At 32.9% G+C, this 72,089-nt stretch overlaps 1 protein-coding gene across 1 annotated transcript; it reads left to right on the forward strand.

Annotated features, from left to right (window-relative positions):
* The first annotated feature begins 714 nt into the window (after positions 1-714).
* LOC129221105 (uridine phosphorylase 1-like) lies at positions 715-46,516 on the forward strand. Its single transcript, XM_054855552.1, has 8 exons — positions 715-829; positions 3,426-3,546; positions 10,288-10,449; positions 16,823-16,937; positions 35,202-35,272; positions 39,906-40,047; positions 41,641-41,787; positions 46,225-46,516. The coding sequence occupies exons 1-8, from the start codon at positions 798-800 to the stop codon at positions 46,362-46,364; spliced, it is 930 nt and encodes a 309-aa protein (XP_054711527.1). The 5' UTR covers positions 715-797; the 3' UTR covers positions 46,365-46,516.
* Positions 46,517-72,089: the final 25,573 nt, after the last annotated feature.

Genomic DNA, 72,089 nt, shown 5'->3' on the forward strand with positions numbered 1-72,089 from the left:
AAATTTCATATTTTCGTATTGAAATATGAAAGATATTTTGATTCTTATTTTGATCTTCAAAAATTTCATATTTTTCTATCTGTCTATAAGAGAACGCCCAAATATTTTCGGTGATCATCGGTGAGAGTTGGCATTCTCCAATTTCTATATCTCACGGTAACGAATAGATACATATAATATTTATTTACATATGCTTTTGTTTACTGCACTAATGATATAGGTAAATAGGGGCTAGGAATTCCTTAGGGCTAGTCAAGGGCGCACATATAGGGGGCAATGAGGACTCGAGCCCCACTTTTTAATTAGAACTTCCTTGCTTTTAGTAATTTTTTCTTTGCAAAAATGTAAAAACATTTCTTCTCCATCCAGAAATGAATAAATTATTAAAAATGTCAAATTGTAATGATTCTAATCTGTCACTCGAGGGTAAGAAAAACACATTTAATATAAATTATTAGAAATTAAAATTCAATCCCGTAGCAGTATCCAATCTCCTGACATGCAAATCTCTTGCAAAGAGATGTTCGGTATTCGCTTTCAATCCTGACAATGTGCAATTTCAATGTTTGTAAACAGAACAAAGTAATTATCTGGAACAGCAGCAGGTATTTCCGGAACTTTTTTTTACAGCGCGAAGCATTGAAGGCGGCGGCTGTAATGCGGTTTCTCCTCTTCCGCCGATTCTCTCGCTCCGCGAACGAGCGCCTAGCAAAAGTAAATTTTATTTCGGATATCGATTTTTCCACGGAACATTCGTCCTTTGGCGACCTTTCAAAAAGAAATCGCTCGTACAGCACATGCAAAAGATTATGTATGAAGATGATTACAAGTAAGTTAAGTTTTTCAGTTTGAAGTACATTCCCAGAATTCTTAGTTCAAAATGGCCATCTCTGTTTTGTCGTAATCCAATCATGAGAAATTTCCTAATGGTATTTTTCAAATGTTTTGCACGTAAATGATTTAAATATTTGCTTTAGATAAATCATTATTTGTTATACATTGTTCTTTTATTTACTTTTTGTTCAACACACTTGCGAAACAAATAAGCAATAAATTAAAAAACGAAATGTGTTCGTTCCTTATTTACAAGAATTCTACTGTTCCTCAATATTATATTCCGTCAACACTATGAAGAACGAGCCTTCATTTTCACAACTCAGATATACGTAGTCTCAATTAATATTAGATAAGTTATACCTTAGGATGTTTTAACATCCGTTAAAATAAATTGAATAAATACCTTTGTACGTAAAAAGTAACGCAAGAAATAACAACTTTAAATAGCACAAATTGCAAATTACTGCAGACTCATGTTTTGGCATTACAAGGAACGCCTTTTTCAATGTAAAAGAAATGAGCTCATTTTGAGCTAGTTGACGTTGTTATTCCTTATTTTACTGATCCGTTAAAATGTTTGAACTGTTCGTAGCGATATAACTTCCGAAATTAGAAGATTGAAGAATAAGAAAAAAAAATAATACATTTTCGGAGAAAAATCTTATCTTTAAGAAAATATATCGCTCAATTGGAAGAACAGTGCCAGAATACGAAGAAATGGAATTTTACAGGAGAAGCGTTTGAAGTTGAACTTTTCAGGCAAGTTGCATTTTGAGAAAAGTAAGTTTGATTTGTTCTCCAGCATGGGCCTCTATATGGGGGGCTCGAGACCTCCCCCCCCCCTTAAAAATTAGAGCTTCCTTGTTTTTAGTACTTTTTTCTTTGCAAAAATGTAAACACATTTCTTCTCCAACCATTAATGAATGAGTTATTAAAAATGTCAAATTTCAATGACTCTAATCTGTTCTGAAATCGGTTTTATGGAGAAAATATCGTGCTAAACCATGGGGGGAAACATCTGAGCCCTCCATATAATTTTGCATATGGGCGCCCATGTTCTTCAGTGGTTGACATAAGAACAAAAATCTCATTATTTTCTAAAGAAGAAAACGTGCTTTGAAGGCCTTTAAGCGAAAAAAAAGAAAATTTAAAATTTAGTATTGTGGCACTTCTTCCAAACGAGCGATATAATGCACTTTATTTTTTTACAGAGCTTGAAGTTGAACTTTTCAGGCAAGTTGCATTTTAAGGAAAGAAAGTTTAATGTGTTCTCCAGCATGGGCCTCCATATGGGGGACTAAATGCGGGCATACCTTACGCTTCTATTTTTCACTTTTAAGAAAACTAACGTATTTTCCACGCATAAAACGTTGATTTTTGACTAAATAGTGAATTTGCTCAGTTTAAATGCTTAAAATATAGCCATAAAAATAAAAGTTATCTACACTTTATTTTGAGGTACAGTAGAACATCGTTTATCCGGTCTTCTTTTATCTGGATCAAATTTGTAGAGTTAAAAAAATACTTGAATGATAATGTATTTAAATAATAATTTTAAACTATGGTTGCAAAAACGAAACTATGTATAAGTACGCCAAATATTCGGCAACTCCTGCATAAACATACAATAAAGTACTATAATACTAATCTGAAAACAATATGGCGTAGTTGAAGTGTCAGATGATTAAGTATTTGCTAGAAACGATACAAAGTAATGGGGTCGTTTCCAAAATTTTAAAAGTATTTTTTTCTGAAAGAGCATGCTTAAAAATATAGGATCTGACCATTTTTAAATAATTTGTTCAAGTTTAATATTTTTAAAAAATTACTTCAATCGGTGCTCTTTCATTGTTTACGTTTCGGTCGTGTTACATCACAAATGATGAAATGCCATTCAGTGTTGCCATTCACGGAGAAAAATATTTAATTCACATCTTTACTCACGTGTATTGGCAACAATATGGTTAATAGCAAGCGTAGAGCGGAATATTTAATTCGCATCTTGATTATCATAACGTGGAAACGTGGTAGAAAGATGCGAAGATGCGCCAAATTGCATCATTTGTGGCGTCATAAAGACCACGCCTTGTTTTCAAAATCAGACATTTTAAAAAATTAATTGAAAAATAACTGTTTGGAAAATAAAGGTATTTTCTGGGTCCATGTTTTTTTTTTTTTACTCATTCTATCAACTTCAGTGACTAAAAGTAGTACTTTTGACTGAAGGAAACCACCCCATTTTGTTACAAAGCATTGTTTTTTGCTGTAATTAAAGATACGTCTGCTTATTTTAAGAGTATGTTTTGCTTATTGCTTTACTATCCGGATTGTCTTTGTCCCAGTTAGTCTGGATAAACGAGGTTAAACAGTACCTAAGTTAATTCCTTGCAGAGCTAAACAGTCAGAAAAAGTCATTGCAAGAAATAACGGAATAACACGCTAAAGTCAGGTACATTTACTCTCCGAAAATTGCATGTTTTTAAATCATTTCTTTCAAATCGAAATAAGCTTTAAAAAGAAAATTGGATATCAGATCTCTCTTGAAACTATGTTTTTGATTTTTTCCTACCTTATATGTTTTTTTCCAGCCAAGAAGATTTCGTGCGTTTGCGAAACCCCCATATCAAACACATGGAGGCAGACCACCTGTATCACATATCTCTCAGCACAGCAACACAAGATCTACGAGAAATGTTCTGTGATGTCAAGGTAATTTCTAACATCATTCATAACTGTACCCAAAATTATGAAGTTAACAAAGAAGAAAGGAATACTAGTTTTGGAACATTACATAAATGTGAACTTAGAACTATCTTTTATATAGGGGAGTATGAAGTAGTTAGGAGCAAAATGAAAACAAATTGGAAATTTATTTTTAAAATTTCGGAACGTAAAAGCGAGCAATGTATTTCATAAAAAAAAGAAAAAAAAAAAAAAAAGATACTATTTTTTATTCTTGACAGTAAATTTGTGCCTCAAGTAATCATGGAAAATGTCACTTTTTCCCAAAGTGATAACTAAAATGTTTTCCTAATGAAATAATTTCTATTGAATCAACAAAAATATTTTTCTTTAAATGAATAAATATATAACAGAACTAGAGGACCCGACAGACGTTGTTCTGTTCAAACTTCGTAAATTGAAAAGTTGAAAAATTTCAATAAACTATCAAGTGTTTGAACCGTTTTGTTGAAAAAAATAAGTAAATAGAAAATGTTTTAAGCTGCTTGGTGTCAGAATGCGTATATTTGTTACAACTTGATTTATCTAGTGCCCACTGAGCAGTTGTTTCATCAACTATATTTTCTCGCGTACTTGAAAGATCTTCATAGATTGTACGGTTTGTTCCTTCAGCCATACCCAAAGGATAAAAATCATCCTTTGATATTAAGTATAAATAATTCCCCATGTAGAAAAAACGGGAAATCCCGCTGCAATGTCCCTCATATGAAAAAGAATAAAACAACCGAATGGATATCGTTTAAAAAATGATAAAGATAAAAACAGTACCCTGAATAAGCGAAAATCACCCCCCCCCCTCCTGATCTAAAATAAAAACATTCGTCAACTAAAATGACTAAACACTCTTTAAAAACCAAAAACAATTCTTTGCAATTTAAAATATTTCACCAAATGAACAAAAAAATACAATAAATTACATTAACAGTAGTAAACAAATAATAACGCAACTGTATTGTTATGGCCAATGTCGCCAAGCCATCATGTTCCTGTAATCTAGCCGATCAGTGAGCGAAGCAAACTCCGACTGATTAGCGATCTCATATTTTGTTGTCATCATTTGTTCTTTAAACCAAAGCTAAAAATCTTCCACTGCACTGATCTTGTTTGTACAGAACTACCCTGTTGTAATTTATCTGAACGAAAATAAAATTTGTTTCGTCTTCTAATTCCACCATCTTTTCCTTTATTAATGTACTGAATAGTTTGATAATCCTTAAAGTATTCTTGCCATTGGTGCCAAAACTCAGATGGATTTGAACCGAGAAACAAATGTTGTTATGTACAGTACTATCCGATTATTTGATTAAGAAAACCTAAAGCACCGATCCGGTCACATGGTTTAACTAGGACGAAAAATAAGCGTTTTGCGTGAACCTAGTGAAAGAAACCTGATTTCTTCCAGTACTTTACTTTAAAATATATCACTAGATCGAAAATCGTTGCTTTCAAGAAATGAAGGCTTCACTCTCTCTATCTCACGTTTTTTCTATTCACAACTGACATATCATCTATATATATAATTCTCTTACGTGCCGGCAAATGAAGGGGTGAATTTCTAAACCTCTGTTGGCAACACTTCGCCGATAAATCATGTAAACAAACTTCTACGTTGTTTTGAAATCTTGAATCACAGAATACTCAACGAACTTTTTTTTTTTTTGAGATGAGTTTGAGTCGGGCTGTGGCCCATTTCAACCTTAATCAGCAAAGAAAAGCTCAAAGAAGGCAGGAAACCGTTCTTGAATCCAATTTAAGACGAGCCATTTCCAGAGTTGTATTCTCTGATTCGCTGCCGATAATTTTTAGCGGCTGGGGAATTTTCAGTCAGCAGTTCCTTCAACAGATCAGGTGCGTCACACAATGCCGGTAACCGCACCTTTCCGTCATGGCAACATTTAGTATATTTATTTGCAGTATTACGCTCTTTCTGCCAATAAAGAGCACCACAAAATTCGCATTCTTCACACATTGCTCCACAATCATGTTCATCGGCAATGTTGTTTTGAACGCGTAGGCGCTTTGAGCGTCGTCTATTCTCTGCTTCAGTACGACAGTTCAGTTCAAAATGAATAACCGAGAAAGAATTTACTTTATTCCTTTTATTCTCAGCTGAAAGGTTTCGCCAAATTTGTTTAGGGTTATAGTAGTTTTAGTATTGTGCAAGCAAAGTAGCCTTGGCGAGTTTTCGCGTTTTTAGTTAAACCATTTTTTGTTCGTGACGTGGCAAGGATTCAGAATAACAACAAGAAGGACAAACGTTTGAGAAAATATGTTTGGTGCTCTCTGAGCCTGTTTTTAGTCATGGCCAGCTCTATGTGGCATTATCAAGAACAAGATCTTTTGAAGCAGTGTCAGTTGTGGCTCCCAAACGGGACATTTTTAATTGTGTATATGAGGAAGTTTTCTCAGATTAGAATATATAAGAGTGTAAATATGTAAATATATAAGAGTGTAAATAATGTAAATACATCCCTCGGGGGAGCCTGTAACCCCTAGAGGGCGCGTCCCCAGGTGGCGGATAGGGGAATGCCTTCATTGGTTTTCCAATGGGTGGTAGAAGGGAAATAAAATACCTTCCGCGGACCAACAGGTAGAAGTGCAATCTCTCCAAAGCAATGACAGACACTTTTGTATCTATAATGGTAAAGTTGTGCACATTGCCAAGGCAGTCATCTTACATACAGCAAAGTTAAACTGTCGAAAATCTGGCTAAAGCAGACAAATTAACATTATGAACGTAATTTTCATATTGGTTAAATGGATGGTGACCTAAATGCAATTACCAACTTTAATTTTTACGGAAAATTTTAGCTAGGCTAATGTATTGGCATACAGCGAGCGAGCGAAGCGAGCATGGATCGCGAAGCGATCCACAGGGAACTGCGTAAGCAGTTCCGGGGGTTGGCGAGCGATAGCGAGCAGGGGGCGATAGCCCCCTAGTTGTAGGAAATTTCATTACAAAAAGCAGAGCTGGCTTTCTTATTGCCCTTTGGCAACGGGTTAAATATTTATTTCAGTTCTCGTTCAACAATAGGTTAAAATAAATATTAATCATTTGAGAGATGTAACCATCCAATGCCTAAATAAATTAATTAATTAACAAAAACGTTTCTGATTCGATCCATCGCGCTTCGAAACCATGCTTGCCACAACTTAATTACACACAAAAATTTTGATCAAAATCGGTCCAGCCGTTTAAAAGCCTTATGGTGACAAACGTCCGCACAAAAGATTTTTATATATTAAGATACATGAATAAATATAGAGAATAATAGCAGTAAATAAATGAATAACTTTAGCATGTTTCATTATTAATATTAGTTTAGGATAAGATATCAAGTTTAATTTCAGTTCAATTAAAATTTACTGTTATTGTCATCATGTTAGTCGGACTTGTGTTATGGTAAAAAATATTCAAAAAGCAACATTGAAAAGTGAATTTTAAGTTAAATGAATTAAATGTCTTAAAGTAGATGTTTTTCGTATTTGTAAATGTGCATTAACTTTTTTTGCGTACATAAGCTATGTTTTCAGCCATTAAAAAATGTAGAAAAAAAACCGTGCAATATTCACCGCACAGTTTTCTCTTTCTTCCTCTTTATGGGTATTTTTTAACCATTTTGAAAATCCGAATACAGTTTTGACTTTTGAAAGAGAACATAGTATGTTCTCTTTCAAAAGTCAAAACTGTATGTCATACACATAGTGACATAGTGCTCTAAAATCTGGTATTTCGTTTTAATTACCGAAACTTGTTTTTTTTTTCCTCCTTTTTTTTTCTTTTTTAACTATAGCTGTGCTTGCTTTTCCCACAAATTTGAAGACTTAAAAATTGCCTTTTGTCCAAACCTGCAAAAATACGATTTTTTTATAAATAAAGAACCATTTGCTATTATATAATGTACTAGAAAATCAATTATCAAGGTACGAGGGGTGAAAAAATGCTTTTACATTTGAACGAAGCAACTACCTGTTTGGTGATATTTTAATTAATACTTTTTTATTTGAGTTGAAATTTTAACCCCAACTCCAGTGGATTAACCCTAAACTCGAGTTAGATACCGTTTAATGTTGACCACATTTTCGTTTCTTCATTCTCCTAAAATGACAGTATTACCAGTAATACAGTTAAAATACGGGATTCAGTTTAGCCTTGTCAAAATAAAGCATTTCCCTGCATATCAAACATTGGGAACAAATATTATCAAATTATCATGCTATGGGCGCGAGTTTCATTGCTGATGACGTCAGAGCGTTACTCGATCAGTGAATTCGTTTTTATATATATGAGGATAATAATGATAAAATTTATGGTTCTATATTTCCCCTCTGACAGATACTTAAGTTGATTTCATTTGTCAAAATAATGATCCAACGTTTTTTTGAAGGGGGATGGCATTCAAGACTGATTAACACAAAAAGATATTTTTATTCACTGCAATATCTAATCAAACTGCAAAGTGCTGTGAACGCACTGGAAATTGTAAGTATAGCTATTAATGCTCCGTGCAAATTAATTTCAAAGCAATTGTGTCGAGAAAATTCATTCCCCAAGGCTTGTAAATAGTAACAAAGGTGTATGACCTAAACCCAAACAGTGTTTGGTTGCATGCCAAAATGAAAGGCGAAGTCTTCAGCCACGGGCGTTTCTTACTTACTGCGGAATGTTGAAACAGAACCGGATATTGATTGAAATGAGTTGTCATATACTCTTGGTTTGTTGCAGGTTAATTAAGTGCACGTGAGAAAAACTCTCTTGAAGAACGCTTCTAGTTCTAGGGGAAATGTTTGGGTGCATGCGAAATGGTTCAGATGTTCATCATCATCAAAATAATGTTAAATAGTTTATTTCCAGTTTATGTAATTTATTTTAAATAAAGATATTAGGTTCATTATTCGCTCCTTAGCTGTGGTGGTTTTTCAAAATAGATTGAATACCTGGTTGTCTAGGATCTAGGAGTAAAATTAGCATTTCAATCATAAATTGTTCAATCTATCAGTTTTGGGAAGTTGAAGCTATTTAATGAATTATGTTCGTTAGAGAAAAGTCGAGGGAAAATTATTTATCAGTTTGCATTTTTTAATTTTCCTCAAAAAAAAAAATTGATTTTGGAAGTTGCCAGTGTTGTAACAGTTGCAAGGATAATCAACTAGTTTTGGAGCAAAATGTGTGGGTATGGCATTTATGAATTTCAGTCAAATTGCTCAAGTTTTTTGTCACATATTAAGTATCGTAGTGATCCGGGGAAAAAACGAAATCAGATAGTGCAATGTCAAGCGTGTATAGTTCAGGTTTAAAAACAGAAAAGGCGCGGTTCTGCAACACAGTCAAGCAAAATCATACTGCTCAAGACGAACCGCGGAAAAACATTAATGAACTGTCTTAGGTTGCCACACCTACCATATTCACCCGGCATTGCAGCATCTGATTTCTCTTTCTTGCGATCGCTTTGCGAAAGAAAACATAAGAAAACTCAAAGGGTGCCCAAATACCATTAATCAAAACTCAGGACGTCATTAAACGAAAAATAGAACTTCTTAAGATAACGTTTATTAGTCCAACAAACCAGTGGAACGTTATATTCAAACGTATTTGGCATAAGATGACAGCTTGTTCAAAAAATGTTTGCTCCAGAAATCTTTTTATTCATTTTGCCACTCGAAATGAATAATTATTTTTAAAGAATGATTTACTTTAATTTGAAGCAAGCGTTTCACGGTTTTATGATCCAATCCATTTTGATTATCAGTCGGTTATTTTTTACACAGGGAAAACCTTCCAAAGTGATAGTCGTGGTAGGAAGGGGGGGGGGGGGACTGTTAATTTTTGAACCATGAAGTGATCAACTAAAATACAAGCAGCATAAAAAATAAAAATATTATTATCTAATGGTTATGATTAAACTACTCTGACATAGGGGGGCCATTGAAAGTTTTAGGAGGGTGTTTGAAAGGACATTTTTCTCTTCTTTTTTTTTGAGGGGGGAGGCTTCGTGGTATTTCGGGGAATTGGGGGCGTGGCCTTGATTTTAGAGGGATGGGCACCCCTGCTGAAACAGTAAGCAATTATTGATAAACTTATTACACAAACGTATTATGTAGTCACACATACTTTGATAGGATGGAAAGATCTGTGAAACCGAAAAAAAAAGATATAAACATTAACAAAGTAAGGTAAGAAATAACAACGTCAAAAAGCAAAAATCGCAGATTACTGCAGACACGTGTTTCAGCGTTACAACGAGCGTCCTTTTCAATGCAAATAAATTAATTTATAGATGAAAAGATCCGTAAATATCTTTTCATCTATAAGCTCTTTTTTTTGCATTGAAAAAGGCGTTTATTGTAACGCCAAAACACGTGTTACAGTAATCTGCAAAATCAGGACGCTTTCGGAATCTGGTTGAGCTTCCAAAAAAAACATTTAAGAAAGAAAAAAAGGAACAATCCAATCCTGATAGCATCAGGATATCTGGGAACTCTACTGATAATCCAATTTCCATCCTCAGATATTTGAATTTTGTTGATAAAAAAAAAGGTCAATTGATTTTTATCAATTAATCCGGGATATAAAATTTGCCCATTGAATAGCAGAAGGTTGTTGGTGGTAGTTGAATCATAAATTAAAATTTGTTATGAAACTATTTACTAAAAGAAAAACTTTTATTTTCCAGTTTTCTATTAATAAAAATAAGTTTTCCATTTTAGTTCGTGTGCATGGGTGGAACACCTCGACGCATGGAGAAATTTGCCCATCTGGTAGAAAAGGAATTAGAGATCAAACTGCCTACCGGTGCCGCCCTTTGTGATATCAGTGCAAAGTCTTATCGATATTCCATGTACAAGATAGGACCTGTCATATCTGTCAGTGTAAGTGATAAACTTTTTTTTTCATCACATATAAGATTTAAGGGGAGTCGGTGCCCTGCATATAATTAGCGTAATGTTAAATTGCTAAACATTATATTACAGGGTGTCCGCGCATATGGAAAGTCAGGGAAAATCATGGAAAGTCATGGATTTCAAGCATGATCGAAAATGGTCTTGGGAAGTCATGATTTTTAGCAAAAAATGCTCATAAGTCATAGAAACTGACATCTGGTCATGGATTTTGGGTTCAAGAACATGCATATTTATCGAATTCTACAAATTCGGTGCAAAATTTACGCATCTTAGCCGTGTCTTACGCTTTTACGCGTCAGTCCTGATTTTTCACTCATTTCGAAATCTGATTGCATCCGTTGCTATAATACTCGCTTGTTTTTCATCACAATATTATTCTAATGTTTGGACGTTTATAATTTTGTGTTCAGCATTATTTTTAACTCCCTTATTTGTCTAATTGTGTAGTTGGAGACTTATTTTGAGGGTATATTTCTAATTGTTTCGTTCTCATTCGACTCAAAAAATTTAAGTCATTCACATCCGAGTTGATTCAAGGGACTCATAAAAGTTATCATTAATTTTCAGCAGTGTCTTAAGTTAATGAACATTTTAGAAAATAAAATTGGTCCAAAGAATTAAGGACGTTAGAACAGCAATAAAATACAGTAAAACCCCTCTTAACGGACACCCCTCAAAGGCGGACACCCCTCTTACGCGGACAACTTTTAATTCCCCAGTTCCAATGCAAATAACAGTATTAAACCCATGTCCTGCGGACACCTCTCTATTGCGGACAAAAAAAATTGTCCCGTTAGTGTCCGCATTAGAGGGATTTTACTGTATAGAAATCGGGAAATTTTCAATCTGAAAATTTTTAAATATTTGTAGCCAATCCTAAAATTTTGGCGGTTATATATCTGGTAATGTCTGTTAAGTTAATTATTTGCTAGTCACAGATTTAAAAAAAAACTACTAACTTTGAAAAAGCAATAGGTTTTGGATTCATTATTTGTTTATAAAATAAAATATTTATTTTAAAAATTGAAAAAGGAAAAAAATCAAGGTTAAATGCTTCGCTGTTCACCGGTACGTTTTACATAATTTTTGCTGCATGTTTAAAGCTTCTTTTATTTTAAAAAATCATTTTGCAACTAAAATTTTTTTTTCGGTATTTTTAGTTAGATTTAGATTGAAAAATTACCGTGTGTCACATCAGATTTTTTTGAGAAAAAATAATAAATTTGTTTTTATGTGAATTTTTATCTTTCTAAAAATTTTGCATGACTTATTTGGACTCCAAAAAAAAAAATCCAGAAATTTTAGATTTATAAATTTATGTCCTTGGTAGCAAAATGATTAAGTTGAAACTCAAATTATTTCTTGTGTATCAGTAGTCATTGTTGAATAAATAGTTTTTAGTTAGAATAGTAGCTGAGTTAGTTACATTTCACCTAATTTCAGTTTTTATACACATACTTGCGGCCCGTCCCGGCTTTGTTCGGGTTTTAAAAAAAATTTAAATAATTTTTTTGACAAAGAGTCTTGATTTTAGGATAAACATCGATGATCAAATCATTTCGAGAGAATTCCCTAACTCATCTATTTCGATAAGATATCCATTTCCAGGTAGTTTCCCGTTACTTAGATGTAATAAAAGACTCTCGTAAGACTTACCACCATCTCTTAAAAGGGCTCTTGTAGTTGTTCTTAAAATTTAGAGGTTGTAAAGGGCTCCTAAAAGGAAACGACTTTAAACTGGCTCGAAGTATATTTGCACGCTACCATAGGTAGAGTTTGATAAATGTCACACTCAAATATAAATGTGACCCCACTCATAATTTTTTCTGAACCTTTTTAGCCTTTTAATGACTCTAACTACACCTTCTAAAACCGAACAGTGGCTCATCGAACATTCGTTCTACATTATAAGCCACTTTCTTGAAGAAGTTCTCCCAGTTGCCCGTTTTTTTTTTTTTTTTTTCTTTTTTTTCTTGTGGAACATATGGAGTCTTTCAGGGGGAGATATTCAAAGTAGGTTAAATGTCAAATGATCATTTGTTCCACCACTAAGTAAAGTCCCGACAGTTCTGTAAAAAAACATTGCAAAAGCCTATGCGTTCCTGGTTTTCATGAACCTTTTTTTTTTTTTTTTTACAGAATTGTTTTCATTGATTATCTGCGGCGGTGGCAAACTTAAGTCCCCAATTGAGTTTCCGCTTTATTGACAAATGTTTCCTTTAATTTAAATAAGACTTCGGCTTATATCGTTTGACATTAAAAGACAATCATAGTAGTTATAAACGGTACGCTGAATTTTAAGAACGGAGTCCGAAAGTTACATGTATCAAATAAGGTTAGGTTCCGAGGTTTGTCGTCCTCTATAAGACCGAGTTACTAACATGTTGCTTGATAGGTTGTCAGGACCTTTGACTGTCGAAAGACTTTGGAAAAATGCTGGACAATGAAAGTGTTCTAAAATAGTTCTTAAGTGACTAAATTCCGATTAACTCTTGCTTGTATCCTTTTTCTTCGGAAAACTTTTCTCACATGCCACTACTATTTTTTTTATTTTGGCAATTTTTTTCTGATGGGATATTGATAAGCTATATTATTTCATTATATAGTTTTTAAATGCTTAAATACGGTCATCATGAAGAAAAGTTCTCCAAACAATTTTTATTTTTTTTTATTTTCTTAGTCAAATTCTTTCCTATCGAATGTTCTTTGTTATAGTTTTAACTCTTAACTTTGAATGTACGGTAATTATGTGCAATTACTCTTTGAATTGAGAATTTTCTAAAATAAATGTACTTAAGTGAATCCATTAGCAGATGTGTTTTTCTTTCGATTTTAGTATGAAAAAAAAAACTTAAAGGATAGCCCGAAATGCGTGCAAAATTACAACTTTTAGAAACACTTATTAATATCGTCTATATACACTACTTGAATTCAGAAACGAATTTGTCCAAAGCGAATCTCAGTTATAATTCATTTGAATAAATTTTGAAGTCTTAACATTTCTGTGACATGGTTTGCAATGTCCCAAGCCTAAAAAAATGCTATATACCTTATTCTCAGCATCCTCAAATACGTGTAAAGAATTTGGCGGTTCTTATGCTGACATAGTGAACTTCATCTCTCAGCAAGAGAACTTTGGGCCAGGGAAACTAAAAGGCTTCTACTCCCTGCTTTTGACTATTCTGTCCCTGCAAGGGCCGGTGTTTGATTTTTACGTTTATAAGAATAAAACGGTACGAAACATAAACTGATGGGGAAGACAAACTATTTGTTTAAAAAATTGGTATAAATACATATATGCATAATTTATGGCCTATGTCACTCAGTAGGAATACACCTTTCATATAGTGAAAGAATTCTTCAAATAGTTGCAATGGTTCCGGAGATTACCTCGAACATATAAACACACAAAAATCCGCTCTCTCTTTTTATAATACTAGTATAGATGTCCAAAGCATAGGTCAGATGATTGCAATTTAATCTTCACAAAACACAAATTTAGATATTATTGTGAAAATTCAATGTTTCTTCTGGAAAAATTGCATCCCGTGAGGCATAAAGAGATACGGGCAAAAGTCAGGGAAAGTCATTGATTTCAAAACTTGAAATGCAGCAGTACCCTGCATTTACCTTTTTCTCAAAAGCTTTTGAACAGTAGTTTTAAGATGGTGGACACAATGGTTTCATAGTGGTTTTAAGAGATATTCAAGAATCTACCAAATTGGAAATTTAAGGCAATTATGTTTATTTTAATATTCATTAAATTTTAACCAATTGTCCATTTTTAAAAGAAAAAAAAAGACAATTTTTGAACATAAAAACAGCTGTTGAGGAAAAGGTGTGCGTCCTAATGCCAAACTTTCACATCAGCATAGTTATGGGCGCATAAATAAACTGTGGTTCAAATTTTAAAGTAATGCGTAAAGTAGTTTTCTTGAAAAAGGAGTATGAGTTTTTGAAAATTGACGTTTTGAGAAATCTCGTTTGAAAGTCAAGTTGGATTCTTGCCCTATTAGTAGTTAAAAAAAAAAGTAAGGTTTTAGAGTAGCAAAGCTTTTTTTTTTTTTAATCTATACGAGGCATTCAGAGCTGAGAAGTGAATCAATCTATTCCCCCGGGGCTGTTCGGGGCAAATTTTCGGGAATTTTGCGTATGTCTCCGCCCTCTACTTTTACCCTTCTTTTTTGAAATCAATTGCTGAATTTATTTGCAAATATATATACAGGGTGATCCAAATGTTAGGACCATCTTTTAAACTGAATAATTCGAAAACGAATGAAGATTTAAAAAAAAAAAAAAGCGCTTTGCACTGAAAGAATCAAAAAGAAGTCGTGCTTTGTGTGACAACGAAACGAAAATAGTTCTGTTTTCGACCAACAGAGTCGCTATAACTTTTTATTTCTCCATAATTCTTATAATACAGTTTAACTAAACGGGCTTTCCCAACTTGGGGTAGCACTTCGATGCATATTTGCTTCGACGACCAAATCTGCTGCCGTTGCTCCTTTTCATATCGTCTGTTGCTTTGCATGATCCTAGATCAGAAATCCGACAGCGCCATCTGTTGGTCGCCAACAGAACTATTTTTGGTTCGTTGCCAGACAAAACCCGGCTTCTTTTCCATCCGTTTAGTACAAACAGCATCCTTTTATCTTTATTTGTTCTCGAATTATTCATTTTAAAAATTGGTCCTGCCTTTTGGATCACCCGGTACATTAGTCGTTTTTACTTACACGTAAGCCTAGCCAAGTGTCACACGCCGATTGGAATAAAACTTTGCACATCGATAGAGCTCTTAATATAACTGTCCCCCCCCCCTTTTTTTTTTTTTTTTTTAGAGCACACACTTAATAAACACTTTTAATAGGACGAAATTTACCCTAAATATTGGGATATTAGAGGGTACGATATATTCTTTTATTTTGAATTTTAATTACAAAAGTTCAAGTTTTAATTGGAAATTCTAACAAACTAAAGTTGACGTGATTCAGGATTTTTCTGAAAATACTATTAATAGGGGAAAACCATCCTTTGCAATCTTACCTCGTCGCGGGACTAGTTTCCTTTGAGCAATTCCATGTCAGATAAATGACCTTCTTAACCTCATCATTTCCGATTTCAATAAATTTGGCATGAAAGACTAGATCATAAGATAAGTAATCCTGCCAATTTTTAGATATCAATTTTGAAAGTTATTCAGAATATACGCCTGTAAAAACTCAAAATGAGCAAAGTGTGCTCGTACAAATGTCTGTAACTTATCTCCTAACTATAGTAGTAGAATGAAAATTCAAAGATCATTGTAAAACTAAAAACAGAGCTTTCTATTGATATATTATCTGACTTTCTTACGATGGATTTATGGTTCAAGGTCATTCACCGTGACGGGGTAATATTACAAAGGATGGCTTATCCCAATCAATAGTATTTTCAGAAAAAATCCTGAAACGCGTCAACTTTAGTTTTAATGTTTTTAAATTATCTATCATTGTTTGAATTTTTGTAATTAAAATTTAAAATAAAAGAATTTATTGCTCCCTTTAATATCCCATATATTCTACATTAAGGGATAAATTTCACCGAATTGAAAGTGTTCATTGCAGATGTAAAAAAAAAAAAAAAAAAAAAAAAAAAAAAAAAAAAAAAAAAACGAGCTGATGTGTGCATCACATGACTTCCTTTTACTCCAATTTTAATGTCATTTTCCCATTATTGGCAGTTTTAATGTGATTCAATAGTTTACTTTCTAAATATCACCACGAGTGGCCAAATTGTAACCAGATTTAAAAAAAAAAAAGGCCAGCCAATTTGGCGACAAAACTTGGCAACCAAAAGATTGGCAATATATCGCCAAGTATCCGCCAAATTATAACACCACTTGAGTATACATCGAAATTAACAATGGTTTCCCTCCAAAAAGGGGTAAAAGATCCCTTTAGAAACACCCGAAAGCAACCAAAAGGGGAGGTGTACAACTAGACCCCACTAGGAGTCTACGTACCAAATTTCAACTTTCTAGAACTTACCGTTCTTGAGTTATGCGACATACATACGCACATCCGCACATGCATACATACATACGTACATACGGACGTCACGAGAAAAGTCGTTGTAATTAACTCGGGGAATGTCAAAATGGATATCTCGAGTGTACTAGTTCGACGTGTGATACTTAGGTAGGTTTACTGTTTAGTGAGAATAAAAATACATAAGTTTCTAGAGTTTGAAATAAATACATCTAAAAACTAAATTATTGCCATTTCATTCTCTGTTTATATTGTTGTTGACGATGTTCCTTCTACATTTTGCTTTTTTAATTATTAACTTTTACTATCTTCAGCATGGCATGGGAATTCCGTCCTTATCCATCCTTCTTCATGAAATCATCAAGCTCATGTATCATGCTCGATGCACCGACGTCACCTTTTTGAGGATTGGTACATGTGGAGGCATTGGTAAATCATTTTTCATTTTCATCTCTGGAACGTCAATATTATTACTGTCATTATCTTTATCTTTAAGTAAGACTGTTGCCATTTCGCTCTTGAAGTGAGTATTGTTACATAATTGGCTGTTTAAAAGAAAAAAAATGAACCATACATTTTTTTCTTATTTTTTATTGTCTTGCTTATTTATTCCATTATTATTGCAACAAAATGCAATAGGATAGTATTCAACTCAATGTGCAAAATCCAGGATTAGCTGTAAAAATTCAAGAATTGCTTTATGACCAAATTCTAAATAATGGAATAAACGAATTAAACATATTCAGCAAATTACCGCCCAATTAGCCAGGGCCTTAAGCAGAAATACATAAAATACACCGCCAGCTCAGTCATTTCCAGCCGAGGACTGCCGTTTCGTGCTTATCGGCTGGAAATGACTGATCTGGCGGTGTATTTCATGAATTAAACATACTTTGTTAAATATTTTCTTTTAAATTACTAATAGCAATAAAATTATAATTTACTATATAGTTTCAAAAATTATATTCACAAAAGGGATGTAAAATGTCTTACATTATAAACGCAAATTCTTTTGCGTATAATTATGCGACGCAGTACCTATTGTAATATTGTAAGAGATTTAAATTCACTATCAGGTATTTTACAAAGCATTAACAAAACTTTTGTCAAACCCACACACATTGCTTTACACTGCCGTTCAATATTGATTTTTTTGCGAAATATTACCGTATAACCCCGCATGAGCTGGCATGCCACAAAATTCGGGGGTCACCAGATTTTTAATAACACTGGTCTGGTCCTTTCTGGCATGCCGGAAAAATCGAGGTTAGGGAAAAAAATACTATAAAACTATAGGTTTAACTTAAAAAATAATATAACTTCTATACACATATCTTATTATAAAAAGTAATATACGTTCTATACATATCTTATTAGTATTAATAAAGAATTTGATTTTTTTAAAAATATTAACTAACAATGTGCCACAAAGTTGCGATAAGGCGCGTGCCACAAAGTTTCTTTTTCTTTTTGAAAGAAGGTTACTTTCGGGATTTATTTTTTTTTTTCCTTACAGTGGTTTGCTTTTTGATTGGAATTTTATGGGGAAATTTATTACTTTTGTTTTGTCGCAAAATAAACCTCGAATTATCTGGCATGCCGGAAAATTCGAATTTCCTGGCATGTTGGTCAACTTCGCTTTTTTTTCGGCATGCCGGCTAATGCGCTGTAATACAGTAGTTCAAAGCACTGGTCAAAATTTATGCGTGTTGCATAAAGCTACTCGTATATTATAGTGTGATATAATGAGTTAAATATTTAAGTTTCGATAGATTGCAGGATCGGAAAAGAAATGATCGCATTGTTGAATAATTTAGACACTTAAACTCAAAAACAGAACTAAACCTGAAATCACCAGTTTATTGATCTTTTGAAAATGTTTTTAAAGTTACTTTTGTTGTTTACTGCAGCTGGATATAATCAATATTTATACGACTTGGCTGAAAAGTTCAGAATGAGCAATTTTTAAATTTAAGATATTGTCATCTGATGATGCTACGTTGTTCATTGGCCTAATGCTGTAATATCTATGGTCAAGATATCTTGTATTCTTCCAAAATCCTCTTCTGTGCGATAGAAACGAGAAAATTCGTGTTCTAATTCAGGGATTCTCAAACGTGTTCGATTCACGGCACCCTTTGACGAAATAGAACAGTCCATCTCTATTATATAAGGTAAATGCGCTAAATAAGGCCATCCTAATGTTCTTAACCACATATCACTCTCATTTATGACTGAATTGGCACCAGCTTTTGCATATTCATCAGATGGCCTTATTGGGCTACAATCTACTTTTCTGGGACATAAAATCATAGGAAATTTTTTTTCGCCAAGTTGGCGACAAAACTTGGCGACTAAAAGACTGGCGACATATCGCCAACTGTCCGCCAAATTGTAACACCACTTGAATTTACATCGAAATTAACGATGATTTGCCCCCAAAAAGGGGCAAAAGACAACCTTAAAAGCACCCGAATGCAACGAGCGCTTCAGGTGACACGCTCTTTCTACTACTGGGGAAAGATGGCGGAGAAACTTTTTCGCGGTGGCAACATCTTGGTTGGTGGCAGAAGTTCCTCGGGGAAGATTATGAGTTTCGGATTTGGACTTGGTATTTTTTTCGCACATTTTGGACTTTACCGTTTTTTTTCGATTTAGATTATTTTTGCACATTTTGGACTTCGATTATTTGCTGCCTTTTTAGAATTTGATCATTTTCACACATTTCGGACTTTGACATTTTTTCACGAATTTTGAACTTTATGATTTTTTCTGATTTAGATTATTTTTGCACATATTGGACTTCGATTATTTGCTGCCTTTTTGGACTTTGATCATTTATTTTCACACATTTCGAACTTTGATATTTTTTTTATCACGAATTTTGGACTTTATGATTTTTTTTTTTTTTTGATTTAGATTATTTTTGCACATATTGGACTTTGATCATTTTCAACACATTTCGGACATTGACATTTTTTCACGAATTTTGGACTTTATGATTCTTTCTGATTTAGTATATTTTTGTACATATTGAACTTCGATTATTTGCTGCCTTTTTGGACTTTGATCATTTATTTTCACACATTTCGGACTTTGGCATTTTTTCACGAATTTTGGACTTTATGATTCTTTCTGATTTAGTATATTTTTGTGCATATTGAACTTCGATTATTTGCTGCCTTTTTGGACTTTGATCATTTATTTTCACACATTTCGGACATTGACATTTTTTCACGAATTTTGGACTTTATGATTTTTTTTATTTAGATTATTTTTGCATATTTTGGACTATGCTCATTTTCACACATTTCGGACATTGACATTTTTTCACGAATTTTCGAACTTTGATGTTTTCCCCCGATTTAGATTATTTTTGCACATTTCGGACTTTGGCATTTTTTCCGATTTAGATTATTTTTGCACATTTTGGACTTCGATTATTTGCTGCCTTTATAGAATTTGATCATTTTTACACATTTCGGACATTGACATTTTTTTCACGAATTTTGGACTTTATGATTTTTATTGATTTAGAATATTTTTGCACATATTGGACTTCGATTATTTGCTGCCTTTTTGGACTTTGATCATTTTCACACATTTCGGACTTTGATATTTTTTCACGAATTTTCGAACTTTGATGTTTTTTCACACATTTTAGAACTTAGCAGTTTTTCCACAATCTGTGATAGGAATCGAACCTTACTCTCTTTCAACCATATTTTTTATTTTCCTACCTATTCCTCCCATGCTACGTCTTCAAATGACACGATTTAATTAATTTTAAAGCTTACAATCAATTTACCCTGTAGTATTAATTAAGACTTATCATTAAAGAATTTTCAATATATTTTAAACTCTCACTATTTTTTTACGCTGTAACAAAGTTTTTTAAACTCAAGTTAGGATTTGTCAAAACATATAGTTTTCGCAAGTTAGATTTAATTCGCCGATTTTTCAATTCAAAGTAATTAATTCTGTTTAGTATTTTTCATCTATATTTTACTTATTCATTTTTGTTTTCAATCAATATTTTACTTATTCATTTTATCATGCCCTTTTTTTTTCGCTCATTTATTAAACTTTTTAACTAATTCACATTAATGTACATGAAATAGTCTTTTTCTTTGCGCAAGAGACTTCACCATTTTATTTTACCATCTATAAACACCAGTGGACGAATTTCGTCGAATTAAAAAAAATCATATTACAACTATTCTTCACAATAATAACGTTTTACAATTAACTTAGAATTTATTAAAACATATACATTCTCACTCTAGTTAGAATTTATTTAAATATAGATCGTTCAAGAGCTAGATTTAATAAAAGTAATTCACAGATTTAATAATTAACTTAGTCAATTCAACGCATTTAATTCAGATTTTTTTTTCGTATTCATTGTAATAGCTCACTTAACTGAATCATTTTTTTCTCATACGTTTTACTATTTTCTCATACGTTTCACTATTTTCTCATACGTTTCACTATTTTCGTACATTTATTAAACTTGTAAAATACTTTACACACACTACAATATTAGAAAATCTTATTGTTTTTTTAATACGAGAAACATTTTTCCGAATTTTACTTTACAATCTACTAACACAATTTACCGAATTTCACTTAGAAAATCTCATTATTAATATTGTCTAACTCGTATTTTTACTTTATTTATTTTAATTGTTTTTCTCACACTACCAAAGATTTTTCAATAATGTTAGGACTTATTAAAACATCCTAAGTTACTTTCATCATTTTCTATGTATCGTTTTATTTAACTTAACCATTTTTCCACATACGTTTTATTATTTTCATACAATTCTTAGACTTGTAAAATAAATTACGCTTTAATATATTCAAAAATACATCAGCATAGTGCTTTTTGAAGACAGGAGACTTTACCATTTTACTTTTCCATCTACAAAGTCAAAACACAATTTGCCGAATTTCCCTTAAAATAACTTATTATTAATGTTTTTGAACTTGTATTTTTCACAGTAGCAAAGTTTTTTCACTCAAAGTTAGAGTTTATTAAAATAGTAACCATTCAAGAGTTAGGTTTCTTTCATTTTAATTAACTCATACATTTCAATTAACTCATATCATTTTTTCCCATTCACAATTATTTTATTTAACTTAATCATTTGCTTACCCATTTTATTATTTTCACGCATTAATAAAACTTGTAAACTAATTCACATTAAAGATATTCGCCCTAGTTATTTTCCTTAGCGCGGGAGACTTTACAATCTACAAACACAATTTACAGAATTTCACTTAGGAAATCTCATTACTAATGTTTTCAAACTTGTATTTTTTACTTTATTTATTTTATTTTTTTTTTTCACGGGCCACCAAAGTTTTTTCAATAATGGTTAGGACTAGGGAAATTGCAGCTTTTCAAGAGTTTGATTCAATTCTTTTCAGCCAAATTTGCTTTCTTCATTTTCAATATAATTCTTTCAATCATTTTCAATGTATCATTTTATTTTAACTTAGCCATTTTTCCGCATACGTTTTATTATTTTCATGCGATTCTTAGACATGTAAAATAAATTACGCTTTAGTGTATTTCAAAAATACATCAGCATAGCTATTTTTTAAGACAGGAGACTTTACTATTTTACTAAAAAATCTTATTAATATTTTCGAAACTTGTATTTTCACAGTAGCAAAGTTTTTTCACTCTAGTTAGAATTTTAAAAAATTATTCAAAAGTTAGGTTTAATTTGATTTAATTAACTCAGATTATTAATTTTTTCAAATTCACAATTATTGTATTTAACTTAATCATATTCTCACCCGTTTTATTACTTTCATACAATTACTGAACTCATAAAATTCATTACGCTTTACTATATTCAAAAATGCTTCATCATAGCTCTTTTTTAACTCACATATCATTTTCCAGAACACAATTTATCGAATTTCACTTAGAAAATCGTATTATTAATTTTTTCAATCTTGTACTTTTTACTTTATTTATTCATTTATTTATTTTTTCTTTCACACTTGCAAAGTTTTTTCAATCAAGTTCGGCTAGGGAAATTGGAGCTTTTCAAGAAATTTACTCAGTTCGATTCAATCCATTGAATTGACATAGATTTTTTTTTTCTTATTCTCAATTATTATTTTTAACTTACTCGTTTTCTTATTCGTTTTACTACTTTCACGCATTTATTGAACTTACAATGTAATTTACGCACTGTTATATTCAAAATACTTCGCTATTATTATTATTACCATTATTATTTTACCATCTACAGACACCATTAACAGAGTTTTACTACAATATTCAAAAAAATCTTAGTAAACCTAATGTTTTCTGAAGTCACATTTTTGCTCTATGTATTTTCCACACTACCAAGATTATTCTTTTCAATTATTCGATTCAATTTAACTCATTTAACTAACGCAGATTTTCAAAGCAACTACAGAGATAATTAACGAATTTCAAATCAGAACGAAGACTGAGAAACGATATTTTTACGAAACTTAAGTAAATAATTTCAAATGCTTCCGAAGCGCTTTCAGAATATACTTAAACATAGAAAATCCTGGCGAAGGGATATTCAAGTTTATTCAACACAATTTTCAACTTATTAAAATTATTATTTCCATAATCACTTTCAAGAATTTTTAAGTTGGACATTGAAAATATTTGACACAAGTTTAACATAAAGCACTTAAGCATAAAAATTCAAAAAATATGGAATAGAAACATAAATCTTCAAGACTTGAATATTCACGATTAAGCAAAACTCAATCATAAAAATTTAGAAACAGAAACATACAATCTTTATAACTTGTACATTAAGAAAGAAGGAAAACATAATCCTAAACATAATCCTAAAAATTTCCTTCACATACAATTAACTAATTAAAAGTAAAAATCTTTGAAACTTACCAAGTTTGCTGAAATGATGTTTTTTTTTTTTTATAAAAGTACTGAAAGAAGTTACAAACTGTGAGTCGTTATCAAATACACAACATCAAAATATTGTAACCTCAATTCAGCCCTTATTTCAATCCAACCAGCAGTCATAATTGAAAAAAAATTTCCCGTATGCGACACCGATTCACGCCAGAGTTGTATTAAAATATTTTAATTATTATTTTCTTTTCAATTTTTTAATGCAGAATGAAATCTCATACAACCGACAGACACGAAACACCAAACTGATCGGATTTTTAGGAAGCCTCGCATACAAACTTCCCCTAGTCATGTGGTATCATGGTTAGTCATCGATGAGGAATGAATCAGTCTGATTTTCCTATTACGTGTGAGAAAGCAAGCCCTTTACGATATGCACAGCTCCATTACGTTATGCGAAATGTACATGCTAAACCACAATTATTCAAATAATTTTTTCCCGAACTTAACTGTTTTCAAAAGTATATTAATCCCATTCGTTTAGCATAACTCGCACATAGTCAGAAACTTGATTTTTTTCAGTTCATAGTCATTCTACAAGTGTATTTTTACATTTTCATTGCTTATGCATTGCAATTATTCATTTTTCGATACATAATTGTTTTCGCATTTCCAACTATTTCCACGATTTCCGATCGAATAATAGGACTTCGATCATATTTAACAGTGTTTATTTTCAATACTTTGAAATTTTCAAAAGTATTTTCTTCACGCTTCAGCGAACGAAATATTCAAATTATGAATTTTTCTTTTCACTTATCAGTTGTTCTATTATAATTTTTTCTAAATATATTTGTACTGGCTAGCAATCAAAATATTTTTACCCGAACTTAACAGTTTTCAATAGTTGGTTTATCCCATTCGTTTCTCACGCACAGACTTGATTTTTCCAATTCATAGTCATTCAATGAGAGTATTTTTAATATTTTCAATGCTTTTATGCATTACATTTAATTATTTTTCCAAAAACACAACGATTTTTGCATTTCCAATTATTTCAACGATTTTCCAAAAGGACTTTGATCGTATTTAGCAGTGTTTATTTTCAATACTTCGAAATTTTGAAAAGTATTTTCTCGTTTCAGCGAACGAACTATTCAAATTTAGCTTATATATGATGACGGTAAACTTAATAGTAATTGCAACTACAACAATAATTTTAAAACTTAGTTGATTTAAACATGCATTATTTAACCTTAGATACGAGTTTTCTCGCTCATTACTGCATTGATACAGCTATTAATTAATTTCATCATTATTATTCACACAAACACCAGTCAAATGCAAAGTGATGAATTCTTCAAGTTTTTATAAGTTCTGTCCTTCTATAACAAACTTGAAATTGTTAACGTATGCATACTACGGTATCATAATATACTCAAAATTATAGAAAAAGTTACAAACTTCGAGACTGAAAAACTCCTATAGACAATTTTTCCAAAGTACGTTCGAGAATTTACCCAATTGAACCAATGTATAAAAATAATCACACCTTTTACTTATTTGATACAATTGTTCAAGAAATATAGAAGTTTAATTAAGAATTTACAAAAATTAATAGTTTACGGAAAACCTGATTTTTTTTTTAATAAATAAATAAATAAAATAATAATTGTTATTAAACGAACTTTCACGAAAAAATCTAGTACCCATAGGGCCAGGTCGTATAGTTCTGTTGTATTACTCTTTTGTTGTACATTATTTTGTACAACTTATTTTAAATTTTATTGATAATTTTTCCCCTCTTTGGCTCCTGGCAAATTTTAGCCGGGTTATGGATGTTGATAGAGGGGGATTCTTCCAAGTTAAGTACGAAGTGCTTTATTGAGTCAACGTTGAGGAACTGGATGTTCCTGTGGTTTTGGGTAAACCCATCACGTATTTTGCAGCAAGTTCTCCGTCTCTTGTTGTGTAGGCAGTTTTTCGGGCCACCTGGAATTTAACAAGAAAAAAAAAAAGAAATCAGCAAACCCCTCATGGTAACTTTTAGGATATTTTACGGACGAATTGGACGGTGGATCCATCTCAGTTTTTGTGTCTGGTGCATATTTTTTTTTTCTTCTGGAAAAAAATCCTAATTATTTTTTTCCCTTGGTGATTTGCTGATTTCTTTTTTTTTTTCTTGTTAAATTCCAGGTGGCCCGAAAAACTGCCTACACAACAAGAGACGGAGAACTTGCTGCAAAATACGTGATGGGTTTACCCAAAACCACAGGAACATCCAGTTCCTCAACGTTGACTCAATAAAGCACTTCGTACTTAACTTGGAAGAATCCCCCTCTATCAACATCCATAACCCGGCTAAAATTTGCCAGGAGCCAAAGAGGGGAAAAATTATCAATAAAATTTAAAATAAGTTGTACAAAATAATGTACAACAAAAGAGTAATACAACAGAACTATACGACCTGGCCCTATGGGTACTAGATTTTTTCGTGAAAGTTCGTTTAATAACAATTATTATTTTATTTATTTATTTATTAAAAAAAAAAAATCAGGTTTTCCGTAAACTATTAATTTTTGTAAATTCTTAATTAAACTTCTATATTTCTTGAACAATTGTATCAAATAAGTAAAAGGTGTGATTATTTTTATACATTGGTTCAATTGGGTAAATTCTCGAACGTACTTTGGAAAAATTGTCTATAGGAGTTTTTCAGTCTCGAAGTTTGTAACTTTTTCTATAATTTTGAGTATATTATGATACCGTAGTATGCATACGTTAACAATTTCAAGTTTGTTATAGAAGGACAGAACTTATAAAAACTTGAAGAATTCATCACTTTGCATTTGACTGGTGTTTGTGTGAATAATAATGATGAAATTAATTAATAGCTGTATCAATGCAGTAATGAGCGAGAAAACTCGTATCTAAGGTTAAATAATGCATGTTTAAATCAACTAAGTTTTAAAATTATTGTTGTAGTTGCAATTACTATTAAGTTTACCGTCATCATATATAAGCTAAATTTGAATAGTTCGTTCGCTGAAACGAGAAAATACTTTTCAAAATTTCGAAGTATTGAAAATAAACACTGCTAAATACGATCAAAGTCCTTTTGGAAAATCGTTGAAATAATTGGAAATGCAAAAATCGTTGTGTTTTTGGAAAAATAATTAAATGTAATGCATAAAAGCATTGAAAATATTAAAAATACTCTCATTGAATGACTATGAATTGGAAAAATCAAGTCTGTGCGTGAGAAACGAATGGGATAAACCAACTATTGAAAACTGTTAAGTTCGGGTAAAAATATTTTGATTGCTAGCCAGTACAAATATATTTAGAAAAAATTATAATAGAACAACTGATAAGTGAAAAGAAAAATTCATAATTTGAATATTTCGTTCGCTGAAGCGTGAAGAAAATACTTTTGAAAATTTCAAAGTATTGAAAATAAACACTGTTAAATATGATCGAAGTCCTATTATTCGATCGGAAATCGTGGAAATAGTTGGAAATGCGAAAACAATTATGTATCGAAAAATGAATAATTGCAATGCATAAGCAATGAAAATGTAAAAATACACTTGTAGAATGACTATGAACTGAAAAAAATCAAGTTTCTGACTATGTGCGAGTTATGCTAAACGAATGGGATTAATATACTTTTGAAAACAGTTAAGTTCGGGAAAAAATTATTTGAATAATTGTGGTTTAGCATGTACATTTCGCATAACGTAATGGAGCTGTGCATATCGTAAAGGGCTTGCTTTCTCACACGTAATAGGAAAATCAGACTGATTCATTCCTCATCGATGACTAACCATGATACCACATGACTAGGGGAAGTTTGTATGCGAGGCTTCCTAAAAATCCGATCAGTTTGGTGTTTCGTGTCTGTCGGTTGTATGAGATTTCATTCTGCATTAAAAAATTGAAAAGAAAATAATAATTAAAATATTTTAATACAACTCTGGCGTGAATCGGTGTCGCATACGGGAAATTTTTTTTCAATTATGACTGCTGGTTGGATTGAAATAAGGGCTGAATTGAGGTTACAATATTTTGATGTTGTGTATTTGATAACGACTCACAGTTTGTAACTTCTTTCAGTACTTTTATAAAAAAAAAAAAAAAAACATCATTTCAGCAAACTTGGTAAGTTTCAAAGATTTTTACTTTTAATTAGTTAATTGTATGTGAAGGAAATTTTTAGGATTATGTTTAGGATTATGTTTTCCTTCTTTCTTAATGTACAAGTTATAAAGATTGTATGTTTCTGTTTCTAAATTTTTATGATTGAGTTTTGCTTAATCGTGAATATTCAAGTCTTGAAGATTTATGTTTCTATTCCATATTTTTTGAATTTTTATGCTTAAGTGCTTTATGTTAAACTTGTGTCAAATATTTTCAATGTCCAACTTAAAAATTCTTGAAAGTGATTATGGAAATAATAATTTTAATAAGTTGAAAATTGTGTTGAATAAACTTGAATATCCCTTCGCCAGGATTTTCTATGTTTAAGTATATTCTGAAAGCGCTTCGGAAGCATTTGAAATTATTTACTTAAGTTTCGTAAAAATATCGTTTCTCAGTCTTCGTTCTGATTTGAAATTCGTTAATTATCTCTGTAGTTGCTTTGAAAATCTGCGTTAGTTAAATGAGTTAAATTGAATCGAATAATTGAAAAGAATAATCTTGGTAGTGTGGAAAATACATAGAGCAAAAATGTGACTTCAGAAAACATTAGGTTTACTAAGATTTTTTTGAATATTGTAGTAAAACTCTGTTAATGGTGTCTGTAGATGGTAAAATAATAATGGTAATAATAATAATAGCGAAGTATTTTGAATATAACAGTGCGTAAATTACATTGTAAGTTCAATAAATGCGTGAAAGTAGTAAAACGAATAAGAAAACGAGTAAGTTAAAAATAATAATTGAGAATAAGAAAAAAAAAATCTATGTCAATTCAATGGATTGAATCGAACTGAGTAAATTTCTTGAAAAGCTCCAATTTCCCTAGCCGAACTTGATTGAAAAAACTTTGCAAGTGTGAAAGAAAAATAAATAAATGAATAAATAAAGTAAAAAGTACAAGATTGAAAAAATTAATAATACGATTTTCTAAGTGAAATTCGATAAATTGTGTTCTGGAAAATGATATGTGAGTTAAAAAAGAGCTATGATGAAGCATTTTTGAATATAGTAAAGCGTAATGAATTTTATGAGTTCAGTAATTGTATGAAAGTAATAAAACGGGTGAGAATATGATTAAGTTAAATACAATAATTGTGAATTTGAAAAAATTAATAATCTGAGTTAATTAAATCAAATTAAACCTAACTTTTGAATAATTTTTAAAATTCTAACTAGAGTGAAAAAACTTTGCTACTGTGAAAATACAAGTTCGAAAATATTAATAAGATTTTTTAGTAAAATAGTAAAGTCTCCTGTCTTAAAAAATAGCTATGCTGATGTATTTTTGAAATACACTAAAGCGTAATTTATTTTACATGTCTAAGAATCGCATGAAAATAATAAAACGTATGCGGAAAAATGGCTAAGTTAAAATAAAATGATACATTGAAAATGATGAAAGAATTATATTGAAAATGAAGAAAGCAAATTTGGCTGAAAAGAATTGAATCAAACTCTTGAAAAGCTGCAATTTCCCTAGTCTAACATTATTGAAAAAACTTTGGTGGCGTGAAAAAAAAAATAAATAAATAAAGTAAAAATACAAGTTTGAAAACATTAGTAATGAGATTTCCTAAGTGAAATTCTGTAAATTGTGTTTGTAGATTGTAAAGTCTCCCGCGCTAAGGAAAATAACTAGGGCGAATATCTTTAATGTGAATTAGTTTACAAGTTTTATTAATGCGTGAAAATAATAAAATGGGTAAGCAAATGATTAAGTTAAATAAAATAATTGTGAATGGGAAAAAATGATATGAGTTAATTAAAATGAAAGAAACCTAACTCTTGAATGGTTACTATTTTAATAAACTCTAACTTTGAGTGAAAAAACTTTGCTACTGTGAAAAATACAAGTTCAAAAACATTAATAATAAGTTATTTTAAGGGAAATTCGGCAAATTGTGTTTTGACTTTGTAGATGGAAAAGTAAAATGGTAAAGTCTCCTGTCTTCAAAAAGCACTATGCTGATGTATTTTTGAATATATTAAAGCGTAATTTATTTTACAAGTCTAAGAATTGTATGAAAATAATAAAACGTATGTGGAAAAATGGTTAAGTTAAATAAAACGATACATAGAAAATGATGAAAGTAACTTAGGATGTTTTAATAAGTCCTAACATTATTGAAAAATCTTTGGTAGTGTGAGAAAAACAATTAAAATAAATAAAGTAAAAATACGAGTTAGACAATATTAATAATGAGATTTTCTAAGTGAAATTCGGTAAATTGTGTTAGTAGATTGTAAAGTAAAATTCGGAAAAATGTTTCTCGTATTAAAAAAACAATAAGATTTTCTAATATTGTAGTGTGTGTAAAGTATTTTACAAGTTTAATAAATGTACGAAAATAGTGAAACGTATGAGAAAATAGTGAAACGTATGAGAAAATAGTAAAACGTATGAGAAAAAAATGATTCAGTTAAGTGAGCTATTACAATGAATACGAAAAAAAAATCTGAATTAAATGCGTTGAATTGACTAAGTTAATTATTAAATCTGTGAATTACTTTTATTAAATCTAGCTCTTGAACGATCTATATTTAAATAAATTCTAACTAGAGTGAGAATGTATATGTTTTAATAAATTCTAAGTTAATTGTAAAACGTTATTATTGTGAAGAATAGTTGTAATATGATTTTTTTTAATTCGACGAAATTCGTCCACTGGTGTTTATAGATGGTAAAATAAAATGGTGAAGTCTCTTGCGCAAAGAAAAAGACTATTTCATGTACATTAATGTGAATTAGTTAAAAAGTTTAATAAATGAGCGAAAAAAAAAGGGCATGATAAAATGAATAAGTAAAATATTGATTGAAAACAAAAATGAATAAGTAAAATATAGATGAAAAATACTAAACAGAATTAATTACTTTGAATTGAAAAATCGGCGAATTAAATCTAACTTGTGAAAACTATATGTTTTGACAAATCCTAACTTGAGTTTAAAAAACTTTGTTACAGCGTAAAAAAATAGTGAGAGTTTAAAATATATTGAAAATTCTTTAATGATAAGTCTTAATTAATACTACAGGGTAAATTGATTGTAAGCTTTAAAATTAATTAAATCGTGTCATTTGAAGACGTAGCATGGGAGGAATAGGTAGGAAAATAAAAAATATGGTTGAAAGAGAGTAAGGTTCGATTCCTATCACAGATTGTGGAAAAACTGCTAAGTTCTAAAATGTGTGAAAAAACATCAAAGTTCGAAAATTCGTGAAAAAATATCAAAGTCCGAAATGTGTGAAAATGATCAAAGTCCAAAAAGGCAGCAAATAATCGAAGTCCAATATGTGCAAAAATATTCTAAATCAATAAAAATCATAAAGTCCAAAATTCGTGAAAAAAATGTCAATGTCCGAAATGTGTAAAAATGATCAAATTCTATAAAGGCAGCAAATAATCGAAGTCCAAAATGTGCAAAAATAATCTAAATCGGAAAAAATGCCAAAGTCCGAAATGTGCAAAAATAATCTAAATCGGGGGAAAACATCAAAGTTCGAAAATTCGTGAAAAAATGTCAATGTCCGAAATGTGTGAAAATGAGCATAGTCCAAAATATGCAAAAATAATCTAAATAAAAAAAATCATAAAGTCCAAAATTCGTGAAAAAATGTCAATGTCCGAAATGTGTGAAAATAAATGATCAAAGTCCAAAAAGGCAGCAAATAATCGAAGTTCAATATGCACAAAAATATACTAAATCAGAAAGAATCATAAAGTCCAAAATTCGTGAAAAAATGCCAAAGTCCGAAATGTGTGAAAATAAATGATCAAAGTCCAAAAAGGCAGCAAATAATCGAAGTTCAATATGTACAAAAATATACTAAATCAGAAAGAATCATAAAGTCCAAAATTCGTGAAAAAATGTCAATGTCCGAAATGTGTTGAAAATGATCAAAGTCCAATATGTGCAAAAATAATCTAAATCAAAAAAAAAAAATCATAAAGTCCAAAATTCGTGATAAAAAAAATATCAAAGTTCGAAATGTGTGAAAATAAATGATCAAAGTCCAAAAAGGCAGCAAATAATCGAAGTCCAATATGTGCAAAAATAATCTAAATCAGAAAAAATCATAAAGTTCAAAATTCGTGAAAAAATGTCAAAGTCCGAAATGTGTGAAAATGATCAAATTCTAAAAAGGCAGCAAATAATCGAAGTCCAAAATGTGCAAAAATAATCTAAATCGAAAAAAAACGGTAAAGTCCAAAATGTGCGAAAAAAATACCAAGTCCAAATCCGAAACTCATAATCTTCCCCGAGGAACTTCTGCCACCAACCAAGATGTTGCCACCGCGAAAAAGTTTCTCCGCCATCTTTCCCCAGTAGTAGAAAGAGCGTGTCACCTGAAGCGCTCCGTCTACTACTTGCAACCAAAAGGGGCAGTGCATAATTAGACCCCACTAGGAGTCTACGTACCAAATTTCAACTTTCTAGGACATACCGTTTTTGAGTTATGCGAATATATACGCACATCCGCACATATATACGTACATACAGACGTCACGAGAAAATGCGTTGTAATTAACTCGGGAATCGTCATTATGGATATTTCGCGTGTTTATACGTTCTTAGGCACTTAACCACGTGTGGTCGAGTCGAAAGAAAAAACAACATTCATTCGGGGGTGAGCAAAATGGAAATTAAGGTCGATTTTTGAGTGAAAATTTTTTCGCGAATACAATACTTCCTTTTCTGTAAAAGGAAGTAAAAATGACTGTACACAAGGGCATTATTCTCTTTGCATTCGTCAACTACGTAAAGTAGGCTTCAAGAAGAATAATCAACTGTTTTTTATGCCAGTAAACTGCAGTAACCATGTAGAAACAAAACCAAAAGTTCAATGGGGTAGGCTTTTTTTGACATCTCTCATCTGCAATAACTTTTGCTACGTTGTTACCTGGTAATCAAACACTGCTTGTTGAAGAGGCCTAATCATCAGCCAGGCTTTATAATGGCGATGAAGACACGACATAGTGAACGTTCATTATGCCAAATACAAAAAATAGGGGGATGGCTTTATTGGTCTACATGACCTTATTTGGCATACCCCACCTAACATATAGATACATATCATGAACACTTCGCGGCAACCCTTGTCTCTTACTATGGCATCCTAGGGTGTCGCGGCACCCGGTTTGAGAACTCCTGCTCTAATCAATGTTTTTCTTATATTACTGTAGGGTATCCGTTGACTCCCAACGTAATAGTGTGCTTTCACAAAATGTCTAATAGCTATCAAAAAGGCACAGACGTTGCGGCGATAAATTTCGAAAAAAAAAAAAAAAAACGGAACAATTTCAAAACTCGTTTTTCTTTTCATTGTATTGGAAAAAATACTATGAGTAAAATATAATAATAACGAGCTGATGTGTGTATCACATGACTTCCTTGTACTCCAATTTAATGTCATTTCCCCATTAGTGGCAATTTTAATGTGATTCAATTGTATCTTACTAATATTATATATGCGAAAGTTTGTCTGTATGGATGTATGGATGTATGGATGGATGTATGGATGTTTGTTACTCTTTCACGCAAAAACTACTGAACGGATTTTGATGAAACTTTACAATAATATAGCTTATGCATCAGAATAACACATAGGGTAGTTTTCGTCCCGTTATGGGGGGGGGGCAAAACCCCCTTAGGGGGGCAATAAAACACAATTTTTGTATAAATTCTCTAATATTGGGATGAAAAAATACTTGCACATATTTACATTTATGTGTCCATCGAAAGCTCTGATTTTTCTGCTGAAGATGGCACCTGTTCGAAATATCTAAGTAAAATAAAAAACGAGTTATGAGCTTTTTAGATCCATGTTCGAAGGCTTTCCTCAACTCAATACAGTATTTAGTGTATCATCTCAACTCCCTGTCGATAGCGACAATTGTTGTATTGTTGACTATCTTTGCTTTTCGTGACTGTTCAAGGCTTTTCTCAAGTCAAATCTTGAAGTAAGATTTTTGCACAAAATTGGCAAATAATACATGATTTGACTGATGATTTTCCATTTAAACGGAACTTTAATGTAATTAATGGTTTTTATTATTATTTATGCTGATTGAACACTTACTCATTATCCAAACAACCAGCAGATCGCCAAAATTTTTGCAGAAAGATTTCCGTAGCTGATGCATTTGGCAGTTTTTTCAACGTTGCTGTTTTTGAAGCCGAAGACTACGTCATAATGTTTCTCAGCTTTCACCATGTAAACAAAATATCGCCAATCAAAGAATTTTCAAAAGACTTTTTTTACTGTGTTAAATAATCCAGCAACTAAATTAGGCAAATCCATAAACAGCACAAAAACTTGAATTAATTTTCCTTTTTGCACAATTTCAAACAATCACCAAATTTTATTACTTATTTTGGTAACATTTCGGATGAAACTGTTTAGCGCCATTTTATGGTGACCAAAAATAGCTTAGCATCTGGCGACGATATCTCTGTAACGAAAATTAATATCATCGTTTTACAAAGTAAGGAAAGAATGGGGGAGCATCATCGAAGGTACCCCGAAACGACTTTCGCAAATTCGGTAAAATCGCACCAAGAGCCATAATGATTGAAATTTCCCGAAATAACTAAAGCAAGTATAAGGGGATTACGAGCGCAGCTACTTTTTTTAATCACTTTGTACTTCATTAGCCATACAGAGAAGGTTTTAGACTCCATGTTAAAAAAAAAGTATCAAGAGATTAATCTTTTTAAACATGAGAAGATTAATTTCATGTTTTTTAAATTTGTATATGCTTAAATATAGTGCTTTCGTTTCTAAATCAATACTACTTTGTTCTTTATACTTATTGCTATTTTAGTGTAATGGGTAAGGAAGAAACTCGATTTTTAATCATGTCAAAAAGATGTGTTTTAAATTCTTTCACTTAAAGCAGAAAACAAAAGCAAGTAACGATTTTTTCTAATAATTATTACTGACCCAGGCAACGCCGGGTATTTTTGCTAGTACTCTCTAAATATCACCAACAGTGGCCTAACTGAAACCAAATTAAAAAAAAAAACCTCCAAATTTGTCGCCAAAACTTGGCGACCAAAAGACTGGCGATATATCGCCAAGTGTCCGACAAATTATAACACAACTTGAGTTTACATCGAAATTAACAATGATTTCCCCCAAAAAATGGGCAAAAGACCCCCTTTATGGAATCCGAATGCAATCAAAAAGATAAGTTCACAACTAGACCTCACTAGGAGTCTACGTACCAAATTTCAACTTTCTAGGACATACCGTTCTTGAGTTATGCGACATACATACGCACATCCGCGCATCCACACATACGCACATACATACCTGCGTACATACAGACGTCACGAGAAAACTCGTTGTAATTAACTCGGGGATCGTCAAAATGGATATTTCGAGTGTCTGTACGTTCTTAGGCATATATCCACGTGTGGTCGGGTCGAAAAATAAACTCAACATTCATTCGGAGGTAAGAAAAATAGAAATTTAGGTCGGTTTTGGAGAGAAAATTTTTTTGCGAATACAATACTTCCTTTTTTGTAAAAGGAAGTAAAAATATAAAATATAATAAATAAAAATATAATCTTTTTGTTTGCATAAACTAAAAGATTACTATTTTCAGGCATACCTGGAGGGTCTTTAGTTATTACTGATGAAGCAGTCGATGGGATGCTGAAACCTTATTTAACTATAGTAAGTTTTTTTTTTCTTTAACTCTAAAATTCCTTTTAATCCAATGTAGTCAAATCAATACTACTAGCACATCAGAGTTAGTAACTTTAATGAAAGTTACATAATTACTACAGTCGAATCCCGACTTACGCGAGGGATGCGTTCCAAGACTCCTCGCGTAAATCGGAATTTCGCGGGGGGTTGTGGAAAAGGGTATGTGTATTTTTTTTTATAATCGTACCTAATTATTTTAGACACTTGTTTTCAACCATTCCTTAACTATACTGTTTCTTACATAAAGAACTGATTTTTTTTTAGCAATCACGATTGCTTATTGCTTTCATTTGACCGTTTTTGGTGTCCGTGCCTTTTTCAACTTGGACCAGGGACACCAGCACCACCGCCCACCGTCCTCTGCTGGCGGCGCGGCGCGGCTGCTCTGGTTTTGAGCTATCCGATCTCCTGGTCGGAGGCGTCCATGTCCTACACACACGCACGTTCACACACACACACGACTTCGCACACATACACTCATTTACGTGCATACACACAGGTCTACGCGCACACACAACTATGCACACGTTGGAGGAGAGGCAGGCTTGGGGGGGGGGGGGGGACAGGAGTCATTTCTAGAAACAATAACTCCAATGAGTAGGGTCCTGTCTCAGTTCGTGATTGCAAAAAACATAATTTGGATTCAAAATTTCAGAATTCAAATTATTTTTTTTTTTTTTTGTATTTTTTAAAAAGCGGTTTTAATCAACATAAACTACTGTTACGATGCACAAAATCAGTGATCATCGGAAAAGAGAGACATAAAATAAACAAGTACAGTACGTACAGTGTGTAGTAATAATAATACTGTGTTCTATAATAATACTGTGCAGTAGATCCAGTAATGATATTTGTAACTTGAAAACAAAATAAGATGTTGATGGATTTATGTTGCGTGATCAAATCGTTATTCTAATGCATTTTAAAATACCGTTGCTTCGCTAGTTCTTTTATTACGTTTCCATCTATTTCAACGCGTCTCTTCCTGGTTTTTTTAATCTTTATTACTAATAATAAAGCTGAAAGTCTCTCTGTCCGGAGGATGTCTGGATGTCTGTGACGCGCATAGCGCCTAGACCGTTCGGCCGATTTTCATGAAAATTGGCACAAAGTTAGTTTGTAGCATGGGGGTGTGCACCTCGAAGCGATTTTTCGAAAATTCAATTTTGTTCTTTTTCTATTCCAATTTTAAGAACAAAATTATCATAAGATCGACGAGTAATTTTCGAAATTATCATAACGTGGAACCGTTACATGGACACAAGCCAATTGGCGAGATACGAAATTATCATATCGTGGAACTGTAACATGGGTCACAAGCCAATTGGTGAGAAAATTCACCATACATTATTTGTAAATATACAGGCGAACCAAAAAACCTTTTAATTTTTCTATTACGGGCAAAGCCGTGCGGGTACCACTAGTAAATAATAAAGCTGAAAGTCTCTCTGTCGGGATCTCTGTCTGTCAGGTTCTCTCTCTGTCCAGATCTCTGTCTGTCTGGATCTCTGTGACGCGCATAGCGCCTAGACCGTTCGGCCGATTTTCATGAAATTTAGCACAAAGTTAGTTTGTAGCATGGGGATGTGCACCTCGAAGCGATTTTTCAAAAATTCGATGTGGTTCTTTTTCTATTCCAATTTTAAGAACAAAATTATCATAAGACAGGCGAGTAAATTACGAAATTATCATAACGTGGGACCATAACATGGGCACAAGCCAATTGGCGAGATACGAAATTATCATAACGTGGAACCGTAACATGGGTACTAGCCAATTGGCGAGAAAATTCACCATACATTTTTTGTAAATATACAGGCGAACCAAAATACCTTTTTTTTTTAAATTATGGGCAAAGCCGTGCGGGTACCACTAGTTCTCAATACATGAGCAGCTTCCATTTTCATAATTTTTGCATTTTGCTTAGAGACTATTCAGCGAACTTTTACGGATTTCTTTTTCTTGACTTTTAATTGTACAAATGGAAAATTCACTAACATCTAACTATCGTGCTACGTTCGACGCATTTTTTAGTTGCTCAAGCACATCGAGAACCTTTAGCGTCTGTTTACTTGTCAGAAACTTTTTTTTTTCTTTTTGTCTTTACAAACTTTAGATGGAACACTGTTCTTAGTATCATTATATTTCATCAACTTTCGCATTTAGAGTTAAAAAATATGATAAATGGGGAATAATTATTTGTATATACACAAACAAAGCTATGTTCAGAGTAATACGGTGTGGGGAATTTCCGCTGTCAGTGATGCTAAAGGGATGAAGGTCCACTCACAAGAAAAATATTTTTGGTAGCCAATAACAAAGCCGATACTTTTAAACTGCGAATCCCTTCTGAAAATTTTCGTGTTGCGGACGAGGAATTTGCGTTAGGTCTAAAATTACTGGAGAAAATCGCGTTATAGCCATTTCGGGTAAGTCGAATCGCGTTGTAGTGGGAGTCGACTGTATAGGTATGTTCCCTCTACAAATCCAGTTTTCGTCGGATCTGAACAAAATTTGAACGGGAGGTACTTGGGCACCCGAGAAGGAACGTAGGTGTGTTTTCGAACACGAAAAAAAATACCGAACCGTTCGAATTTTAATTTTAGGGCCTGAAAATGGCATTAAACGGCTCTTTCTACCCGAAATAATTATCCGATCAGTTCAAATTTAGCGTTAAGTCGAAAGCCCGCGATAAATACCCCTGAAGTTGAATTAATCCCTTCAAATTTCCCAAAAAGCCGAAACTGTAAAATGGCAGGGGAAAATTTAAAAGCATTATTAAGCCTAATGGAACAGAATTTAATATCAGAAAATTATCGTTTGCGCCGTTTCATTTTAAATTAGCGTGAATAAAACCATTCAGAATGTTGCCACTTGTATTTCTCGACTGTGACTGAATAAAATTTTGTTTTTGTTTTGAGATAAAAATGTCCCCTTTTGATTATTATTTGGCGATTTATCTTCTTGTGTACTGCCAGCAGGAGATAATCAGGAAGGTTGAGTTTAATTTATTCGGGAATTTTTTATTTGCCGTTTTCCTTCTTTAAGAATGATTATTTTCACAGTATTATTTTACAGTATTTTTTCCCTCTAATTGAAGCCTAATTGTTAAACATGCGTTACTTGACCTAACTTTTAGTTCCGAGGTAAATCATGCAAAGCCGAGCAATGCAGCTATCTTTCTCTTTCTTTATTCTTTACTAGTGGCACCCGCACGGCTTCGCCCGTAATAGAAAAATTAAAGGTCTTTTGGTTCGCATGTATATTTACAAATAATGTATGGTGAATTTTCTCGCCAATTGGCTTGTACCGACGTTACAGTTCTACGTTATGATAATTTCGTATCTCGCCAATTGGCTTGTGCCCATGTTACAGTTCCACGTTATGATAATTTCGTAATTTATGATAGTTTTTTTCTTAAAATTGGAATAAAAAAAGAACCACAGCGAATTTTCGAAAAATCGCTTCGAGGTGCACACCCCCATGCTACAAACTAACTTTGTGCCAAATTTCATGAAAATCAGCCGAACGGTCTAGGCGCTATGCGCGTCACAGACATCCAGACATCCTACAAACAGCCAGACATCCTCCGGACAGAGAGACTTTCAGCTTTATTATTAGTAAAGATAAAGACTACTAATAATAAAGCTGAAAGTCTCTCTGTCTGGATGTCCGGAGGATGTCTGTAGGATGTCTGGATCTCTGTGACGCGCATAGCGCCTAAACCGTTCGGCCAATTTTCATGAAATTTGGCACAAAATTAGTTTATAGCATGGGGGTGTGCACCTCGAAGCAATTTTTTGAAAATTTGAGTTTGTTCTTTTTCTATTCGAATTTTTAAGAAAATTTTACCGAGCAAATTATCATAACGTGGACGAGCGTAAATTACCGAAAATTCGGTAATCGAATTTTCGAAAATTCGATGTGGTTCTTTTTCTAATCCAATTTTAAGATCAAAATTATCATATGATGGACGAGTAAATTGCGAAAATATCATAACGTTGAACCGTAACATAGGCACAAGCCAATGGGCGAGATACGAAATTATCATTATGTGGAACTGTAACATGGGTACAAGCCAGTTGGCGAGAAAATTCATTATACATTATTTACGAAATTATCATAACGTGGTACCGTAACAAGAGCACAAGCCAATTGGCGAGATACGAAATTATCATAACGTGGAACCGTAACATGGGTACAAGCCAACTGGCGAGAAAAAATCACCATACATTATTTGTAAATATGCAGGCGAACCAAAAGACCTTTTTTAATTTTTCTATAACGGGCAAAGCCGTGCGGGTACCACTAGTAATTAATAAAAGCTAAAAACAGATTTAATAATGCGAAAGTAATATTTTCTGTAGACATTTGTAATTAAAACTAATGTAAACCAACCATTACAATATAAATATTGTGCTAACGAACGAGGGGAAGAAAAAAACGCATTGTGAGGTTGAGATGTAATTTGTTACTCTACAGAATCAGAAACGTGAAATGACAAATGCTCCCGCAAACGCGGGAAGTATGGTCAGTTATTTTTGTTGAACATACAGATGCTCTTTCTTAATGTAAATTCTGAAACTGTTTTCGCCCGCAGGATATTTTAGGAAAGCCAGTAACCCGGCCCGCTGTTTTAGACAAAGACGTCGCTGACGAACTGAAAGCTCTTGCCGATGCGGAAATGCTGGATTGCCGGACATTTATCGGGAAGACCATGTGCACCAACGATTTTTATGAAGGTGAGGAATGCACAAAAACGTCAGTTTCTTTGTCATTGAATCACTTACAATGGGGTTGTTTCCAAAATTTTGAAAGTATTTTTTTCTGAAAGAGCATGCTTAAAAACGTAGGATCTGACCATTTTTTAATAATTTATTTAAGTTCAATATTTTTAAAAAATTACTTAAATCGTTGCGCTTTCATCGCTTACACTTCTGCTGTGTGACATCACAAATGATGAAATGCCATTCAGTGTTGCCATTCACAGAACAAAATATTTAATTCGCATCTTTACTCACCTGTATTGGCAACGATAGGGTTGATAGCAAGCGTAGAGCGCAATTTTAATGCGCTGCTTGATTATCATAACGTGGAAACGTAGTAGAAAGATGCGCCAAATTGCATCATTTGTGACGTCATAAAAACCACGCCTTGTTTGAAAAATTGGACATTTTAAAAAATTAATTTCATAAAAACTTTTGGGAAAATAAAAGTATTTTCTGGGTCCATGATTTTTTTTTTGCTCATTCTATCTATTTCAATGAATAAGAGTAGTACTTTTAACTGAAGGAAACCACCCCATTCCTTCCAAACCGATAATAAAGATTACTTTTTAATTTTCTGATATAATTTTACTTCACTCTTATGAAGAAGAAATTACGTTATTTAACGGGAAAGCTAAGAAGGCAAGCGCTTTTATTTTATTTCTACAAAATTTAAATCAGATTTCAATTTAAGAGTCATTGATATCATTTTCCAAAAAATGATAATATGCAGTTAATGTAAAATAATGAATGTGTTCTGGTTCTGAAAACAGACCTAGAAACTTATTATGTAAACCACAGGGCTTCGCTCCCAGTTTTCTCCGCTCACCAAACAAGGCCGAGGGGTAGTCACCTTTACAGAGAGTTTAGCATTTGTCGTCGAACTTGTAACGACCACTTAATATCAATTTGACGATTTATTTCCAAATTATTGCTAACCTCAATATCAGCAATTAAAAACCCCGAATGGCAGACGGGCAAGGATTTTAATAGTACAGATTTAAATTAAAATCTGATGTTCTGAAAGCTCGAGACGAAATGTTTTCCACGTGGTGCTGAGAATCCAATGGTAGTATGGATAAACAGCTGAATGTAGATTTTGATGACAGACTTAACAAAAAATCAACATATTTTTAAACACACGTAAAGTTATTTATAGCTTAAAGAGACAAACTTGAATGCTGGTCAAAATTGCTATGAATCAAAATTTAAAATTAAATGCTTCTGATAAATCTACAGCGTTTTCGTATAATTGCTTTAGAGCATAAATGACAAAAGGTCGATCACCAGATAATCAGTTTCTCAAAATCAGAGTGATTTGGCAAAAAAAAAAAAAGGCATTGTAATTTCTTTTTTCTGACATCAATGCATCTCCAACTGCACGTAATTCATTAATTGGTGTTCACGTAATTCTTTATGAAAGTGTTCCAATGACATTCATTAGGTTTTTATAGTTCCAGCAAATAAATTTTAATGCTCAATTTATATCATTCTTCAGCCTGTTTGATTACTTTCCCGCCTTAATGAAGAGGATAGTTGTCGCTAATCATGTGAATTTCTTTGTTCCAGGGCAAGGCCGATTAGACGGAGCCTTTTGTGATTACACCGCCGATGAGAAAATGGAATTCTTAAACATGGTTCATTCGAAAGGCGTCAAAAACATCGAAATGGAATCTTTGGCATTTGCTGCAATGTGCCATCATGCCGGTATCAAAGGTACATGCACAAGAATAGTTGCCTTAAGTTCCGTATTGGTCTGAAGAATCTTGGGGAGAATACCAAATCAGTTTTTATTCTCATATTAATCAAAAAAATCTTTTTAGCAATCCTTAGATTACGCTTTTTCACTCATAAACAATAGTGAAATAGTTACCCCCCCCCCCCCCCCTAAGTCAGTGATATTCGCATTGAACGCCAAGAAGCAGAAACAGCGCAACGCACGTTGCAGATTCTTGAGATAGTGTAAACTATTTCTTAGTAGAAGTAGATTGTAATTATTGAATCCAAAACGCATTTCTTTAAATATCTCAAAAACTCATTGCTGCAGATAATGCAGTTTACCTGCTTACGCCAGTATAATAGTGCACACTCCTTTTTGGATTTTTAATTTCGCCATCAACTGCTGACAGAAATTCTGCTACAGGGCTTTTTACTGTGATTCTAAATTTTGTCTCAGAATGGGGTGGTTTCCTTCTGTCAAAAGTACTACTTTTAGTCACTGAAATGGATAGAATGAGCAAAAAGAAATAACATGGACCCAGAAAATTCTTTCATTTTCCCAACACTTATTTTTTAATTAATTCTTTTAAATGTCCGATTTTTCAAACAAGGCGTGGTCTAGATGACGTCACAAATGATGCTTTTTGGCGCATTTTTGTGCCGCGTTTCCACGTTATGATAATCAAGAAGCGAATTAAAATTGCGCTCTACGCTTGCTATCAACCATATCGTTGCCAACACACATGAGTAAAGATGAGAATTAAATATTTTGCTCTAAGAATGGCATTTTATCATTTGTGATGTCAGCGGCAAGAAATGTAAACAATGAAAGATCACCAGTTTAAGTAATTTTTTAAAAATATTAAACTTAAACAAATTATATAAAAAATGGTTAGATCCTATGTTTTTAAACATGTTCTTTCAGAAAAAAATACTTTTAAAATATTGGAAACGACCCCATACTTTAATTAAAATAAACTTTTTTTTAACTCCGTTTTAAGCTTTAAAAGCATCGGTAAGTTTTATTTTCTCCCTTCTTCATACAGAAAAACGCTTTTGTGCTCCTCATTCAATATTCTGTTCTTTCATTCAAAAACGGGAAGAAATGAACAGTATTACTGATTTAAGATTTCTAAGATCTTTAGTTTAGTTCATTTTTTCAAGCCAAATATTATTAATAGAAATCGGCTTGCACTTTTTCCCATGGGAATTGAGTTATTAGATAACTACATGCATGATAATGAAAGCGTTATCAACCATCAATTCTTTGTACGTGCAAGATCAACGTCAGGTGCTGCAATATCGTTGCGTTCGAGGAACCTCACCGGTCGACCGGTGAGTAACCGGTAACTAACCGCAGCGTTCTATCGTCTATCGGTTACCTCACCGGTTACCATTTAAGCTGTTGATTGGTTGATTGAAACACGTGATCAGTAGCTGTCACGTGATCGGTTAACCGGTAGCGACCGGTTCAGCTCGTCGAACGCAAGCTAAGATGCTTTATGTTACTGGAAAATGTCTGTCTGTGTGTGTGTGTGTATGTGTGTCACGTCTGTGTGTGACCAGTTTTTTGTGGCCGCTCTACAACAAAAACTACCGCATGAAATCGAACGAAATTTAGTACACATATGTGCCCCTATGTGAACTTGTGCCCATTAGTTTTTGGCGCGAATTCCTCCAAGGGGGGTGGAGCAATGGGACGTTTTTCGAGTTACGCGTGCTTGCTATTCCTCAGGAAGTAACTGGCGGAATCAAACAAAATTTGGTCCATATGTTGGTATTAACAGGAACAGGTGCTGATTCAATTTTGGTGTCAATAACTCAAACGGGGGTTGAGCTATAGAACGTTTTTTGTCGTCAATTGTGACTGCTGTATCTCAAGAAATAATGAACGGAATGAAAGAAAAATTTATCGGCAAGTAGCCCTTAGTGGGTATAAGAACTAATTTTATTTTTGTGTCAACAGCTAACTAGTATGTTGTGGCCATCACGAAACTTTCTTCTATATTTTTCCTTTTTCTGATCCCTCCCCATGCTTGACGAGGAAGCAATATTCCTAACAAAAACAAAATTACACATGCAAAAACTTGACGACCATCCCAATGTCTGAATTATTGTAAAAACAAAACAAAGAGCGAAAATTGAAAGTTACTTTAAAAGCCTTACTTGAATTAATTACAAATATTTTATTTATTAACAAACATAAGATGGCAACAGTTAAAAATTTTAAATCATTGAGATAATATTTCCGATCATTTCCATACAATTAAAATCACGAGAAATACGCAGACGACAATCTATTACGATTTATCTTTCTTATTGCTGCATTAATAAAGCTATTTTTATTCGCAAAAAAAAAAAAAAAAAAATCACCACCTCTTGGAGCGATTGGAGTCAAAATTGAACCAATGCCTGTTTACGTATGGATTCACATATATTTCAAATTTCCACCAGAACGTAGCATTACTTCTTGAGATAGGGAAAAAAACGGAACAATGGAAAAAAAGAACGGGCGATTGCGCTACCCCCTTTTTAGCTGTTGACACCAAAATAAAATAAGCTCTTATACCCACTAAGGGCTACTTGTCAAAAAATTTTTGTTTGATTCCGTTCGTTATTTCTTGAGATACAGCAGTCACAATTGAAGACATAAAACGTTCCATAACTCAACCCCCGTTTGAGCTATTGACACCAAATTTGAATCAGCACCTACTCCTGTTGGGGGCAACATATGGACCAAATTTTGTTTGATTCCGCCAGTTACTTCCTGAGGAATAGCAAGCACGCGTAACTCAAAAAACGTCCCATTGCTCCACCCCCCTTGGAGGAATTCGCGCCAAAAACCAATGGGCACAAGTTCACATAGGGGCACATATGTGTACCAAATTTCGCTCGATTTCGTGCGGTAGTTTTTGCTGTAGAGCGGCCACAAAAAACTGGTCACACACAGACGTGACACACACACATACACACACACAGACAGACAGACATTTTCCAAAAATAGTCGAAATGGACTCAGCACACCTCAAAACGTTCGAATCCGTCAAAATTCGAAATTCGAAAATTTGCACAGTAAAAAGGGGGTAGCGCAATCACCCGTTCTTTTTTTCCATTTTGAGTGCCCTATCTCAAGAAGTAATGCTACGTTCTGGTTGAAATTTGGAATATATGTGAATCCATATGTAAACAGGCTTTGGTTCAATTTTGACGCCGATCGCTCCAAGAGGTGTTGATTTTTTTTTTTTTTTTTTGCGAATAAAAATATTTTTATTAATGCAACAATAAGAAAGATAAATCGTAATAGATTGTCGTCTCTGCGTATTTCTCGTGATTTTAATTGTATGGAAATGATCGGAAATATTATTTCAATGATTTAAAATTTTTAACTGTTGCCATCTTATGTTTGTTAACAAATAAAATATTTGTAATTAATTCAAGCAAGGCTTTTAAAATAACTTTCAATTTTCGCTCTTTGCTTTGCTTTTGCAATAATTCAGACATTGGTATGGTCGTCAAGTTTTTGCATGTGTCATTTTGTTTTTGTTGGGAATATTGCTTCCTCGTCAAGCATGGGGAGGGATCAGAAAAAAAAAAGAAAAATATAGAAGAAAGTTTCGTGATGGCCACAACATACTAGTTAACTTTATGGTTAGATTTCTTTGTCTAACTCAATAATTGTACAGACTTAAAATTCGAAAAAATTTCCTATGTAATTTTAATAATGTGTTACTATTGATTGTATCGTTTTTACGCCACTACTCTCCATTTACTGTCTGACCATCGATTACATGGAAAGGCTAATATCCGGTTTATAGGCGGAAATGGACGTATATATTATTTTATAGGGATGCTAGTTGGTTTGTTACAGATGTGCACTTTTGCCTCTCTATTATTTAGCCTTAGTTTTGTAAAAATGAAAATTTGCTCTCTCAGCAACATTTTTTTTTAATTTAAAGTATATTCGACTGTATTCTCCTGGCAAAAAATAATTGATTTATTTATTCATAACGTTTTGAGCTTACCATTTTGCTTTTACGTTCCTGAACAAAATAAAAATATTTTCTTTTCTTTTTGTTGTTCCCATGGTAACTATTTTTGTTTTTCCCTATTTTATTTTAGAGAATGCAATAAATGAATAAGGCACTAGCGACATTATTAAACGCGTGCATCAAAATCCCATCGTTATTTTCCTTTCTCCCCGGCTTAATTCATTCAGATGGAATAGTCTTTACTTGGCAGATTGCCAAATTACATACAATTCGCGGTCAAACCGCATGTAAGATAACTTTGTGCGAGTTTTGTGATAAGAAAGATTTTTATATTTAGATTTTAAATCAATAGTTAGCGAGTTCAGACTTTTGAGTTGTGTCACTTTTCTTGTGGGGACGCGATAGACCACATTATTTTTGTTTTCTAATGATTCTAACTTTTTAGGTGGCGTGGTGTGTGTTGCACTGTTGGACAGACTCTCCGGAGACCAGATCGACACGCCCAAAGAAGTGATGGATTTATGGCAAGACAGACCTCAGCAGTTGGTCCTGAAATTCATCAAAAATCGACTGAACTTGCCATAAAATGCCACTGTAGCTTTTGCCACGCTTTAGCAATTTCGGACACGTGATGCCTTTATACGAGCTCCATTTGAAGTTTCATATATAAAAAAAATATTATATAAAAACAAAAAACCCGACAGAGTAAATACCAAAAAAAAAAAAAACTAAAAAAAAAATTTATAAGCCCTGTAGTTTAGAATGTTATTGAGTACTACTGAATAACTACACCATTGACATTATTTTATAATCATACACATGTAAGACAAATCATAAATTCAAAAGCAGAATAGAAGGATCAACAGTCGGGGCCCATTATTTTTCTAAATCAAGCAACCCTGTAAAATTTGAATGAGCCCCGACTGTTGATCCTTCTATTCTGCTTTTGAATTTATGATTTATCTTATCTGTGTACGATTATAAAACTATTTCAATGGCGTAGTTATTTAGTAGTACTTAATAACATTCTAAACTACTGGGCTTATACATTTTTCATTTTAGTTTTTGCGCAGTCAGGTTTTTTGTTTTTATTTAATAATTTTTTATTTTACACTTTTTAGTTTATTTTCATTGACTTATTTATTATGATTACAAGACTATATACATTTCGCAATCTTGTCATTTAATTGAGAGAGGTTGTATAATGTGGTTTATTAAGTAACTTGCGGTTGTCTAAACTGCTGATAATTAGTCCCTCTATGCACCTACTCGGCTTAAAGCTACATGTGCTTGACCTTCTGCAAAAATGCGCGACATTAAGTCAACCACAGCACAGCTATATAAACAGCCTGTATAACTCATGATGACGCGAGCTAGGAAACGTCGTTAGTCAAATCTTTCTCGCAAAACTAAAAAAAAAACCTGTCAAGAAAGTACTCGTCGCGAAACTCAGTCCCCTGAATCACGACGAAAACAAATGCAACATGTTAAGAGATGAAAATCGAATTAGTAGATTTTTTTTTTCTTTTGGTGCTTATTTCCCGGGTTTATTTTGATGAGGACTACAATCTAAGTGTCTTGCTTCCCTTACGCATGATATATTTTTTATTATAGTACAGAATACATATAAACAACACATGAAAGAATTTACATCAGAAAGAGGTGAAAGTACATCCGAAGCGAGGGTGGGAGTCGAGCCCACCACCTCAAGTGTGAGAAGCAATCGCTTAGACCACTCGGCCACTGAGGCCCCAATTAGTAGATTTAGTTAACAAAAAATCAATCAGTGAAAGCTACCTGCATTTGTCGCACGCAAATACCGTGCGACACGATCCCGAGCTTACAAAATGGCAACTGGTTGTTGATATGGTGAATTTTTTATTACTGTCATGTGTTTAGTAACACTCCCAAGGTTAAGAGAAATCGATTGACGTAAGAATTACCAAAATTGGTCAAGGCGTTTAGTCTCTACAACCCCACATAGGAACAAACATACATACATAGACTTATAAACACATTACCCTCCTTTGCGTCGCGCACGCGCAGTCGGGTAAAAATGTAAAACATGGTTTAGAGTAATTCCAAAAACAGTTTTCTCCTCCAATTTTTTTCGTCCCCCTTTTAAACGTTTTTTCTCACCCCAGTAATATCTGATGCACCTGCGACCTATGTTCAAATTTTCAGAGTACTTTGGATTTTCATTCATGAATGTATTTTCCTTAAACACAGCGTTTCTCAACTATTTTTTTTTTACCCGAGGACCTGTTTGTGCTGAGTTTTAAGATTTTTCAAAAAATTATTTACTTCAATACCATTTTTATGTAAAGATTAATAATTGTTGTAATTGATTCGGAATTAACAAGTAAATTAAAAAAAAAAAAAAAAAAAACTCAGAAAGTCATGAAAAGAAAATTTTTTAAAAGTAACTTAAAAATATCGAATAAAATGTGGTTGTTACGTTTTTATTTCTTTTAAATTCAGGAATTTTTTCATCGCAGCAAGGAAAAAATCTCCGACAACGGGTTTAATTTTTCCACGAACCAGTGCTAGCCTGTCTTACTAGTGATTAAGTACTCTTGCGTTTAACCTTCTGAAATATACAGGGTGTTTATAAAGTCTTGCACTAATAAAGAAAATTCATTAAAAAACTCTTACTTTAGATTTAAACAAAAAATAGTATATTCTTATTTCGCTGTAAACCGCACTTGAATTGTTCAACTGATTTACATTGACATATCAGGTGAATTTTTCTTCTATTGTAGCCTGTTCTGCTCTTCTTTTTTGATAAAAACATTCCATGATTCACTTTCATATTTTACACTAATACATTCAAAACGATTATTGTACCCGTCAACCTTATTCTTTTTGCCTTTTTCGACCAGTCAACGTGGACTAAATCGCATTCGACACACCAATCGGATTGGAAACTTAGGAAAACTTTCGGAATCGAAAAAGAAGTTCGATCGTTCCTCATTCAATCGAACACGTTTCAGTTGAATTCTCCTCTTAATTCGAGGCGTACAAGAATCAGGCAGATTTACAGCGTGAAGAGGCAACATTTTTCATTGGTACAACTCCTTGTTTAATGTATGAAATAAATCTATATATCGTTTTTACAACTCGAGTCGGAACAATTTATATCAGAGTGCAATGCACACAACCCGATGCGTGCATTTTGATCGAATTTAAGGAATCATAAAAATTATTTATGAATAGGTAAAAATCGGAAGGAAACTTGCATGACTTCTTTGCTTGATGATGGACAAAATACGTAACTCGTTAACTTAGTGTTGCATAGAATATAAAGTTCGTCTTTTGTATAAAATTAAATAACTGGATTAAATTTATGAAGTTTTAGGTTCGTAATTCCAATTAGCAATTAATATCGTTCGTCAAAAGATTTCGAAGTTTTTCTTTGATTACTCCTCTAGCTTTCCTTGCGAAATAAAGTCACTAATATATTTATTTATTCCCCCCCCCCTCCCCAATAACCGCTATACGTATCTTGATGAGGTTGAACCGAATATAATGACCGAGAGGCGAAGAGTACCTCTAATGATGTGTAGCAGAATAGTCATGAGCATTTTTTTACTAATACAATGTTTTACAATCCACACACATCTGGTGCAGTGTAAAGGCTCTTGCGTCATTAAACCTGCATCAACAGAAATATTAACAAAAAGATCTAACAACAAGTAAAAATGCATACTCTTCGTTCTATACAGGGCCGCCGAGAGCCAAGGCGAGTCCCCTGTCAGTTTAGTCGCCGACACCCTTTGCTCCCATAAAACTCATTGAATTTATACTACTCCGATCCCGAGCCTGGCCCGCTCATCGGCCGAGCTCTAGATTTTGATTAGACCTCTCGTCATGGTTCTGTAAGAATAAATGGGGAACTGGTGAATTTTGTAGTAAAAAGCCATTGAAATTTATTAGGAAGGAAAATTCAAGAATTTCCTTGTCATCTGAGAAACGTCATTATTTCAAACAGATTCTTGCAAATCATACGATGATGTAAAATATGGAATGTTTTTTTTTTTTTTTTTTTTTTGGATAAAGTATGGTTAGAATCCTATATATTTACAATGGAAAGAGCTGGTCAAATCAAAAGACAATTAAATATCCAAATAACAATTTAATTTTCACTTTGCCAGCTGGCAGCAGCAAATGTTCAACTCTCAACCATTCGCCCATTGCTTTCAACAGACACTTGTCAGCTAGCTTCATTTGTTGAAAGATATTACATTCAAATCACAGATGTGGTCCAATTTTTTTCGTAGCTTTATGTGAATGAACATTATAAAGTCACCAGAATTCTATTTAGACACTTTTGCTTTACATTGTGTGTGATTCACATAATGCAGTTAGATTTTTCTTCAGAAAAATAATAAAGTTTTTATGCAAAAGTTCCGACACATTCAAACTAATTTCATGCGGTATTAGATTCCATTTTCTAAATATAAATTGGTTCGGTTAAAAATTAGCGTTTCGATTGGAGTAATAAAATAACTTCCTAAAAGAACAGTGAACATGTTAGCCTTTTTTTGGCATTTTTGTCTTTACAATGAAAAAATATACTCTTAGTATTCAAGCATTTAATAGCACTCAACTCTGGTAGAATTTAAATGAAAAAACTGTTTCACTTATCAATAAAAAACACAAATTAATCAAAATGTTGATTGTGCATGTCTATGAATTTATTTTTGCTTGTATGAAGTCAACGTAAGTTTTGCTGCATTATTTAAGCATTTTAATAATTATAAAGACGTTTAGAGTTGAAAATTTTAATACTATATGTTGAAAGCTTTATATGTAATTTATCAACTGTATATTAAAAGTAAGAGAAAAAAAAAGTGATTCTTTGTATTTATCAGCACGCAAATTTTAGCTATATGAAACTGTATTTCGTATATGTTCATAATGAAATAAAGCTGATTTGTATACTGTTTGTGTTCCGTTCATGGAACAACTTGAATTACAGTGCTCTCTGCCCCGCTTAATCGGGTAAAGGATTAACAAATGCCCTGCTTCTTTACTAATAATAAAGCTGAAAGTCTCTCTGCCTGTCAGGATCTCTGTCCGGATCTCTGTGACGTGCATAGCGCCTAGACCGTTCGGCCGATTTTCATGAAATTTGGCACAAAGTTGGTTTGCAGCATGGAAGTGTGCACCTCAAAGCGATTTTTCGAAAATTCGATGTGGTTCTTTTTCTATTCCAATTTTAAGAACAAAATTATCATAAGATGGACGAGTAAATTACGAAATTATCATAACGTGGAAACGTAGCATGGGCACAAGCCAATTGGGGAGAAAATTCACCATACATTATTTGTAAATATACAGGCGAACCAAAAGACCTTTTAATTTTTCTATTACGGGCAAAGCCGTGCGGGTACCACTAGTATAAGAATAAAATCTTCCGGAACCAACTATATTTCTCAAAAAACGCGATGTTGAATATCCCCTTTTAACAGAATTATTTCCTCTGTTAATTACCTGAAACTAGTCTGCTTTTGTAAATATTTTTGCGATGGAAATTGTTGAATAAATTAACATAAACAATTAACTATATGAAAAGGCAAGAGTTTTTTTTAAATGGACAATGCTGGTGGGGGTTGGTACCATAAGGCTTTCGAATTGTGATGGAAGTTGATACTTCTAAAGCTAGAAAAATGCAGCCCTTGACCAGAGCATCTAATAAAGCATTGCATTTTTCTTTTTACATTGGGAAAAAAGGTGATATAAAAGTTGTCTCCAAAGCCACTTCCCAATCAGGGGTTTTTTTTTTTTTAAGTAATAGAGGAAGAGTGGTACCAAGACAAAGATTTTGTAATTAAAAGTTTTAAGCTACTTGAAATTTTCGAATATACTTAACAAAAAATAAATATTTCTTATATTTTTTTGTTGTTTATAGAGCTTATTTCAAAAACTTGTTACCACCAACCTTCCTTACTTGTTTTAAATAAGTACAGAATCATTATTACGTTTAAAGACAAGTGTTATCAGTTTGAAAAGGTCAAGAATATTTTCCTGCATAATGAAATACCCTATCTAATAGAATTTTATTTGTTGGAACCGTCAGTTAGTATGAATGTAAAAAAACGCTTTGAAGCAAAACGTTTTCATACTTCATAAAGTTAAAAAATTAGCGGTAGCCATTTGCCACTTGACGTCTAAGTAAAAAATATATTAGTATCATTTGTTTTCCGGTTTCCCCTCTGTCCAACATGGCCGGACTTAGACTTAACGGGGCACTAAGCTTTTTCAGGTATTGGGCCCCTTTTTACTTTCTTCTATATCTAATATATAGAAGAAAGTATTGGATTCGTGCAAATTTTCGAATTTTGATGGATTCGAACGTTTTGAGGTGTGCTGAGTCCATTTCGACTATTTTTGGAAAATGTCTGTGTGTGTGTGTGTCAGTCACGTCTGTGTGTGACCAGTTTTTTGTGGCCGCTCTACAGCAAAAACTGCCGCATGAAATCGAACGAAATTTGGTACACATATGTGCCCCTATGTGCACTTGTGCCCATTGGTTTTTGGCGCGAATTCCTCTAAGGGGGTGGAGCAATGGGACGTTTTTTGAGTTTTGCTCGATTGCTATTCCCCAGGAAGTAACTGGCGGAATCAGACAAAATTTGGTCCATATGTTGTCCCTAACAGGTACAGATCCTGATTCAATTTTGGTGTCAATAGCTCAAACGGGGGTTGAGCTATAGAACGTTTTTTGCCGTCAATTGTGACTGCTGTATCTCAATAAATAATGAACGTAATCCAACAAAAATTTATCGACAAGTAGCCCTTAGAGGGTATAAGAAATGATTCTATTTTGGTGTCAACAGCTAAAAAGGGGGTGGCGCAATCGAACGTTCTTTTTTTTCCATTGTGAGTGCCATATCTCAAGAAGTAATGCTACGTTCTGGATGAAATTTGGAATAAATATGAATCCATATGTAAACAGGCGTTGGTTTAATTTTGGCGCCAATCGCTCCAGGAGGGGGGGGGGCTGATTTTTTTTTATTTGTGTGAATAAAAATAGCTTTTTAATTGCAACAATAAGAAAGATAAATCGTAACAGACTGTCGTCTGCTTTCAGCTCGTGCTTTTAATTGCATGGAAATGATCCGAAATATTATCTCAATGATTTAAAATTTTTAACTGTTGCCATCTTGAGTCTGCTAACAGATAAATGTTTGTAGTTATTTTCAGCAAGGCTTTAAAAATAATTTTCAATTTTCATTCTTTGCTTTGCTTTTGAGATAAATCAGGAATTGGGATGGTCAACAAGTTTTGGCATGTGTAATTTTGTTTTCGTTGGGAATATTGCTTCCTCGTTAGGCATGGGGAGGGATCATAATTATAAGAAAGATATAGAAGAAAGTTTCGTGATGGCCACAACATACTAGTTGTAGTTTGATTAACGTTTCTCTCGGTAGTGTAACACGCAGTTTTTCATCCCCTCCCCCCTTACTATGTTTTGTCTCTTTCCTCTGATACATACCGCAATATTTTAATTTTTTTTTAATCGTGTTTTAATGTGTTTTAAAGTTTGTCCCTGGTGCCTTTTTTGGATTGACCTTAATAGTGTGACTCCCGTTTAAGTGGAGTATAGAACATCCCCAATTGTAGGGGGTGCGAAGGTTTCTCCCCCTGGGGAAATTTTGAAAAATAGGTATAAAATTCTGCATTTTGAAGCCTTATAAAATGTAGTTGGAACTACAAAAATATCAGGACAGTAAATAGGCAAACAAAAGTTTTAAAGTTATATACTTTTCCGTAAATTAAGATAATGCGCAGTAAAAATTGCTTTTGATTCGACAAATCAATGACAGCAGTTGACCGAGAGAAAGAGCGTGGGAAGAGAAAAGACAATGCATTGTTACATGAAATACACCGCCAAGCTCAGTCATTTCCAGCCGAGGACTGCAATTTCGTGCTGATTAGCACTCATCAGCCCGCCATAGCAAAGTGACTGAGCTGGAGATGGAAAACCTCTTAAAGAAGTCAAGAGTGCCAAACAAACTGGTAGCTAATATAAATTAGAACAGACCAGACGAGTGACCGAAGTAAAGGTTCGGTTCAACTCGAAGATTGAAGGCAAGGCAGGGTATTAAACGATTTAAATCTTTGAGAATCAAATAAGATTGCGAAGCAATCTTCGGGGATTGGCGAGCAGGGGGCAGAGCCGCCTAGTATTTATGAAAAAACTGGTATTGAAATACTATTTTTAACTTTTGGCAGTAAATTTGTACCTTCAAGTAGTGGGAAATTACCCCTTTGCCCCATACCGTGAACCAAAGTGATAGATCGAATATTTTTCCAATGAAATGTTTTCTATGTGCTCAATTTGAAAAATTTAAGAAACCGAGAGAATACGTGACTAAATGAATTAATCAATAACATAAGAAATGAATGAAAAATAAATGATCCAATGAATGTTAGATAAATAAGTGAATGAGTAATTACATCAATGCTTATTAATAAACGAATAAATCAATATCTATGAAAATGAATTAATCCTAGTAAATGATCCTTATAAATGAGTGAATAAATGAATGAAATAAACTATTCCACTTTACCCCATTCACTTGTTAAATTTACACTGTACAACTAAAACCCAAACACGCTTAATATTTAATTTTAAAAAAAGTATTGCACTGAACACTAGTGAGTTTGAATTAATTCGCAACTCCAGCGCTCGAATACGCTACCTTGCGGTGATTTATATAACTGCCGAAAAAACTAAAACATTGCATTCCACGTGTTTCTGTTGACATAAACATAGGCAGTTTGTTATGAGTATTTATTAACGCATTCGATGTGTCTTGGATTGCTTTCAGCAATAGAAAGTGTTTTGTCCCTTAATGGTATTCTCGAGCTCCTCAAAATAATGTTAGTCTTTATTATTTCCCTCTAAAAACTGAGTTGACTGTCGTAAATTGCGTGAAATCCGAAACACAAGAAACTCTGGATTAACAAACTTCGCATTTGCAAGTCTATTCGAAGCATTTTTTTTTTTTTTTTTTTGGAATAGGATAACTTTATACCAGGTTTTTTTTTTTTTTTTTTTTAATTGTTTTGTGTGAATTTGTAAGAATATGTTTCTTTTTTTTTAAATCTTAAGCTGAAAAGAAGGATAATATGCAAATTATTTTCCTGAATATATTTTCGTAGAACGGAATGAAAAATGTTTAACGCTGAGAATTTTCATCGCCAAAATAGTGCGATTATAGTTTAGGGTTATAGTTTTAGTATTGTGCAAGCAAAGAACACTTGACGAGATTTTGCATATCAGTTGTAAACCATTTTTATTTTTTATCATGTGTGGATTAAAATGGTAGAAAGATAACACAATTCAATAAGTTTAAAGAAATAATGGAAGATCAATTAAAAAGAAAACTACCGCCATGTATCCGTGAGAATTTTATTGATGATGCATGACAGAATTAAATCATAATTCAGAAATTAGAAACATACGAAACCGAATTTAAAACAATTAGCGCTAGCCAAACAAAACAAAGAACTTTCATCTTCCTCTTTTGATAACACTGATAAACAAAGGTACACATGAGGTAAGGTACACAAACAAAGGTATACATAAAATATTTATAGTTTTCATATGGCTATAATAAAAATGTTTCATCAAGAATTGATAAATTTCGAATTCAATATCGTGAAAATGGCTACTTACAACTACGAAATTTGTATTAATTTCTAATGTTTAGTAATGCTTCTCATTTCTTTTCACATGGGCCAGAATATCCACAAGACTTTGAAAATTGATTTAAAAAGAATAAAACAAAAAAGTCATGAATACAAACAAAAATTACTAGGCTTATTAGCATTTTCTACGCTACAGCGTGCATTTGTTTTACCTTTTTCTTCCGTCATTAGACGGTGACTGCAGTGGCCCTTATAGTTTGTTGGAGTTGCGAATATTTGAAGTGGTAATAATAAGTCATTTCTCATTTTATAACAAAATAAAAAAAAATATGAATGAAAATGATGTACTGCACAGTATTACAATATCCAGAATCAAATTTTGAAATTGGCTCGTATTATTATGTACCTTGACCTTCAGATGTAGCATTGTTTTGGCTGGTATCAGCTACAGGCTTCATAATAGTTAAAATATTGATACGTGGCGCGCCACCGGGTTAAAATATTTTACCACTTCACTTTACCCCATATTCCTCTGCAACATTTTATATTTACTTTTTGGCAACGAAGAAATACCCCAAAACGTTTTCCACAAACAGCAAAACATTTATCACCACCTATCGCAGGAGTAGGTCAAGATGCCGAGTTTCGTTTCGCTCCACCAATGTCTCTTAGCTTCTTTAGAAACTCCCATCCTGGTTGGAGAAATGTTGGTCACGAGAAAGTCGATGGTCTTCACGGTCATGGTCCTCGAGGAAAGAAGACAACGTTTCCTCTGACGAAGATTCGTCATAATTGCCCAGTAAACTGTTTTTAGCGTTTTTAATAAATCATCTTATTGCTCCTAATGGCCTGCGTGGAGTGCTCCTGTTAAAACAATCGAAACATTTATCCAATTTAGGTATTATCGTGCATGCATACAGGATTAGCTATTTCAGATCTATGTAAAACAAACTACATGTTCACACGCAGATGAGTAGTTATTTTGCTTTCAGATAAATATATCTAGAGAAAACATATTATTTTTAATTGATATTTACGATCGAAATGCAAACATAAACAAGTCTTTTTTGTGTGGGTTTATTGAGGATTCAAATGGAACTTTGTTATTTGATTGATGGATTTGTTTTCTGTTCGAAATCTTTTTACCTCGGATAATTCCAGTAGATTAAGCAACTGGTGTATTCGTGAAGTAATACTTCACGTATGAAATGATCTTTCAGCTGTCAAGTATGATTCATCGCATTTATGTTTATTATTGGATCCCCGACGGATTCGCTGTACCTTGGAACAACAGCCAGGGTCAGATTTTGATCAGATTTAATTTATTACAGAAATCTATCCATGAAATAGTAAAGTTCTTCTGGTAATAATCAATGTGATGCAGCCCCTTAGTATTTAGTTATGTAATTACGTTTACCAATGTCCTAGAAGTGTTTTTGAGTATTTTTATTAAGAGCTAAAATGACCAGTTTCACTTGTGACTCAAGTCCAGGTTGTCCAGAAGTCTTTGAAAAGTCTTAAAATTGATAAAAAAGCAACAAATTGTCGTATGAATATGCGGTTTGTGCCATAATACTTCACAGGCTCAAGAGTTTTTTACGACATCGTAAAACGAAGAAAAAAAGTGCAATTACTGTCTGACCATGGATTGTATGGAAAGACAAACATCCGTTTTACAGCCAGAAATGGACGAATCTATTATTTTTTACCGATGTCAGCTTTTGCAGAAGCAGAGTCTCATTCAAATGAGCGGAATACGCGCATCAAATTTTTACTTTCCCCCCTTATTCACATAGATTCGTCTTATCTGGACGTTTGAAAATTCCATGCAATCCGTGGTTGGACAGTATAATTGCTGAAGCGTCACAGTAAGAAAATCAAACAACATGTGAGGTGTTAAATCTTTTTATTAAAGAACAATACCTTTCAATACCAAAGTTCAATATGTGTACCCTTTGCGGACATGGGATGAGCTTGAGCACCGGTTAGATGTGGTTCGAGCAACATACGGTGCATACATTGAACTCTGGTGATGAAACATATTGCTTTCTGTTTAATAAAAAGATTAAACACCTTCCATCACGTTTGTTTTCTTACTGTGACGATGCAACGATTACTTTTAATTACACTTTTTTGAGCAATCACGATAGCTTATTGCTCTCATTTGACTGTCCTTGGTGTTACGCTGATTCCCCCCCCCCCGCCTCCCTCTGCAGCACTCCCGCCCACTGTCCTCCGCAGGCGCGGCTCCTCCGGTCCTGAGCACTGTCCCCCGAAATCCACTTCTCCTGGTCGGTGGCATTCATGTCTTACATACACACACAAACGCCTACATGCATACATAAGTCTATGCACACACAAGCCTACACATGCACGTGCGCCTACACAGACACACACGCCTACGTGCATGCACAGGTCTACGCACACACAAGCCTACACACACACACAACTATACGCATAAAACCGCCCAGGAGAAGGGGCAGGAGCAGTTTTCAGAAACAATAACTCCAATGAGTAGGGTCCTGTCGCAACTCGCGATTGCGAAAAACATAATTTGAATTTAAAATATCAGAATTCAAATTAATTTTTCTTTTTTTCATTTTGTTTCCCATGTCATCAAAAACTTCTTCAACTTGTGAAGTATTATGGCACAAACCTCGTGTTCAAACAACAATGTGGGGTCGTTTCTGAAATTTTAAAAGTATTTTTTTCTGAAAGAGCATGCTTAAAAACAGGATCTGAACACTTTTTAAATAATTTGACTAAGTTTAATATTAAAAAAAAAAATATTTTAATCGGTGTGCTTTCATTGTTTGTGCTTCTACCGATGACGTCACAAATGATTAAATGCCATTCACAGAGCACAATATTTAATTCGCTTCTTTACTCACATTTGTTGGCAACATGGCTGATAGCAAGCGTAGAGCACAATATTAAATTCGCTTCTTGATTATCATAACGTGGAAACGCGGAAGACTTATGCGCCAAAGTATATCATTTGTGACGTCATAAAGACCACGCTTTATTTTCAAAATCGGACATTTTGAAAAAAGTATTTAAAAAATAAGCGTTGGGAAAATGAAATTTTTTTTCGCTCCATTTTATTTATTTATTTTATTTATTTATTTATTTTGCTTATTCTATCGATTTCAGTGACTAAAAGTAGAACTTTTGACTGAAGGAAACAACCCCATTTGTTGTTTTTCTATGAATTCTTAAAATGTGTCAAGGACATGTCGGACACCCTGTTTTATTAAAATCAATTAGTCATTGGATGGCTTCCATGAACTGGAACGATTAGTTTCGTCAGAAGACGTAATTGACATAGTTTCCATGTGGAAGCAATTAAATTTAAAAAAAAATAGTAATCTCAATGTATTTAATCTAAAATCCATTTACAAAATACATTATATGTATTTTTGTTGGTAAATCGAGGGCAGAAGTAAAACTTGTAGTCTTTCAGTTTTACGTTCTATGAATTTAGGCTATAGTAATACGGAAACTACAGAATTTAAAATATTAACAAGACTTAAATTTTTACAGTGCAGTATTTAAGAAAACAAAAAGTGTTTAACAGTGGGATAGTGTTGATTTTTTCCACGCAGGTCCTGGGAAAAGCAATGCGCAAATTTGATTAAAAAAGAAAACCAGAAATAGCTAGTTCTAGATTAATTCCAAGTGAATCGCTGTAATATTGTTAGCACAATTTATATAATTGATAAAATTATTTGTTCTAAACGAAAAATAATTTATTTTTTACAGTTTGCTTAGTAACTATAGAGCAGTCGCCAATCCTCAAAGCTGCAAGAAATCTCATTCGGTCTAAAACTCAATAATAAACCTGTAAATAAAGATAAATTAAAACTATTTGCTGTTTTGACCCGTACTGGACATTTTTGAGCATTAACAGCATTAGAAATTGCTCTCTTTTTCATAAAAAGAAGAAATATACAAAATTGAAACGTTTCATTTATTTCATTTTATTGCATCATTAAAAATGGGAAATGGTGTGACACTTCGCGATGTTTCACAGCTTTTTCCACTCATGATATAAATACCTGACCTGATTTCAGAAACTCCTTTATTGTGATTGCCACGATTGGGATTAAGTTTTAAAAACTCACACCATTTTACTTCCCGTTCAGTCATCCCTTGAAATCCTAGAGTGTTAATGCATCTTTTTGTTTTTCCTAATTGTACTGAAACTGAAAAAATAAATAAATAACGCAAGTCTTTTAAGGAATTACTTTTGACAGATTTAAAAAATATATCATTTGAATTTTGACGTCTTGAAGTCAAACAATATTTTTCACAATCACGAACTGCCCTACCATTGTGTTTCTTGTTTCTACGAATAGAATGGAAATGGAAAAGAAATTCGCACCTGTCATGTTATGACTGGTGATTTTCTAGATTAAATGATACGACGCACGTCCGTAAAAAAAAAAACGGTAATTAAGGTATGGTTATTGCGACCAATTTGCACTCGTACACTTGCCTACACCATTATGATTTTTTATCAATATTAAATGATAAGAACTAGTAATCTGGCAATGTTGTATTTAGTTGAAGTTTGTCCATTTAAGTTAATTTTTATAGGTGTTTTGCCCGGAAAAACTTCTGTAACTTTCTTATGAGGGCTTGGATCTTACGCATGAAGGCATGCTCCATGAATCTTACGTAGAATTAGTCGTAACTTCATGCTAGGATTTAGTCTTCACGGCTTACCAAATTTACATATTCCGACTACTACACAAACACGACTTACAGCCTTGGCGTTCCAATTGCGTAATACCAATTACAATTGGATAAAATAAAAAGTCTCCATAAAATTTAAAAATAAAATTATGCCTTTATCGATCGCCTGTCAGCTACAAGTAAAAGGAGATGAAAAGGATAAATACAAAATTCTTTGTTACAGGAAGATAATCAGTTAAAAAAAAAAAAACTATTACTAAAATTTCACTAATAAGCAAAATAGATGCAGATGAAATCAAAATAATTTTTGATTTTTTTTTTCGATCGTCTGCGAAAATTAAATGACAGTCAATCAGTGTTAAGAGTTTGCACTAGCCATATAGTCTCAGAGTCTGCTAAAAAATATTTTCATCTTTCAAAATTTTCAATAAGTTTTCGCTTGCCGCTGTTAATGCTCCGATATGCAAACAGGGGCATGTCGGAGTATGTACGCAAAGGTTAAAACAGTTGCGACTTTTTTTTTTTTTTTTTTGAAGCTCAAAGTTATAAACAGAGCAAAATGCAAAGTTGAATCAAAATGAACAATACAAACGCTGTTCAAAAAAGTATCTGGGTGATTCAAGGAACAAATTTTTCAAACATTACACCATTCATATCCTGCTGATATTATCATGCGCTGTTTCTTTAGCTAACACTTTCCAAAATTTAAGCTGAGGGCATGACTTTTAAATGATTCCTTGTGTTACCAAGTAACCGGGCTACCGACCCCATGCCACTTCCCCTTTCATCTGAAACAAAACCCAAACCTTATCCTTACTCTTCTCCCGAGTTTCCTTCAAGGATACATAAGCAAATAACTTTCTTCTTTCCTTCATTTTTGTTTCGTGAATCCACAAAGAATCACGCACGCAACGGGATATACGCACTTGATAATAGGTTTCGATTCCAACGCTCAGATTCACTAATCCAGAAGACGCGTCTCGTAATTTTTTTCTTCTGTTCTATTGCTGATCCAAGTAGCGTCACGCACGATAATCTTCAACCATCCGCATAACCCAGACTTTCTTCGTTTTTATTCGTTGTCCATTCAAAGGGATGATCCAAACCTTGTCTCAGAACCTTAACCTTCTGCAAGCTTTTCTTCAGATGTCGATTTTGAAAAACAAAGACCGTGGTGATGAGATACCCCAGTTCGCCAGATGGGTATTTAAAGGATAAACAAAGATTATTGTAGTCCCATAAGATGACCAGGAGTTTGTGCCAAACAAAGGTAAAGTACATCGCTGTATTTTTTATTCGTTTAAAATCATGTTGCGAAGCTATCAACGGTACATGCTATTTAGCAAGTGTAGAAATTGCCCCCGATATTGCATACACGAAAATTAATTTTACTTGGTTACAAATATGGTTTATTGGTTAGGTTTATTTATTTTTAATGGCGCAAGAGCCCTAGAGGGCTATACTGCGCCAAACGATTTCTTAGTTTAAACTATTTACATAAATATATATATATATATATATTTCATAAATATATTTATTTACATAAATATACACGAATATGTAAATCCTATGTGACGGTTTAGTTTGAGGGTCAGTGACTTCAAGCAGATAGAGGCAAACATTGTACATTTGCATAAAATCGAATGTAATTGCATTTCGTTTTTTAATATATGACAGGTAGATTAAAGAACATAGTGTAGAAGAACATCGAGAACCCCACACTCAATAACCCCCGACAGAATCCAGAAAACGAGCCACCTCCTGGCAGCACGAAAACTCGTCGCGGAAAACCAGTTGCTCGCGCATTCCGGTTCCGGATAACCCGGTATTTTACAAACTCGATCACTTTTTTTGGTCCATATTAGGTTGAGTTTCAGGGATTCTACTGTGTGAATATTTTCATTATATTTAGAACTACAAAATTACAATAAAATAAGCAAGGAGTTTCTCAAGGCGGGCCGGGGGGGGGGGGGGTCAGGCTAAGATATCCGACTCTGGTGCTTGAAAATGTTAATAGAAACTATCAGAATTTGATTTTAATTTAACACAGACTATTGAAAAAAAATTGATTAGAGAATGAAAATCGTCTTTTAAACAGAAAAGAATAACTTCAGTTTTCGTCAAAAGAATTTATTTAATTTAGAGATATGCCACTTTTAAAAGACTTATTGTTCGTTTTATTGCTGATACCAATTGTTCGCTGATATAAATTTCAATGTGTCTTGTTTCGGCTAAAACGTATAGATATGTTAGCTGTTAAATAACAGAAGTGAAACATAAGTATATGTTTTACTTCGGTTTAAAAAGTAAAAGCATAAATGCGTGTTACTTTTGCTAAAATAAATAATGAGTTTTATTTCTGTGGTATTAGAAGAAACATACATGTGTCTTTTCTCGACTAAAAATCATGATTGCATCTTATTTCTGCTAATAGACATAAACTTGTCTTATTTCGGCTAAAAACATCTTTTCTCATTCTGCTAAAAAAACGTTTCAGTGTCTTATTTTTTATAAAAACGTAAATGTGTTTTACTTCTACTTTAAAAAAAAGTAAATAAATGTGTCATACCTCTGGTAAAAAACATAAACGTGTCCCATTTCTGCAAAAAAACATTAGTGTGTCATACTTCTAGTGTTGTCTTATTTCTGTTTAAAAAAACAATCATGAATGTATTTCATTTCTGTTTTAAAAAACATGAAAATGCATCTTATTTCTGTTTTAAGAAAATCATGAATGTATCTCATTTTTGTTTTAAAAATATGAATGTGTCTTACTTCTGTTAAAAAAACCATGAATGTTTCTCATTTCTGTTTTAAAAACATGAATGCATCTTATTTTTGTTTAAAAAAACCATGAATGTATCTCATTTCTGTTTTAAAAAACATAAACGGATCTCATTGCTGCTAAAAAACAAAAATGTGTCTTGTGCCCTTTAGAAACATGCGAAGAACAGAAGCAGAACATTCGAATCCCCTCTCTGTTCCGTTATCTGCCTCGCCTGGATTACTCTTGCGCTTCTTCTATCCTCTCGGGAGGCCGGATCCCACCACATGAAGAAGATCATGAAGCACATGCTCAAGCACGCCATGTACTCCGGATCCAAGAAGCTCTTCCTGAACGTGAAGGGGGTGCTGGTGCCCATCCCCATCCCCATGCAGGTCTCTCTCCCCAGCATCAAGCTGATGAAGATGGGGGCGGAAGATAAGGGCGACTCCGGTGGAGGGAAGGAGAAGGTGAAGATCAAGTATGTGCCAGTACCTGTGCCGTAAGTATGCCTCTGTCTCTTGAAAATCTTCCTTCAATGGTTTTAAATACTACTGAAACTTCGATAACTTGACGCGCGGATAACTCGACATCATGGTTAACCCAATGCTAATTTCAATGGGCCCCTCTAACTTGATACACATTTGCAGGAACCCCTATAATTCGACATCCAGTTGCTATTCTAGTCCAATTTTTGCTACTTTCATGTTGACCTTTTCTCGAAATTTTACGTTGCGGTTTCTTGGTCCGTCAATCTTTACTGTAAAGCTCTTTTGAAGAATTCCATCTTTAATCCAGGGGAGTCAGCCATCACCCTCTGTGCTGTTAGTGGAATTCTAGATGGCTTCCAAAGAGTAGGATAAATGTATTCAGGAGAATCCTCTAGAGAAAGAAGGCACCATGACAAGTTTTTCAAACAAGTGTGAGCAGGATATTTTATTTGACTGACAAGAAGCTTTTTATCTCTTTTCAAAAACTATGGATTACTCCTCACGAAGTATTCAAATAATATTAGGGATTTTGTTATGTACTTTTCAAAAAAAAAAAAAAAAAGAAAAGGAAATTTATTTACTAGAATTATGTAATTTTCATAATGTGAATGTTAAGCATTAGTAAGTAAGTGATACAGAAACTCGTTAGGAATTAAAATTATGGAACCTCAGCAAGTCGACATCCAATTATGTCGACTGTTATCAAGGTTCCACTGTATCTGGATTTTTTTCAGCAACAGTATTACATTTCTGGGATGCTTGGTTACATTGGGTAAAATTATCTTCCCGTTATATCAAATGAAATAGAAGATGTGCTTAAAAATCATCATCAAAAAAAAAAAGGCACTAAGTTGGCGCACTTCACGTTCCTGCTTATGAAACCTAGCCCAATATTTAATTTTTAAAAATAATTAACGAAACATTTATACCGTTACACAGATATAGTGTTGTCAATGTAATGTATGCAAATGCCATTGAAGAGCCTAGGTCCATTAAAGTTTAATTTGTAATTGAATTACGGCTACGTATGATTTTATAAGTGTTTTTGAGCCGACTTCAAAAATTATGCTTAAAAATAGTAGGGTAAAGTAGCCATATTTCAACCCTCCAAAGCTTTTTGGCCTTGGTAACACCATCAACCAAGCCTACACGGGTATTTAAGTTGAATTACTTTAAACACAATTTTCTTTCTGCTAAAAAAACGTTTTTAGAAATGTATTTTTACCGGCTTTGAAAATTGTTATCCTATTTTTGTCCACCCCCCCCTCCAATACACCTTCTAAAAAGGTAATAATGGGTTTGAAACCAGGTACTAATAATAAATACGACTTAAGAGTGTATTCTGGTCTAAAATTAAAAAAAAAATAGATTTTTTTTCCTTTTTATATTTTCAAAGTTAAAACCTTCAAGAATAAGCCTCTAAGAGGATTTACGGAAATTCGAATTATTTTCGGAGTTATAGTTAACTTTGTAAAGATAAAGAGAAAGCCAGCAAACGAGATTAGCAGCGTGACAAACGCTCCGAGGCACGAGTTTCCGAAGCTTCAAAAGAAGGCAGAACTGCTCTCATAGCTGAAAGATCTGCCAAAATGTAGCTTTTGAGGTATAGGAAGAAACAATGTATAAGGCAGGGATGGCTGTTTAAAAAAATATAAGTATAGCATACCATGAAACCACTCAGACTGCCCGAAATGCGATTGCAAATTTTAACGCGTTTTTCTCGAAACTACTTTTTTCAATACGGTTGACAAGATATCTCAAGTTCTAATACACCGATTTATTCGAAGTTTGGTACAGACTTTCTTAATACTATTGATTTTGTCTTCACGTAAGGGTTTCTATATTTTTGTTTATTTACTATTTTTAAAAAATTACTAAGATTAAAAAAAGGGCAAGAATGACTTTTTTATTTCAAAAAAACGCCATTTTATACAATTTTTTTTTTTTTTTTTTTTTACAAATTGGCTACGTCCAGCCAATTCTAAATCCTTGTTTAATAAGAATCAACCTTAATTTCATGTTTCAGATCACCTGGAGGATGGGAATCTTGTCAAACAGTAGACACCTTTTTTTTTCTCCAACTCCCCACTTTGCCAGCTTCTACTGATTTCAATCTTGAGTCCCCCCCCCCCCACTATTATACATTTTTATACTTCTCAAGTATCAATAACAAACTAATAAAAAATTGATACTAAAAATGTTTACAGCTTTTTTTTTTATTCCGCTTACAAAATCGCCTCAAAATTGAGTCGCTAAACTAGAATACCCTCTTAAAACTAGATTACGAAACAATATAACATTTTTTTTTACAAAACATTCATTAACAAATGTACGATTAATTTTTCAAGCCTTCAAACAAGCATCACATTTTTACCCCCCTGGAGCACATTTTGTGTTTGCGACGAGGCGCATTGAGAGTAACGTATCTATTTTTCTCCATGTTTGTCCTCATAACGACGTTCTTGGTACATAGGATAATGCCTATGAACTTTGTTTACTCTAATCTCGGTAGGGGGCGCAAATAGGAACATCGTATTTGCCAATATGACGGTTTCCTGCTCTCGGTGAAGTGAACCTTACGTATCAAAACTCGCAGATAATTCAATTTACATCTTACCCTAATCAAATATGTCAAATACAAAGAAATAAACACATTCTAATTAAAATAGTATTACTATAACTCGAGTTTTCAAAAATCAGAATAAGTTCTCCCAAGTGGCAACGCAGCAGACTAGATTTATGAAACTTCATAAGTTAATAGTGTTCTTGACCGCAACTAGAAAAATATCATCGGTAGTGGCACTTAGTGTTAGACCAGAGAAACTTAGGGGAACCAAAATGGGTCACATGGACGAAATATGGCAATTTACCCCAGGGGCGGCAAATAGGGGAGTCAAGAGGGGGCGGTCGCACCCCCAAATTTTTTGAATAGAATGATAAAAAAATTGGTAAATTCAATTTATGGAAGTCGGGATGTTCATTAAAAAAAAAAAAAAATCTCGCTGGTTCTCAGTAACTATTTGATGAAACTCGACACATTCCCAGACTAGAAAAAGTGTTTTTCGTTATTTGGATGATGACTTAGAAATTCATGAAGTATTTTCCGGCCTTTTCAGAACGTAGAAAGCTGATAGAAAACCATATTAGTTTTAACTAAAGAAGACATTTCCTCATATAGGCTAAATATTTCATACTTGTGTGCCCAATATGAGTATGATAGTATGTCCAATATGAGAATCCCATGCAAAGTGGTGTGACTGCAAGGTTTTCACAAGAAAATTCCTTGATGTTTTACATTCACTTTTACGCTCGTTTTTTAAGTGTATATTTATTTAACGAGTGTTCATCGCTTTCTTCTGCTAGAAACACGTTTCAGCTGCTCAATGCATTATATGTTTTCATAGTAACTTCTTAAAATGCCTGTGATTATTGAATTAAAAAGACATATCAACAAATACCTTTTATGGGGCTCTATAATTATGCATTCTCGGAATGACACAAGATGGTCTTTAAAAGTTAAAACCATAAAAACATTTTTCGATAACTTCAAAGCAGTAATTTGACGACTGTAAGAATTATTGCAAAACGATTCTTTCAATGGTGAAAAAGCTCATGCCCGTTGGCATGTATGACTTCGTGCGAATTTTTATTCAATTTGTAAGTTTTTGAAAAATGCTTTACTCTATCAAAACATCTTCATAATCTGTTACCCTTAATTTTCGGACTATTCAAGCCATAGTTCAATCTACAATTGATCTGTGCACCACACTACCATAATTCAATCTACAATTGAAACTGAAAATAGATTTTGCATAGATGTATATTTCAATGAAGCGTGATTCCTCAGAATTAGTTTTTTAAAGGCAAAAAAAAAAAAAAAAGTGACAAAAATCTACATGATGATGTGAAGTCAAACATTGATTTTTTAAATATTTTGTATGAAGTAATAGATTCAGTTTCGAATGAAATTAACACAAGATTTGATGATAATTATTTTTCTGTATGGTTGGCTCTATTATATCTGGATTGGATTTTGAAAACGAAAAATAAAACGTTTCAATTATGAGTAAAATTTTTAGCATGAGGCAAGAAAAAATACAAGCAATATACCGACAAGATCATTTCTCACACCAGAGACTGCAGATTCGTCCTTGTTATGGACTCATCAGTCTGGAATAGTGAATAACAGAACTGGAGGTGGATGACATCTTATTGAAGTTGACAGCGTCGACGAGACTAGATTATTCAATGATGAAAAATTAAGCCCCTCATAATTTTTGAAGTTACCTGGGTGAGTTTGAAGAGCAAGATATAAAAAGTGTTTTCATACATAACTTTGCTACTTCAACTATTTTTTAAGTATTCCAATCAGTTCAGCTAGTAGAAAAAGATTTTTTTTATGTCTCAGGAGGTTAGAGAATTATTTTAGAAACACAACGGGTAAAAAATTCAAACGAAGTCATACATGCATAAGGGCATGAGCTTTTTCACCATCTTTTCTATTTAGCTGCGCTGGCAAAACAGCACGATATTGGAACTGATAGATTAGTAACACGATTCCCTGCTTTTCCGAATTCCAAAAATCATGCATTAAAACTTTTCCAAAAGGTATGAAAATTTTAGTATCGAGATGTTTTGTATGATAACTTATTAGAAAATGAATCAAAATTTTAATTGTTTCTAAACACTAATTTTCATTCATATTGAACCGATTTTATTACCACTTCCTGTTAGCTAATGTGTGTTTGGGACCGCACTGTGGTAATACATACTTAAGAAACTAGACCCCCCAAATGAAATGCTGAAATGCCGCCCCTGATTTACCCTATCGGTGGTTTTCAAAGAATGAAATTATTTGTCACTTTTTAGGGTAATTTCCAGCTATATCTTTGAAGTGGCTCGATTTTATTTTCTTTCAAAATTATTGTTATTATTATTTGGGGCGAAATAATTATTTTCTTTTAGTTTAATAAGAGAATATTTTTTTTAAAAATATTTATTTATTGCTGCTGTTGCATATATCATTCAGGAAGCTGAACCCAAAACTTTACTTATAATACTTTGATGGTTAAAATTCATCGAAATGTGACGTTTAAAAATTTGAAGAAAATAGTTTCATATTGTTCAATTGTATCATCGTTACTAATTAGCAATAACTTTTTATTGAGCGTTTCGTTTTAACTAGTTAAAATAGTCAAAACAAGTAATGCGTAGAACAAAATTGTGATACCTTATTTCACATTTTATAACCTCCTTCTTCCCGCTCCTCGGGGCCCAATTTCCCAATAGGCAGAGTAGGCAGCTCAAAATTTTCAATGGCGGCAAATTTTGCTTTAACCACACATTTTTAAAATTAATTTTTCATTCTTGAAAGTAAAATATTTGCATTCTTCCATTTTCCACAATTTTTTCTTGCAATTTAATGATGATTACTTTCACACATCTTATGAAAATCAAATGTTTTTCAATCATGGTAATAGATCAGCGTAAAACAGTAAGCGAAGACGAAAAGCGGGCGTCGATTTCAGAAAGTGTTGCGTTTGGCTAAAAGCCGCAACAAGATTGCAGTTTGACTAAGTTTTTTAGTGGTATACTAAAGTTTATTCAGTACTGATTTCTTGAGTATTCTGCCGTGCTAAGCACAGATGTGGTATCTGCTGTAGAGCTCAAAATGAGAAATTGATGATTAAAGTTTTACAACTCGTTTCTTTGATTTATGACTTAATTAAATGCTCAATTTGCGGTAGTTGTTTCGTAAATAACTTATCTAAAAACCGTAAGAGAGTATTTTTGTAAAAATCTTAATTTAAAATTAACAAATGTAGTTACGACTAATTTTCTTTTCAAAACCTTTTTATATACTAAGTTATTTTCACCTTATGTGACAATTACTAGGCATTTTTAGGGGTATCTGCACAGATACGACAAAAGTAGCTTAGAAAAACGTGCTCAATGTATCATTAAATAATACTGAAAACATCTGCTTTCTTTGGACTTGGCTGTTTCGCTTTATTTTGTTAATACAAATCTAACAGAATCTACCTTCTGAAAGATACAGTGGCTCCCAAAAGTGTTCGTACACTTTGAAATTTTTTAGTAAAACCAAAATAACTCGAAACTGAATTCGAATATGAAGTGCAATATTTTTTCACATCATTCCTAAGTCATTCTAAATACAGCCCATTGGTTCTTTTCAAAATATTGACGGATCTTCTTTTTGAAATGGGTCAGAAAACAAAGAGACAGAGAAATAACACGCCACCGAAGTCATTGTACACTCAAATATTTTCGAATAAATTAATGTTTAAAATTATCATATGTCGTTTCATTAATATTTTTGCAGTGTGTTGACCCTTATAAGCCATTTGGCTTTAATTTTTTGTTTATTTATTCCTTAATATTGTGCTTATTACTATAAAATGGCTGGTATTCGTAAAAAACCGCAAACACCATTCAAAATTTGAATTTTTTTCCCACAGTAGCGGTAAATTGGTTTGAAATGTCTCTCATGTAGTTAATTTATTTGTTTGTATATGAAAGTGCTTGATAAAATGCTTTAAAGTAAGAAATCGGACCGAAAACAATGTAAGAAAAGGTCAACCGGCAAAGTTGACAAAACGTAATCGGAGATTTAAATTTAAAAAAATTATGAAAAATACACATTTGAGTGATGTAAAAGTTTCTGCAGAGTTAAAAGAAACATTTTACATTTAGTTTTCACCTAAAATTGTTCGTCAAGTTCTCTGATTAGCTGGATTAAATGGGACCTCTTCCAGCAGAAATTTTCTTGATCGTGCGAAAAACAGAAAGCTTACGCTTTTCGTCGCAAAATCAATGATAAACAATCTCAAAACGTTTTAGAATTACGTCTTACTTACAGATAAAAATTAATTCAACATTTTTGGTTAAATTTTTGTATAATTGTAAGTAGAAGAAAAAATTATGAACTTAATCTTAAGAACTTAGTTGGATCAGTTAATCAGGACGGTGGAGGTGTTTTAGTGTGAGGGTGCATATCAGCATCAGGACTTGGTAGTTTAGAATTTTTTGATGAAATAATGAATCATGCTGTTCCTATAAATATTTTAAAAACCAATTTTGAACTCTTAGCCAAAAATTTGGTTATTGGAAACAACTTTGTTTTCTATCAAGATAACGATAAGAAGCACACGGTTTTCAAGGTTTGCGTCTAGTGACTCGAAAATTGTCCTAAAATATAGAAAATACCCCCTCAATCTCCAGATTTTAACTTAATGTAACGTATTTATAGATATCTGAGGGCTAAATTACGAAAATAGGGCTTCAAAACGAAAATAGAGCTAGAAATAGTAAGACTCGAAGTGTGGTTGAACACTTACGCAGAAATTACGCAAAAAAGAAAGAAAGAAAAAGAATGAAATTTATTCCCAGACGTTTAAAAGGTATTATGAATGCTGTATGATATTCTACTAATTAATAACTTAATCAAAAGTTATATTATTCAATAATATATAGACATTTTATAAAGTGTACGAAGACTTTTGTGAGATAAAATTTCGGCACTTTTTGGTTTTTGATTTTTAAAAAATTAAGCTTTAATATTTTTTAAAAACTTTTCATGTAGTTTTGTTAAAAATAGATCATAGATCTTATAATTAAATAACCTATTCCGAAATATTAATTCTAACCAATGGATTGGGGCCTATTTCATTGTAAGTCGAAGGTGTACGAAGACTTTTGGGAGCCACTGTACCATTTTCAAAACTCCGGACAGTTAAAACTGTAATCCATAAAAATTTTCTGTTTTTTATATTCAAAGAATGTTTTTTTTAATAATGTTTTATTTTCTAGATTCATTTTTACCGAGCATAGAGATAATTTTGGCAGCAGACGATACTTAAATAAAAATATTACTGGCCGTAGAATGAAATGCGTTTTTTTTTTTTTTTTTTTTTTTTTGCATGAAAGAATTAGATATGAATGTTTTACATGCATTTCATTTTTAGAATTTGCATTTTAAAAAACCATTTAAATAGAAAAAGCTGAATATTTACTTTAGCAATTATGCAAAGTTGTATTAGTTTTTTTTATCAACCTGTATCAACTATTCAACGGTAAACTTATTTTAATATTCTGTGTTACAATAAAATGCTACATTATTAAATATGCTGCTTTACTAAGGTATAAAGATCGTATCTACAAATTACTAAGGAAAAAAGTGGTAACTGCGCAGATACCACTTCAAAGGCTTAGTATTTGTCACTTACGTTCAAATTGCCTTAGCAAACTAAGCAAATTTGCAGTTACGACTTTTTTCTTAAAGCTCTTTTTAATATTTCGCTTTCACAAATCGCCAAAAAACTTGAGATTTAGGTAAATTAAATTACTAACTACTACCTAGTGAAAATAACTCAATTTTGATAAAATGTGCAGATACCACAGCTGTGCTTAGCACGGCAGTATTGACGTTTATTTTCTTTTTCACATTATTTTAGAAAAAAAAAAAATCTGTTAATGTTAAGTCTCGAAGGCAAATGAAAATGAGTGACGAGCGAAAAAGCCTAAATGATTTTAAACAGGGGTGCCCACAGGGAGGGATTATGGCGCAAGTTGCTCCATCAAAATATTTGGGGGGAATTTTCTATTTTGTTTTTTAATTAATTAATTATTTTTTTTTTAATTTAAATTATTTGTTTTAATTATTTTATTCTGTTT

Source organism: Uloborus diversus, chromosome 4 (assembly GCF_026930045.1).
Source record: "Uloborus diversus isolate 005 chromosome 4, Udiv.v.3.1, whole genome shotgun sequence".
Classification (NCBI taxonomy): domain Eukaryota; kingdom Metazoa; phylum Arthropoda; class Arachnida; order Araneae; family Uloboridae; genus Uloborus; species Uloborus diversus.

Excerpts from the sequence above, each read along its gene's own strand:
- LOC129221105 (XM_054855552.1), top strand. The coding sequence starts at position 798 with ATGCAAAAGATTATGTATGAAGATGATTACAA. Across the intron at positions 35,273-39,905 it reads TGAAACCTTATTTAACTATA|GATATTTTAGGAAAGCCAGT; the intron begins GTAAGTTTTTTT and ends TTTCGCCCGCAG. Across the intron at positions 41,788-46,224 it reads CCATCATGCCGGTATCAAAG|GTGGCGTGGTGTGTGTTGCA; the intron begins GTACATGCACAA and ends CTAACTTTTTAG.